Source organism: Oryza sativa, chromosome 1, assembly GCF_034140825.1.
Source record: "Oryza sativa Japonica Group chromosome 1, ASM3414082v1".
Lineage (NCBI taxonomy): Eukaryota > Viridiplantae > Streptophyta > Magnoliopsida > Poales > Poaceae > Oryza > Oryza sativa.
Window position 1 is genome coordinate 10,926,486 of NC_089035.1, and position 71,900 is coordinate 10,998,385.

Consider the following 71,900-nt stretch of genomic DNA (forward strand, 5'->3'; position numbering starts at 1 on the left):
TTAGGCCCATAATATTTTAAGATTGTGGGCTTCCATTTAGGCCCGTGTGATCCTTTTGACGTGGAATAAGTCTATTTTACATCCCTCTATTCTTGCTCTTGATTGAATCGTCTCCCTCAACTGCAATACCGGGTATAACACTTCCCCCATCTTCAAAAACCGGTGCAAATTGAGTCCCTCAGCGGTTTGACCGGTGGTTTTGTCCTACGTGACATCCACGTGACACGTTGACTAGGTCTCGTGCCATTTGGCGTCTACGTGGCACTCATGTATCGGTTAAAAAATAAAACAAAAACTTAATGAACCCATATGTCAATAAAAAATAGTAAAACATGTTGGTCCCATATGTCAGTCTTAATAATCCCTTAACCCATATCTCTGTGTCTCTCATCCCTTAACCCATAACTTCTTCACTCAGTTCTCCATCTCAGATCACTCTCTCTCTCTCTTGGTCCGCGGCAATGGGTCGATGACCCAGGCCCAACTCGCACGCATCCTCTCTTTGCAATTCTTCTTTCCTCCTCAACGGAATTACTGTAGAACGTTCGCCAGTTTTTGTCAAAAAAAACTTTCAGATTTTCGACGGTCATATTTGCTAGGAGATCCATGCATGTGAGGAAAGAGAACGTGCGCCAGTTTTTGTCCCAAAAACCTTTTAGATTTTCGATCGTCGGATGTGCTAGGAGTTTCGTGCATGTGAGGCACTACTAGAAAAAACATTTTCGCAGGCGGCTAAAACTCATTTTTTAGGCGAGAGAGAGGTCCGCCTGCCAAATTGATGATTTTCGCAGTCGGGGCAACGGCCCGCCTGCAAAAATGGAAGGAACGAACAAAAAAAATCGCGCCGGGAGCCGCCGCCGCTGGCGGCCTCCCCCCTCCCTCCTCCGACCAGATCTGGGAGGGAGGGGGGAAGGGAGCCGCCGCCGCCGTCCGGACCGCACCGTCGCCACTCCACGCCGTTGCCACCGCCGCCAGCCTCCCCCCTCCCTCCTCCGGCCAAATCTGGGAGGGAGGGAGGGGGAGGGGAGCCGCCGCCGCCGCTCGGCCTGTGTCGTTGCCGCCGCCGCCGGCCTCCCCCCTCCCTCCTCCGGCCAGATCTAGGAGGGAGGGGGGAGGGGAGCCGCCACCGCCGGCCGGCTCACGCTGCCACCACTCCACGCCGTTGCCATCGCCGCCGGCCTCCCCCCTCCCTCCTCTGGCCAGATCTGGGAGGGAGGGGGGAGGGGAGCCGACGCCGTCGCCCATACTTCGGCCGCGCTGCCCTCCTAGGCCGCGCCTCCTCGCCGCTGCTGTCCTCCGCCGCCCTCGCCCGCCGCTACCGCCCTCCGCCGTCGCCGGGAGCACACGTCACCGCGCCGCCCTCCTTCGTCGCCCTCCTCGGCCGCGCCGCCTCGCCTCCTCCGCCACCGCCCGCCGCCGCCGCCGAGAGCACACGCCGCCGCACCGCCGGGAGCCGCTGCCGCCTCCGGCCGACGGCCGGGGAGAGGGGAGGGGAGAGGAGAAGAGGTGAGGGACTTAGAAAAAATTTAGGCCCGCCTGTTTATTTATATTAAGTCTATTTTCGCAGGCGCACCACTTAAGCGGCGCCTGCGAAAATGATCTGCTTAAGTGGTCCGTCTGCGAAAACAGCGAACATCACCCCAATTTATATTTTTGTAGGCGGTCATTTGGCTCCAAAAAATCGTGTCCGACTGTGAAAATAAGACCCCAACGTTAGGGAAAATGCTTTTTCTAGTAGTGAGGGGAGAGAAAAAAAATATTGACACGCGTTTGCTGGGGTTTTAACCTGAGAGCTCCAATCACAAGCCAGCCAAGCTAGCCAGCCACACCAACACATGTTGACTGTAGATTTGTGTAATTACATGCTAGTTGCAGTATAGTTATATCTAGTTACATGCTTGTTACAAATGTAGTTATACCATAATTATGTTGTAGTTACAAATGTAGTGTTTTTTAAGTGAAAAACTTTCAAATGTATATTTTTTAAGTGAAAAACTTTCAAATGTATATTTTTTAGAAACCTTTTTTTCTTTTTCGAGTTTTACTAAATGAGTGACGTACTTGCATGCGAAATCCTGTGGCCGTTTCATGGAGCCCGGGTTTAATTACTGCAGTGTGTTATCTTTTGAAGCATGAATTTCCCGATTTCTACAAAGTTGGGCAAACTAAGTTAAGTATGAGTGTATGACCAGATGGCAAACGTGCCTTGGCTATCTAGAACGACAAAGGCAGCAAATGCAGTTATGCAAAAGCGAAACCCATAAAAGGAAGGCTCTTCGTCAGTTGGCCGTCGATCGTCACACTCACACCACATCCAACTGCTAGTAGCTGCCAGATCTCACGGCCTCTAGTTGCTGCGGTTTGCAGACGTACGCCCCAGAGTTTGTTGCATCAAAGGTTAACAGACAACACATACGTGCGCACTGCCCAAAGGGAGGCACTGACAAAACGAAACTCCTGTCATCTGATTGCCCAATCAATCAATATATATTCTATATATTCCTAAAAAAACAAACCCTGATTTTCATATCCAACGTTTGATTGTCCGTCTTATATAAATTTTTTTTATAATTAGTATTTTCATTGTTGTTAGATGATAAAACATGATTAATACTTTATGCGTAACTTGTCTTTTTAATTTTTTTTTATATTTTTTTTAAATAAAACGGACGGTCAAATGTTAGACAAAAAATATGGTTTATCTTTTTTTTTTTTTGAGACGGAGGGAGTATTTCTTTTGTTGACGCCGATGTCATCAGGCTTGGGCTGGTGGCCATGCGTCCATGACGCTTCTCTGGTCGATCCATCGCCTGATTTAATTTGTGCGCAAACACGTCGCCGCGTCAGCTACCGAAATCTTGATAAACTCGGCTAGCTAGAAATGTGCACGGCAATTCGGGCATTAACTCGGGGAACTCTTGTCGTATCAAAGATGCAAGCGCTGAACCCTCTTCACGATTTCACATCTCTTCTCTTCTCGCACACAACATTGCACTACACGAAATAAAAATGTATATATACTTGGCAAATTTTGCCACAGTCGCAATTAATCTAACCCCTTTTTCTCGGCTTTAGTAGTAGTACCAGATTTGAACAGATTTTTTTTTTTTGGTTACCAGAGCAGGGATGCGAGAGAGAACCGAAAACTGGACGAATTAAACCTGGCGAAAGTGACACGAGATCAGGGTGACACGTATGTGACGCGGCGCGGTTCCGCCGATTTTAATTGCCAGTGCCAATTATGCTGCAAAGCCAAGGCCAGGTGTGCGTTTCGTACTTATTGTTTCTGCCTGCCGTGGTTGACACTGACTTAACACATTAAACTCTTATTACTCTCACGTGTCGTAGAAGGATTTCACCAAGCCATTTTGGATGTGGTTACTATTATCCATGGTAAAATGGTTACCGTGAAAACTATACGGTTACCATCGAAATTGTTATGGTTTTAAAAATTGGGATAATTACCACACGTTATAACTATGATAACCACGTAATAATCGTATGACGTAATAATCGTATGGTTTTGTGAACTCATGCGTAAGCAAGGTGTACCGGTACACAAGCCTTTCCGTTGGCTGGCTGGTCTGGTGATCTGGTCGCGATCGAGCTGGAGCGCACACGTCGTGGTATCGTTCGACCGCGGCGGGCGTCGCGGTTGGGCCTTGCGTTTGCGGCGCTCGGCCGCTTGCATTTGTGTGTTGTGGTTTGTGGGTGTGGCATGCAGTTGGAACCATTCACACAGAGATATTTCTCATCCTTGGAAACGGAACACCGAGCTAGGCCTTGGCTTGTTCCGCGGGTTGAGCGGCCGTGTCCTCTGCTCTGCATGCTCTCTGGTCTTTCTTTTTTCTGTTTTTTTTTTGGGTGATTGGATTGGATCAGTGGAGGAAGTTGTAAGCAACTAGTAATCAAGCAATCAACAACATAATAGTAATACTACTACACGTGTATGGACATTCAACAAAATATAGTCAATTATGTAGGTTGTACTACTATTACTACTACTTACTACATGATGAGCTTGACTGATGTTTGGAGACTAGTACAAGTTCGCTCCCTTCTTTTCTTGAGGATTTATTAGGGACTCCAATTTGTGACATGCCCCTGATTCGGTTGGCATTACTTTATTAGGGGAAAGGATCCTGCAGTGAGCGGGTGACGTCTACTAGTAAGTTACTACAGTAGTAACCGGACAGGGTAGGACTGTGGTCAATGCTTAAAACAACGTTTAATCAGGGAAAAAAAACATGGTAGTGTCCATATGTAGTTTGAATGCGCTGTTAATTTATATGGTAACTTAGATAAATAAGAGGATGTCATACAAAATAACCAAAAACAACAATGTGGAACTCAACAGTAATAGTATATTTGATAGGAGGGGAAACTAAATTTAAATTGCTCTTGCCAACTTTTCTTTGCCTAACTTTCTAGCTGGCTGTCATAAACACAAAAAGAACTTTTGTAAGCAACAAATCCCATCTATAATGGGATGTTTGGTGATAATGTTAAGATACCAATGATAGCATTAGATAGGCAATAATAATGGGATAAAGCCGTACCAATATGATCAAATCAATTTGTTTAAAGTTAATCTTTTGCTTTGGACAGAGGGGTTTATTGCAAAGAAGTATGGGACGCAGGCTCCCGCAGAGGAAAGCCCAACGAATGTCAGATGCAAAGCCCCGCACCTCATTAAGATCATATTGGCATACTCTCCCAAAAAAAAGAAGCCATAAGTAATGATAAATAAAAAACAACCCATTCTATCTATCTTCCAAAATGATTTGCTACCACTATCGGAGAAGCTTATATTAGCAAGTTATCATAACAACTTATTAAAGGGGAATTGTCATAATAACTTGTATGTTCAAAGATTCTTTAGTTTAGTGAACAATTTTGGATTTGTCAAAGTTCAGTTCCACTAAAATGTCAAATTTATTAGATGAAAAGTTCAATTATTTTTCCCGATTTTGATGCAAATGTAGATGTTCGAGGACACACTTTACTTAAGAGAATGGTTTACAGTTTGTCAAAATTTAGTTACATTAAAAGGCCAAATTTACCGGATGAAGAAAATCTATTTCTGCTTCCTTTGATGTAAAATTTTCACGATTTTTCATCAATTTTTTTTCGTAAATTGGCTAACGTAGTTCATTTTAAACAAAACAGTTTCAATTGTATATCAAACCTTAATTTTAAATGGAATTTTGTTGGGTTCTTGACTGGTCATCACTTTGAATTATTTATTCAATATCAACTCGATTTCTTTGATATTTCTTCAATTTATCATTATTACCATCACAAGGAATAAATTACACTGGATATATACTAAAAAAGAAATGCAGAAAAACATAATATATTCAATAATGTCACTACGACACGACAGAGCCCACGTTTACCTTGGAATTACCACTCATTTCTTTATCCATGTTCTAGCTAAGCTAGATAAATGCAGTTTTGACTAATGAGCTACCAATTCACACATATGATGATCATTATTTTCTCTAGGCCATCAGTGATAATAATGGAAATACAATGTTGATCGATGAAAAAACTAATGCAACATACTCTATCCTTTTTAAACTAAATGACGTCATTGACTTTTAGTATAACGTTTGACCATTTATTTTATTTAAAATCTTTATATAATTTCATTCATTTTGTTGTGACAGGTTTTATCATTAAATAAACTTTAAAAATGATTTACACTAAATTTTTAAATAAGACGAATGATTAAATGTTACTTACAAATTAATAATGTTATTTATTAAAAAAACAGAGAGAATAGTTTGGACCAGGTTCGACCTATCGGTTTACTGATTTGTATCAGGAGTTACCGAAAATTCAGAAATATTGCGGAAATTTCGGACGAAACTTTTTTTAAAAAAATTGTATTCAAATTTGAAAATTGCGGGCGAAATTTTTGAAAAATGAAAAAAAAAAACAGATAACAACACTGACAGATGACAAAATGTAGGTTCAAGTCTCATTAGTCCATGAACAGACCATCAATTATAAATGTCCTAATAGTTCATGAAGTACAGAAGTTTCTAGTTCATACAAATTTCAGTTCATGTAGGGAAAATAACGAACCTCGAAAAATCAGTCCTAGAATCCAAAGCGCAGCCGCCGTCACACGGAGCGTGGCACACCGCAACCGCGGACACCGAGCAGCAGGCGACGGCTGGGAGAGGGGCGTGCAGCGCCGGCGATGGGCTGCGTCGAGGTGGCGAGATGGCGATTTTTTTCCATTCGGATGCGGTGTGTGGGTGCAGCGCAATGAGGGGAGGCGGAGGGGTGGAGAGAACGGCGATTTTAGGGTTAGTTGAGAAAATCCCATTAAATTTTTATCGGACTCTACTGAAACACCCGAAATTTTAAAAATTTCGTTCCGGAATTTTCATCCCACTTTGGACAAACGGGAACACTTTTTTCTCTAGTAATCTGACCGCACGCACGCACGCACGCACCTAAAAACAGGGGCTCTTTGCCTAGAAATGCAGGGAGTACACGTCAATGTCAAGCTGTTCTTTCCCCTCTTTTTATGGGCCAGTGTTCCAAAGAGGATTCATGAATGCTTCGATCAGTTTCTACTTCGAGTTGAGGTTGAAAGCTAGCTGGAATGGGGATCTGGTTGTCGTCCTCTACTCGTGTGTTTTGAGTTGGACATGGCAGTTTTCGCATGCCACTTTGGGACGCCACAGCTTACACACTTACTAATCAATAATTTAGGCTGGAACTTTAAGGTTATTAAGCTTGGCTAATAATTGCGACCTAGCTACCCTGGCGAGCGGTTTCAGCTCGAATCTTTGTTATGGTCGAATACGATGCTTTCCGGTACTCAATGCATATATATGTTTTTTTTACGCAAATGGTTGTCTTAGATAGTGACATATATATACATATATGTAACGTCAAAAAATATAAAAAATATAAGAATTTAGAACTGGAACGTTCCATCTCATACTAGATTAGATTTTTAAGTAGTACATGTACACATGCATGAGCATGACAAAAAAGCAAAGCTTGCAGATTTGGTTGTCGAAGCCTTTAGGAAACGGTTTCGGTTCGTCTCGCCATGAGGGCCACCGTTGGGCAGCTAGCAACGACACACGATCAAGCTAGCCACGCACGTACGCACGCAGCGTACGCCGCAGGAGTAGTGCGCGACACACCAATCTCACTGCAAGTGCACGTATGTAGTATGGGCGCAGACATGGTCGGAGAAACCAACAAGGAACCGCCCGCTCAATCTGGGAAAAAAAAAGGAGTAGTATTAATTAGCAAATTCATTTGCATCATTAGGCAAACGGAATATCTCTCTCTCTCCCCCCTCGATCCAAGGTATGTCCCGAATGATTGGATCCTCGCTGCCCTTTAATTTCCTTGCTAGTTCACCGTACCAGATAATTTCACGGGTAAATTAATCTGGAATCACCTCCAACTTTTGCGCAAAAGAAAAAAACTATTTTACCTCACTCAACTAGTGGTGAAAAAGATACTACATGAATTAATTCCGGACCGTACCGTGACAGTTGCCATAAAAATAATATGGTGTTCTACCATTTTCGTCTCTAGTCACATAAAAAATTATTTTTTCTAATTTCCATTGCGTTGTATTAAAGTTGTCACTTAATATTTAAATTTATAAATAAAGAAAGTACCCGATCATACCAAGAATATAGAAATGATATAGTTTTTAACCGTTTTCATCGTACTCTCAACTTCAATACTAGAATTTTTTTTCATTCCTAACTTCAATATCTCTGCCAAGCTCCTCAAGTATTGCCACCTCGCCGAGCTCTGCCTTCCCAAACGCCTCTGCTGCCTCAACAGTGTTCTCCAAGCATCTCCACCTCCACAAGGGCCGCCCTATATCTGGTGTTCTGTGAGATTGGGTAGATTAGATCTACTCCCTCTATTCCCATAATGTAAGACGCAGCTAAAGTTGGTATGGTCTCCAGAACAGAACTAATCTTTAGCTTGCAATTTCTCATATATTATAAGGTATGTAGCAACAAAATTATAACCATACGAAAGTAAATTTAAATATCACTCCAATGATATACTTTTTTAACAAATAAAATTTATTTCATATTATACTAAGTGTTTATTAAATGTTTTAAATGTTAAATATTGAAATGCGCGTGTGCCTTATAATATAATCCAGAAGAGGAGGTGAAAGACTAGTGAGAGGGGAAGGAGGCGTTGCTCATATCGTGTCTTAGTCTGTGTTCGGGCACCTCCCGCGCACGCAAAACAGAGTGGCGTATTTTCTTATAATTAATTAAGTATTTAGAAATTTTTTTAAAAAAAATAGATTAATATGATTTTTTTAAAGCAACTTTCGTATAATTTTTTTAACAAAAAAAACCACATTATTTAGTAGTTTGAAAGACGCGCACACGGAAAATGAGGGATGTGAGTTAGGAAAGTTTGGGAAATAACTCAGCATTACTGGGGACATTTGACCATAGACCCCATAGTGGGCTCACCCACCATTGTCACGTGCTTGAGGAAGGGATTTCACGTGAAACACCTTCAACCAGATCCGGCCTCCCTCCCTCCCACCCTATTCCCTTTCTTTGGTGAGGCTGGTGTTTAGGTTGCAGCTGGTGTGATGGTCTCCTCCTTCTCCTTCCCAATCTTCTTGCAGTGATAGCTAGAGCTCGAGCCAGTTTTGTTGATTAGGTTGGACGGGGTGGGCACTGAAGCAGATGGAAAAAGAAGAGAGAAAGGATGGTATATGAGGCTACCAAGCTTATTCAGATGTCATATGTCGACTATACAAGGACATGCATATGGCATGACCAACAAAGCACTTTGGATTTGGATAGGGGGTGCTCCGTACAGTTTGAAGAGTTGAAGGATGTAATTATTCGTTAGTTGAGTTATGGAGATAAATTGTACTTCTGCAAAAGTTAAAGGAGTAAATTGAATTTTATTACCCTTAAACCAAACACACGTGAAAATCATGTAAAATTCCTGTATTCAAAAGAGGCCTTGATTTATAGCTTCTTCGAGACGCTAGAATTTACAGTATTTGTTCAATCGTCGAAAAATCCTTCAAAAAATACCTCGATTCTAAGGGATGCATTAGGTGTCATTGCGCGATGACAATTTTTTTTTAACGGATAGAGCAGAAAAAAAATTATAAGATTACAATCCTGTGAGGCTATAACCGGGAAAAGGAAAAAAGAATACCACCACCCACACAAGGACAGCGCCAAATACAAACTCAGAAGAAGGCTAGCACCGACCGGGCGCCGCTAAGCATGACCAACCACCGCTAGACCAATAAAGGAGCTATAACTGGGATTGCCCACAACCCAATCCTTACAACCGACATAAAGTCCTACTCTATCTACATCTGAGGGATTTAGGGAGAGAGGGTGAGAGAGAAGAATAGAACCGCTCTCCCCCCGAAGCCCCTCCTATGTGGCTAACTTGTATAAACTAGGGCTATGATATAAGAGTATGTGACTCTAGAGCAAGCTTGCAGCAGGAGTTTGGGTGGTTCCGGAAAGGGTACTACCTAAACAGCGTCTCTAGGGAGATAAGCGACGAAAGCATAGCCGACGAGGTCTCAAGAACCTTGACTAGGCTTTCACCCAGCAGGCCCACTAGAGGGGGTGAGATGGCACGACAACACTCTCAAGAGGGAGAGTGACGCTCAAACGCCATCATTGCTGTCCCGGCCAAGGCCAGGCTCGGTTTTCACCTGCCATCCACCGCTTGTCTATCCACTGGTGACGCACCGATGCTCCACCGCCATCTGAATCTCCGCGGGTGCGTGGGCACCACTGCACTAGTGCCCCCTGCGGGACAGCCTCCGCATGGCATCATCGGGCGCGCCATGTTGCCTCTCGTGGCGCAGGCCGCTGCATCGCAATGGCACACTCCTCTCGACAACCGCAACCACTGCCGCCGCCGACCGAGCCTCCTCGCACCGCGGCCAACCCCGTCACCGCTGTTCGTGCCTCGCTGGCTTACACAGCCACCAGCCGTGCCGCGCCTCCGTGCCTCTCCGTGCCGCGGGCACCTCACCGGCCGGTCGCCGCCTGCCGGCCACGCCTCCAGCCGCTGCTGCCGCTGCCGGCCACCCGTTGTCGGCGCCCCGCGGTGACAAATTAAACGTAACCTTGGCCTATATTTGATATTTCTCTCCGGCGATATTCTCGTGGCACCATTGGGCACGGCACGATCTCGTGCAAGTTTCTCCCACAACATCACAGATTGTGCTGCATCTGCATGTGTGTCACACACCGGAGATCCAGCTGGGTGCGCCCGGCCGCCCGTGCGCGTGTGCGTGCGCATGTGTTCCTAAAGCCGTTTAATTTGAAGATTTGGGAGAGCAGAGAGCAGGAGGGTTCGCCCGTTCGTTTGGTAGCTAATAGGCGCGCTTTGCGTTGAATGCGCCCGCTTGCTGCCATTTTGCTTGTGGACTACCCTTTCTTCTTCTGTTATTACCAGGTTTCACTGCCGCAAGTCATCACACCGTCTACTCTGTATTATGACTCTCTCTCTCTCTCTCAAATCTACATCTATGATCTGTCACTGCTTCTCTCTCTCTCCAACACAGCACCTAGTACCGCATGATCACCTATATATACACCCGAGCATCCTCTCCTCTCAGCTGCAACCTATAGCTAGAGAGCTACTGCGGCACTAGTCACTCTCTCTCTCTCTCTCTATAGCTTTGCTTGATCATATCAATACCACCGCCCTACAAATCTCTCTCTCTCTCTCTCTCAAGAGGAATTGAACTGAAGTTCTTGCAGCACGGTCGAGAAGTAAGGGAGTTGAGAGTTGAGAGAGTAGAGAAGAGGGAGATGGGGAGGGAGAGCTTGCCGACGCTGGCCATGGTGATGGTGCAGCTGGGCTTCGCCGGCATGAATGTGGTGTCCAAGCTGGCGCTGGACACCGGCATGAGCCCCTACGTCCTCATCGCCTACCGCAACATCATCGCCGCCGTCTTCCTCGCCCCCTTCGCCTACTACTTCGAGAGGTACACGTACGTACGTATGTCTATATCGTTACGCATCGTGCTGCGCTCTAGCTAGCTACTTCCTTTCGTTCCCTCGACGATCGATTCCTTCCTTGTGTTTCTTGTTCTGATTAGTGAATATTATATTCATTCTTTCATGGTCTTTTTCTTTTCCCTTTGAATTCATTCATTCCTGCATGTGTGGGGAGTAGATTCAAAGAAATGTTTGTTTTTTTTTCAGATGGCAAAATAAATGATTCTTTTAGTGTCACTGGCATGTTTTGACTCTTGATTTGTTATACCTTCATCAGAAGAAAGAAAGGAACGGACTTTAATTCAGTACATCTCTGAGATGTCTTTTTCTCCTTATATCAGAAACAGGGCATGCACTCCTACTGTATTTAATGAAAATGACATAGTCTCATGCTGATTTCCCTTCAAAAAAAAAACAGGGGCAAAAATTAATCAATACAGGGTGTTCTCAATATTCATGTAACAATGCTACCAGTAGTTTCCTCTTGTAGAGGATGCTCTTCCTGACTTCTTGTCCTGTCGAGTTTGTTTTGCTCTGCGTGATTACGAAAGCAAGTCAAATTTTTGTTTTTTTGCGGCTAACCATTCAATTGGCATACTTATGGCTTCGCTGTAATTTCTAAATATATATTCTCCATGTGAATGTACTACACCTGGTGCCAACTGGGATTACAACCCCCAAGGAGAGCTTCATTAACTGGACTTACTAACCTCATTGAATGTCTTAAATGTTCATGCACTAAGCAACATATGAGGCTGATCTCACATAACCAGCTGTATCTAGCTCTTGCGTGGAATCAATCAATCAATTTAATAACCAAGATTTTGTTTGTTGGAAATGAATTAACCGTTTTGAATCAAGTTTGATATTAGTGGTTTTAATCAGTACTCAACCTACATGGATGCATGCAGGAAGAGTGGCATGGTGATCACCAAGAAAGTACTTGTCCAGATATTCTTCTCCTCCATTTTTGGGTAAGTACTCTCTCCATTAACCAGTTAAACATGTCACTGAATTAATCGAACTTGCAGCAATGATCTCCTGAATTAAAGGAAAAAAAGAAGAAAAATGAATCGCTAGCTAGGCTTGCCCATCAAAGGAGCCGATTTCTTGCAAAACTGTCTCTTTTCCCCTGAAGTTGAGATGGCCATGTTTGTGCACTCCACATGTGTTCCTTATTCTTCCAGGGATAGGGAACATGCTTATTCTGTGTCATGCCGTTGCCTCTCTAAAAAGAACGCTACCAATGGCGAACTGACAAACTGAATAAACTGTACTCTAGTTGATCACCACAACCCAACCAGGCCACTTAAAAGGTTGCAGCCAATGCAAAACTGATTAATTAATTAGCAGTTTAACTAATTGCTTTTTGGATGAAACCTTCATTTGTCCCGGAATTTTATTTCAATCCAACAAGTTATAATCTGAATTTGCAGTTTGGAAAGTGAATACAACTTACAGTAGCAGGGGTGTGACCCTGTTCTGTTCTGCCTCACCTGTTCTGACACTTTGCCGCGTTCAATCTTAGATCGACTAGCAAATTCAACTATATGTTGTGATCATGTTACTAGATTTTACCCATTTTTTACTATCCAGTCAAATAACGGCCAAACATATGTTGACAAGATCAAAACTTAGCACCAACGCGCACACATTTCGAAATGTTTATTTAGAAACTAATGTGATTTAAATAACCGCAACAGTTAATAATTTGGCATGTACGTGTGCAGCGCGACGCTGAACCAGGTGCTCTACTTCGTGGGGCTCAAGTCCACGACGCCGACGGTGGCGTGCGCGCTCAGCAACACGCTCCCGGCGCTGACGTTCGCCATGGCGGCGGCGTTCCGGATGGAGTCGGTGCGGCTGAGCGCGGCCGCCGGGCAGGCCAAGGTGTTCGGCACGGTGGTCTGCGTCGGCGGCTCCATGATCATGCCGTTCTACAAGGGCCCGCTCCTCAGGCTCTGGGCGTCGCCCATCCACTGGCGGTTCGCGGAGAGCGCCGCGTCGGGCGCGGCGGCGCCAGCCGCGGGCGGCGCCGCCGTCCTCGGCGACGTCCTCATCATCCTCAGCTGCGCCGCGTGGGCCGTGTGGTTCATCATACAGACCAAGATGTCGGAGCGGTTCTCGGCGCCGTACACGAGCACGACCATCATGTGCTTGATGGCCGGTGTGCAGTGCGCCGGCGTCAGCGCCGCCATGGACAGGAGCGTCGCCGTGTGGAAGCTCGGCTTCGACATCCGCCTCTACTCCGTGCTCTACATCGTAAGTTGCGCCGACACGAAACCGATCGATCGAACCGATTTTCGTTTTTCTTTTCTGACGCGAGAGCTGTTGATGATGATGATGGTTTCAGGGCGTGGTCGGGTCGGGGATCGCGTTCGCGCTCATGTCGTGGTGCATCCAGGTGCGCGGCCCGCTGTTCGTGTCCATGTTCAGCCCGCTGATGCTGGTGGTCGTGGCCATTGTCGGCTGGGCGATCCTCGACGAGAAGATACACGTCGGCAGCGCGATCGGGTCCGTGCTGATCGTCGCCGGGCTGTACATGGTGCTGTGGGGGAAGGCGAGGGAGATGGGCTCGCCATCGGACCTCGACGGCGGCGGCGGCGGCGGCGGCGTGGTGGAGCTGAACGGCAAGGGCGCCGACGCCGCGACGACCTTGCCGGTGTTCTGCACCACCACCAACAAGCACGAGACGACCCGGAACGGCTGCAGCAACTGAAGCTGATGGCGCACCGGGGCATATGGATGGCGGATCACCTGATTATATATGCGCTAGCTGCACATTTCACAGGCTGTTGCATGTGTGACAACTACATCTTGCTGGGGATATCAATTGGTGCGGTAGTATATAGATGTGGGAGTTTGCTAGTAGTAGCTAGGTAAAAGTTGGGGGAGGTGTGTGAGACTGTACCTGTGCCTTGGTTCTTGACATTAAAAATGGATTGTGCACTTGTGCAGCTGCTCTGTTCATCGGAGGAAGACTTTGTTAATTTGTCCCATTGTATTGGTACATGTTGTTGGCAAACTATTGTGGTCCCTCGAGCAGTGGCGGAGCCAGAAATCGCATAAGAGTAGGCCTAAGGTAGGGCTCAACTAATGGGGTATTCATTTTTTACAAAATTTACATGGTGAATTAAAGAAAATTAACTAAGTTCTTGGAGGTAGGCCTAGGGCTCAAGCCCTAGCTGCTCTAGGCCTGTCTCCGCCCACGCCCTCAAGGGATATCCTCTTGTTATTTGCATGTCACTTAAATGGTTATAAAAAAAATTAAGAAAATGTATTACTATGTGATATATCACATAGTTAAAATTCATATTCTACATCTCGCAACGAAAAAAACAAATTTGGCTGTGAATATACATTAACTAGCTGTAATTTAATTTGTTTTTTTCGTCGAACTAGCTGTAATTTAATTTGTTTTTTTCGTCGACAAAAAAACAAATTAAATTACAGCTAGTTAATGTATATTCACAGCCAAATTTGTTTTTTTCGTTGCGAGGTGTAGAATATGAATTTTAACTTGCATATTTGTGAAGTGATATAGTATTATTCCCCATGTTTCGCGATCTTCTCGACTGCGCCACAACCGAATCCTCACCGAAAGCGGAGAGAGGCTGTCGGACTGCGGATCTGCGGTGTGGACTTGGCACATATGATAGTAGGAGTTAAGTACAAAATCCTTTTCTTGATACTGTTGTAAGACTTGTTTAAGTTTTCGAGATAATGATCAAAAGTCTTTTCTTAGACGGAGAAGTTATATGTCATATTCTGATAAAATCATCCCAAGTTAAAAAATCACCTTTATAAGGAATAATAGAAATTACTTTTCTATTATTAATAAAAAACAACACTAAAATAATACTAGAAATTATTAAAAGCTTAAAAGAAATCTCAAATACTGAAATACATACAAGAAAATTTTTTGAAAGTGCCTTGGACTATTTTTATTAAATTCTCCATGCTCTAAATTGTCCCTCAATTTTTACTAGAATTTTTAGAGTAATGTAAATAATTTTAATTAAAATTTTAGAGTTAATTAAAATAAATAACCTAAAAATAATTCTCTCCCTCTCTTTGGCCCGAATACGGCCCAAAGTCCTCTTGTCCTCCTTTCTCTCTCTCCCTCTTGGGCCATCACCAACCACCGGCCCATCTCCCTCTCCCACCTTAGGGAAAGAGAGCAGCAGTTACAAGAACAATAAATATTTTAAAAAACTATGTGATACCCCACATCTTGCTACGAGACTTTTAGCAAGAACCACTTAGGGCAGTCTCAACCCATAACACTAGACATGGTTTCCATAAACTCCACATCATCAAGAAACTAGTACTAGACACTACTCTTCCAATACAAACATCACTATTCCATACTTCAATTTAATGCTACTTATCTCACATGATGCCTTGGATGTTGTGTAGAAACCATGTCTCATGCAAGACATGGTTTCCTTCTCTTTCCTTATTTATTCACTTGCCACATCATTTTTTGTCCTAGGTGGCAACTTATTTAATGCTATGGACACCATCCTAGTCATTGGGTTGGTAATGCCCTTATATGAATGTTGCTCGGAAAGAGTTGGACAAATGGAGATGTGCAAAAAGTGACAGAAGGAGTTAATTTCAGAGATTGATTGTACTCACATAAAACTGCTATGAGTAAGTTGTTTCTATCTACAAAGAGTTTGTTATTAGTACTTGATAGAACTACCTAGTTTTTAGTTCAGCCACTTTTCTAATTTCCTAGTGACAATCTCATATACTTTCTGCCTGCGCATGTAAATCTTAATTGAGACATATATGCATATAGTCAACATTAATATTCCAAGTCATATGATAAACAAAGGAATCAGAAAATGATGTCTGACTGTAATATCTTGTCTCCTAATTTCATAAGTTTAAATGAAGCAAGACAACGTACATAGCCTGCAAAAGGAGTTAAAAAATGAATATAGGTTGAAGTATGTGCATTGTTATCATGAAGAAACCACGGGAAAATAGTTCACCTATTGCGTTATCCTGGATGATCAAGCAAAGGACAAATCCTAGTAATTGTAGAAAGACTACATTTGAAGCTAATAATTTCACTATAAATAGAAGGTTTGTGAACATTCCTTGAGGAACGAATCAGAGTAATTAACCCATTACCAAAAGAGAAAATACATCAAATAAATAAATTGCAGAATCTGCTAATATCCTCATACCAATTAAAATCTCAAACTGAAGCCCCACAAAATTGTGGAAGCCTGCGAACATAGAAAGAGCTATAGCAAAACATTAATAGCGATAATATAACTAAAAGTATTCCCTGAAATAAGTTCAGAGCTTTTACTTTTTCCTTTCTGAATCAGATTGGATACAAAAGCGTATGATCATCTTCTTTACCACGTTATTCGTATGGTTATTTAAAAATGAGAAAACCTCAAATCAACGTGAGAGTTGAAGATACCTTGAAAAATCTCCTGTCAGGGACTGGTACTGGACTACTGGAATTGGAATGCCATGAAGCCACTGCTGCCTGTAGTCTTCAGCTTCTCGGTTTGTCATCTCCTTCTGGGAATGGAGTGTAGGATGGCTAGTGGGTGAAGGCAAAGATCTGGCAGTACATGCGGGCAGACAACCACCGTAGTAAAAATAAATATATCTATTATATACTAAAAGTCCATTAAATTTTCTAAAAACATTCTTAAGCTGCCACGTGTCACTTATACAAACGCTCATAGACCGCCACGTGGCAATGTCTAATCTCACCGTAGATTTTCACTTAAATCGGTGGACCCGATAATTTAGACCATTAGTTTAGTTTACATGTATTTTATTTAAAAGGAAACTAATACATTACTCTTCACCGGAAAAAGAAAAACAAAAACGCATAAGTACTCCATAGGTACGTACGTACGTGAGACTAAAAAACAATGAATCTTATTACCGTTTATCTTACTGTTCACCAGAAAAAGAAAAAAAAACACAAGTACTCCATAGTTAGGTTCATACTACGTTGGACTAAAAAACAATAAATCTTGCCTACCGTTTATCGAAAGAAAAAAAACTACGCACAGACTTATTATAAAAAAACAATAAAGCGAACATAACATATGTAGGACCATTGAAAAATCGATTATCTTTAAAATAGAGATTTCTACTATTTAAAAATAAAATCTATTGCTCTATAAATTTAAGCAAATATCACCGTCGATTTTTACTTAAATCGGTGAACCTAATATTTTAAACCATTAGATTAGATGTATTTTATTTTAAAAACTAATACCTTATTACTCTGTGTATGTATACGCTGTTAGGCTAAAAAACATAAGTAGTCCGTGCGTACATATGACTTGGAAAAAAAATAAAGCTTACGTACTGTCCATTGGAATAAAGAAAAATCTATGCACGATGGTTTTTTAAATAGTATTTTCAAAATCCCTTACTATAAAAACAATAAAAAAATGTATAGTTCGGAAAAGATAGATGGTCTTATAAAATAGTATTATCTACTTTTTAAAAATAAATATATTACTCTAGAAATGTACATAAATATACGTAGTTAAACTAAATTTATATTATAAATATGAAATATCCCATCAATGATATTTATTCGTGGTATCTTAACATACGAGGCTGATATATATAATTTTTAATGCTATGATAATTTTTTATTTCACATCATATAAGGTGTCTTGACGAATACGCAACACTAATTTAAATCTACATTTGTAAAAATGAAAACAACATAATTTAGTTGTTTCATTTTACACCATTAGGTTAGATTTATTATTTAAAAAATACATTTCTCCTATATACAAATACATGAGAAATATGTAACTGTTGACCGGAAAAAGTACTCCGTATGTACATATGATTGAAAAAAACAATATTGCTTACAAAGAATGGAAAACGAAAACATACTTATGATAAAGCCAAAAAAATCGGTAGTCCTTAAAAATGAATTTTCTATAATGTAAGGATAAAATATAATAATCTTCAAATTTACACAAATGTAAATATAAAATACTCAATCAATGCTTTTAAGCATTTTATCTTTTAAATTATTTTAAAATTATATATCCAATTTGTGATCCGGTTATATTCCTTTAAATAAATAAACTATTAAATATCTATAGCCCTAAATACATCACAAATATACAGCCGACATGTAATAATTAATGTTATGATAATAATTACACATCATATTTTAGGTGTAAAAAAACACTTGACGAATACACAACGCTGATTTAAATGTACATATGTATTCTTCAAATTACCGATGGCGTCTCATATGACTAGAAACAATAGGTGTTGAAAACAAACTGAACACTGAACTAACATGCACTACACTATAGATATATATATTATAGATATTTGTCAAAATATGATAGGTACTTTGGAGATTAACGTGGTAGTATTAAAAAAAATCACTTTTGTCCCAGTTACATATAAATTCTTCTATTGTTTTGGGATAAAATTCAACTCCTTCGATTTATGTGACAAAGGGAATATAAATAATTTAAGTCTATCTTCGATTAGATGAAGTAGTATCATTAGCTATATTTTTAATAGAAAATATCTTTCATTAATATATAATAAATTTAAAATGTTACTTAAAGTCATCCATGGCATACAAAATAAAAAATGTTACATAAAGTTTGGAAACTCCAATTTTTTTTTAAAAAAAAAGAATCATACATAATACAAATAGATATGAACTAACTTCATTATTGTGAAACATTATTTTCTAATAAATTTTAAGATATACAATTTCAAGTAATATGTCTAAACCAGTTATTAACGAACATACGTTTAAAATATATTCAAAAAATATTTTAAAAATATCATCCACACATAAACATTTGTTATAAAAGTTCAAACAAGATTAAATAATATGTCCGCGCATGCGGGCTACCTTCCTAGTTAATAGTAATGTATATTCATTATTAATTAGAATGTGAAGTGTCAAAGCCAACTTACCACATTCTTCTACTCTTTTTTACTGAATTCTCCCATCTAACATAGAAAATTCAGCTACAATCTCAAACAGAAAGAAGTAAGAATACCTTAAAAAATAATGAATCATGATGTTGGACGAAAATATTAGATTGGCATGTTTGTACGGAGAGCTCATAGAGTAAGCCCCTCGTCAGGTAATCGAGAACAGTGATGTGGCAGCAAATGATGTTCCATGGCAAAGCGATATGAAGCTGCAACCTGTTAGCTACAGGGCTTGGTGCTTTAACAGGGAGGAGTGGAAGTGAGAATATATGTGAGATGAGAGGAAAGGAGATTAAACGTGAATAAAAGTGGTAGTAAATAGAGCACAACTTAATTTCATGCCCGTACAGTGGAGAAGGCAGTCGACCAGCAGTAGTTTCAGGCAATGACTCCTGACCTCCCTAGTGCTGGTTGGATCTAAGGATTTTTGTTAATCCTCATGAGCTCGTCAGCTACTCGATCGGCTAATCTTGCGTCCCCTCGGATCTCGCCCGCTTTTGATCAAAAGTGGGCCATGCTTTCTCGGAAGAACAAACTCTCTGATTGAATCCAAGCTGATGTTAGAACGATCGGATGGCTGAGGACGTGTACATGGAAGAGATCGAACGGCTGATATAATGTTGATGATGTGGCGAATTGAGGAGGCAGCTTTAGGTCTTAACTTTATATAAAGAAGGGATATACTTGAATTTTAAGAGAATAATAAATAATTTTAATGCAACAATAACCTTTCTCAAATTTTCATATCTTTACCTATTATAAAAATTAAAGATGTTTTTGCCACAAATTTTCGTACGTCTTTCTAATCCAATTCTGTTTCTGTTTTGCGGTTTCGTTTATTCTGTTTAGCCGTTTCGTTTATTAGCGAGAAAAAAAAAAGATTAGACAGGTATTGCAGGCGAGACGGACAGCGAAGGGGCTGACGTCCTCAATGCCTGCCCGGGCCTCAGCCCAAGTAACGTATCAGCCCATAATCTTCTAATTGTGATTGGCCATAGAGTATGCTATTTGGTATTTTCTCCATCTCAAAATTTAATAATTTTAGTCTTTAGAATTTGTTCCTATTTAATTTCACAAGTTTTCTTAATACTTGTGTCCAACTATAAAAATTTTTATATTTTGATTAGTACGGATGTAGTAATAAATAAATTAAACTGAATTTAAATTTGGCTTCCGTAGATTTTTTTCGTCCGTCGTCGCACGCGCTCGCGCTGTCTGATTCCACCACCTCGCGTCGAGCATGCGTCTTCCGCATCCTGTGTAAACCACGCAAGGCCGACAACCACAAGCAATCAAACTCACAAGCCAAATATGAAACCCCCGTTTCAAAAGTTCCCAAATTAGAACTCTAAATTTTCAAATTTAGATGATGAAAAACACCAAATCAACACGAAAGGAAGTTGGATAAAATATATATTCAAACGAGTTCTCACAGTAGATTTCACCTAAACTAAAACGTATATAACAATAATAAGATTAAAATAGCCTTCACCCGTTGCAACGCACGGGCATTTTTCTAGTAAAAAGAAAAACTAAAATAAATCTCTGTCCATTTTAAGGTCATTTTCAGCCCAAAATCCTTCTCGTCTTCCTCAGCCCGTGGGAGAAGTCTACTCCTCTCTCTCGTCCCTCCCTTTCTCGACCCGGCCTGGCCTCTTCTCTCCCTCCTTCTTCCCCCGTGGGCCGCGCCCTCTCTCCCTGGCCCACTCGGAGACACCGCTGCCTGGCGCCGCGCATGTGTGTGATCCACCTCCGTCGCCTCCCTGCCCCCATTCCTCCCTCTCCCGTGAACTCAAGCGCCGCCACCCCTCTCTATCTCCCTTCTCAATTGATTTCCCTTCAAATTTTTATCTCTATTATTATAAAAATTAGAGATGATTATGTACTCACGATTTTTTTACGGTCACGCCGCTTCTGATTCAAAATTTTTATTCTCGATGTACTTATCGGTTCAACAAATACTTTTATTACTTATTCATCGTTCATCATGTGACACATCCAACGGCAGTCATCGCTCCGTCCTCATCCAACGATCCAAACACATCCACGCTCTCACGCTCTTTCTATCCCGTAATTTCCGTTCCCCCCCCCCCCCCGAGTAACTCATGTACCGCCCTCTCTCGCCCTCAATTTCGTGATTCTCAAAAAAAAAATCGCCATCCTAAACCGCTCGCACCGATCCCTCCCGTCGGCGTCTCTAACGATGCCTTCCTCGCCGGTTTCCTCCATGTCACCACCAATGTGCGGCGTCGGAGCACATACGCCCTCGCCGCCGCCGATCTCCGCCCGGGAGCCTGCCTCCGCGCCGCCAAGACGATCTCCTTCGCGAACCATGAACTCCAGATCGACGCCGCACAACTTCCGTTCAGTCTCTGCTCCTCTCCAGTTCACTCCTCTTGCTGATAATTGATTGTGACTTGGATGATCAACCAATGAAGTGAATTCTTTTCTCTATGCACGTATTGTATTGTGCCCGGTAGGTGTTCAATAAAATGCCGTTGAGGGATCGATCCAGTGCCCAGTAGATGTTCGGTTAAATGCCGTTGAGGGATGGATGGATGGATAGGTTTTAGCATTAATATTCAAGCAAATAAGTGCAATTGGTGAAGTGGATTTTTGCTCTACTAAGAATATTTTGTGGCACTAACTTTTGTTGTCGGTTTTTTGCTTAGTAACTCCTATTTATTATTGTATTAAGAAATCAAGAGCAATTTGGTAGAATGGTGAGTAGATCAGTACCATAAATTGCACAAATTTTAATGAACAGTACTTTTTCGATCGCTGCATCAAGATCCTCCGTTGCCCATGGTGCCTCAACAAGTCACCACCCGTCATCCACGACCACACCAGTGCCAATCCCCTGCTACATAGAAACATGCCAGCAACAAACCCCCGTTGCCCATGGCGCGTCCACGAGTCACCACTCGTCATCCATGACCACGTTGTTGCCGATCCTCCGCTGCACACGGCCCTGAGCGAGAGACACGAACGCCCAAGAAGATTAGCGTCGCAGCGCCCAAGGCAACGTGAGTGGTCCTCTTCAATTTCTCCCCTTTGCGTACTCAGGTCCATAATATAGGTTTGATCTCATTTTCTTAAAATATAGGTGTGATATTGTACTTTTGAAGTTGGGTTGTGGTTATTATGTTTACTTTGCCACACGTTTGATTGATGGATGGATTTCTGTTATATATTATTGATAAGCATGCTGATTTGGTTTGTTGATAAACCGAGCGTGTCTTGTTTTTCCACAATGTGGTTTAAATCTGAAGCTGAACACATTTTCCTTAGCTATTATCCTTAATATGCCCTGATTTTTGTAATATATATATTTTCATCATATTACTAGCTTGGGTTCTGAGGTCTCGTCGGGGTGCGCAGGGATGGAAGACTTCACGCCGCACTCCAAGGCCAGCTGGTGCAGGCTGGTGAAGCTCTTCCAAAGCTAGTCGCGGATGGAGAAGATATGATCTTGTAGGTCGTTCATCTTCTTCTCCACCCCCAGACGTTGCATCTCGTTGCCAGCCACGATCTCATTCATCTTCTGAAGGTCGTCGCGGGCGACTTCAAGTTCCATCTCCAGCTGCGCCACCCTCCCATCCGACGATATCGCACGGGCCGTCAGGCGGTCCATCTGAGCCCCGACCTCCCGAGAAGTGTTCTCAAAGAGGCGGCGGCACTCGGTCATCATGTCGGACTAGTCATGTGGCTCTGACGGCGGCACCGGTATAGACAACTAGCATCTCGGCGACACAACGTGGCTCCTTGGTGCCGCACCCTAGAAGCTATTCCGGCTACCTTTGGCGTGCTCCAACAACGCGACATGACAATGGCCTTCTCCGGCGAATAGCGGTTGTTGATGGGAACGAGCACTGTTTGGCAGCGCCTCGTCATCTACGGATGTAGGTAGCTCGACAGCATTCCCGACAGCTCCAACTAAATGGTTCATGACTCGGTCGGAGTTGATGACACCTTACGTGCATCAAGTAGTGGCGCTCCGGTTGGCGTTCTCCTCGAGCGGCAAGCCAATGAGTGTGAAGAAGATAATAGCACCGACAAGAGCGAATGGATGTCGGCGGTGTCGCGGAGAAGAGGCTGCGACCGGCAAGGCGACAACGTCCAAGCATCTCAGTGACCTCGCAGCGCCAGTTAGAAGTGCCGCGGTGGCTAGAACCGTCGAACATATGGCGTCAATCTCGACGGAGACTTGCGAACGACACCAATAGCGTTGCAGTAATCACCGGAGGTAACCCCGAGGATGGCATGAGGATGACAATGGCAAAAGCATCAAACTTGACGAATCTTGACGACGTCAGCCATAGCTTTGGCATAGGTCGCGGAGGTTTCCTCGCGAGCGGCGAGCTGAGGTGGGGATGGGGGAGTGATGAGTGGAGTACATGGGTGACTCGGGCTGATATACTCCCTCCGTTTCAAAATGTTTGACACCGTTGACTTTTTAGCACATGTTTGACCGTTCGTCTTATTCAAAAACTTTTGTGAAATATGTAAAATTATATGCCTACATAAAAATATATTTAACAATGAATCAAATGATAGGAAAAGAATTAATAACTACTTAAATTTTTTTAATAAGACGAATGGTCAAACATATACTAAAAAGTCAACAGCGTCAAACATTTCGAAACGGAGGTAGTACGTGTGAAAGGGGAGTGGACTGGTCAAGGTCAACGGTCTCTGGTGTGGGCCCCACGCACATGTGAGTGGCGGTCGATGCCATTGCCAGGGAGTCGATGCCATTGCCAGGGAGTTAGATTAATTTTGCTACTGTGGAGTGGATTCCCTGTACTTCTGTGACTGTTCACTGACAAGGAGTTTTAAGGTTAGCCGGTGAATTTTAATGACGTTGCTAAAGGGAAAGTTTTATAATAGTTAATAGAAGTAATAATCACCTTTAGTTTTGTTCACATCATCTACTCCTTCCATCATCATATAGTAACTTTAGAGTGGATGGGACATATCCTAGTACTATGAATCTGGACAGGATGCTTGTCCAGATTCGTAGTCCAAGGTTATGTCCTATCCAGCCAAAAGTTGTAATATTTTATGACGGAGGGAGTACTTAATAATTTAGAATTAACATATAGTACAATGTATTATCTTTATTTACACTATCCTAATACACTCATGGTCAATCCACTGCTCTCTTTTATCTCTTATTTTTTGAAATGTGTGTGAATAGTTGTTTTTTTCATGAGAAGTGGTTTCTCCTGTCTCATCAATACAATCATACTCCCACCGTCAGTTCTATATCGATATAGGCCGTGTTTAGATTCAAAATTTTTTCGTCAAACTTCCAACTTTTTCGTCACATCAAATATATCAAATATTTAGAAGGTCATGACAATCAATGATTCCAACATATTGCTTCGTCTTTTTTTTCTTATCTAAAAGGTTGAATGACATATTTTAACATATAGAAATAACAAAAATTACATGAAAATAATTACAACTCATAACATTTACAAAATTAGATAAAAAACCACTTAGAGAAAAAAAATATAGTAAAGACTCATCTAACAGCATAAGTACAGTTAAAAGGATGTAATGTCCATGCGAGCAGGCTGCGCTGAGTCATCAGGCTGGAGACATTTCCATCCTGTCGTCCTCAGTGACAGACCAATACAAAATATGTTATTACACTTCACCTAATATGCTTCTTGCATTGTAAAATGCTACCTAGTTTTGCATTAGCGCTGACCCCATAAATCTATTAGTAGCGTTCGTTAATACTTCCATTAAATGGTTTTCTTTTGAATGTTGCACGTAGATTTATTAAGATGTTTCACTGATGTTTTAGTTATGTTTTGCTAATTAATTTGTAAATGTTGCACGTGCTAGTTTCCTTAAATGTTTTACAAAGAATTTTATGATGTTCAATGATATCAACTTAACGTTTCATACATTATATAAGCATACTTCAATAATACTAATCAAGTTGGGGCCTTGGCCCCAGTGATTTTACACGGAGCGGGGGCAAAAGCCCCCCTGTCATATTTTATTTGCTACGATAACATGCCGACCAGGGGCAAAAGCCCCCTTGTCATATATTATTTGCTATGATAACATGCCAAGTTCAACCTATCGTGGTTGTGAATCAACATATCCTCAAATACATATATCCTACTATTATAAAAATTAAAGATGTTTTTACCGGAATTTTGGTACGTCATCTGTGTTTGAGTTGGTTTTTAATTTCTATATACATGTTTTTTTTAATCCCACTTGACATATCGACCCTGAAAAGAGAATAGGAAATAAAAAAATCACTTGTGTCCGATTTCAACACACACGAAATAGCCGCGTGATGTATGAATCCGATTCCCACGCGAGTCAATCTGATTTTCCCTTGTTCCATTTTCATCCGTATCCTGATGCTCAGCCCCTCATTGTGCAACTTATTTTTCTCTCGCGGGCATGTCCGTTGTTGCCGCGATTGCCGACACGAAACAGGACCTTCCAAGCCCAGCCACACATAATCAATCAAAGTTGAGATGGAGATGGATCGGATGGAATCAGGACTCTTGATTTGCAACATTGTTCCGTTAGAATTGAGGCTAAATTCACGGAGACTTCTCTCTTATCAGGTCAGGTCTCTTGTTCTTTTTTTGGAGAGAAAAATTAAATCTGGCCTGCCCAGCTGCACTTCTGCTTGCTGCTAGGCAAGCCGATTCAGGCATTTTTTTTTGAACGCGCAAAAGAATTGCACGTCAATATATTAGCAGGAAAAGAGTTTTTGTTACACAAAGCAATCAGCTAGACTGGCTTATGCCTAAAGGGGGGGACTGGAAGCTAGGAACTACTACGACGGTTAAAAACGCAACTCCAAACAGCGGGAGGGGGCAGAGCCACGCTACACTCCCAAGAAATCCCCAAAACAAGCAACACCGGCTAAAGACCACAGCTGGCCCTCCGAGCGGAAGGACTCTAGAACCACTGCGACCGAAGCGAGCGCAGAGTCAAAAACCCTGAAGTTTCGTTCCTTCCACAGCTGCCAGGAGACTAGGAGTACCAAGGAGTCGAAGCTGCTGCGAAGGTGCTCAGGTAAACATACCCTAGAGGATGACCACCAATCCTGGAGCCAGCTGCCACGAGGGGGAGAGAGGGCAGCCCAGCCAGGAGGGGACAACACACGGAGCCAGACCTGCCGAGCGAACACGCAATCGATGAGGATGTGGTTCGCTGTCTCAAGCTCCTGAGCGCAAAAGGGGCAAGCAGAGTGGCTATCGATACCACGCTTTTGGAGAAGATCGGCAGTCCAGCAGCGCTGCTCAAATGCAAACCAAAGGAAGAACTTGCATTTAGCAGGGCCCTTCGCGTGCCAGAGTAAGTCGGCACAGGCAAAAGAGTGCTGGCCAAGGAAGAACGCCTGATACGCCGATTGCGCTGAGTAGCACTGGTCACCCGTCCAACGCCAGACGAGGTGATCCTCAACACCCGGCGAGAGCTGGGTAGGAACCACCGCGTCCCAGACTAACAGGAACTGAGAGATGACCGGGACAGTGAGGGCGCCACATATGTCACCAACCCAGGAGTTGTTCGCTAACCCAGCAGCAACTGTGCGCGATCCCCGGAAGCGTGGAGGCACGACGTGGAGGAGGTCAGGAGCTATAGAAGCTATCGAGCGACCATCGATCCACCGATCAGTCCAGAAGAGCGTGGACTGACCATCTCCCAGGATAGAGAAGGTGGATGCTGCGAACATATCGGAGACGCTCCGCTCAACAGAGGCCTTCAGATCAGACCAGTAGGGGTGTCCCGAGCGCTGAAGCCAGAGCCAGCGAACTCTCAAGGCAAAACCAGCCACCCGGAGATCTGGAATGCCCAGTCCACCGAGATCCCTAGGACGACAAACCCTCGTCCAGGACACCCGGCACTGTCCCCCATTGGCCGAGTCCGTACCTGTCCACAAGAAGGCGCGACGCTTCTTGAGGGGGAAGGCATTCAACCACGAAAATGGAAAGAGGGGGAAGGCAAAGGTCTCTGCATCACAAAGAGGTACACGTTATTGAGAATTTCAGAACATTGCAAAATGAAACCCAAGTAATTTGTCGCTGAAATTGCATTTGTGCAAAGTGCAATTGTGTTTGCAGATTTAAAGAGTTGCTTTAAACAGGGTCTCTAGTAGCTTGGCAGGGTCCGACACGGCGTCGATGGCGACCACGACCCGGAGTTCATCGGTGCCCAGCCAAAGAGCCGCACAACAAGCAGCTGACGACCCTGGAGGTTCTGAGCGTTTGAAGGGCTGCTAGCTGATCTGGATGCCGCTCTCCACCCGGCACTTGTTGTTGCATCTGCACCCCTAAGAACTGAGGTGGGTAATCTCGATCTGCTTGTTTGTTAGTCCAATGTTTCCCATCTGATGTAGTTTCTGTTCTTGATTAACCGATGCAGGCAATGGGGGATCGACGTGCTTACTCTGGTTGAGCCACGCATCCCTTAATTGTGATGAAAGGACATGTTTATCTGAAGCATCTGCATCTTGCGATTTATGGTCTATGTTTTTTGTAATGATTTTTTTTTTGTTGAAACACCGTCCTCTCCTTATGTTATGTGATTTTCAGACTTGAGAGTATATCGTTATTTACAGATGTATCATGATTCATGATCTGAGAATTTATTTTTTTAGATGGATATATTTGTTTTTGCTTAAATGCTCACCCTCTAGTTTTAACCCTTCTAGAACTGTGACATCTGCCCATCTGTAATATAGTGCGGCTGAATGATTCATTCGGCTCAGTTGAACTAGAAAATCTAGAAAATGAACCTTGCAGCTGAATGATTTATTCTGATCATCTTGACCAAACAGATTTATTTCTAGATTTAGTATTTGCTTTCTCATTCCGCTGAGTTGCACAATGTTCAATTGTAGGCTGGGAGTAAGGCGAGCCCAAGAACATTGTAGTCCGGATTTAATTTTTGCTTTCTCATTTTCAGGCACAGCAGAGTACATTATGCTCATGGGAATACAGCCGAGTACATTCTCAAATTTGGTTGCTGGCCAGTGCCATGGAGGAGCAGCATCGGCCACCTCCATGACACGCCGCTGTCAATGTCCAGCTAGCGCCAGGCATTTCCGCTACCAACCACCGGCCTGCCTCTAGATCTATGTTATGATTGTATTCATGCCGTGTAGGCTTATTGTAAAAGAGTTACTATTCTCATATTTCTCATAGCAAAAATATTTACCATGTGCTAATAAGTGTCCGTGAAAAATACTTGTGTCTATTTAACTAGATAGTATAATCATTACTCAACAATAACGAACTAATCTAACAATATGTTTGCGAGTAATTGATTTACTGACAGAGGCTCCAATGTGAATAAAAACCAATAAATTATTTACGAAAATAATATTGGACGCGAATATAATATGCTAGTAATTCTTTTACTTATGGTTCCACATTGGAAGGAAAACAACATGAATCAATCGGGTGTGCGGGAGTGTCAGTAACTCACTAGTTTTAACCACCGGCCGGTCTCTAGATCTATGTTATATTTTCTCGACGACCTAATTAATGTTGCGCTGAAAAATTAATCATCACGAGCTAATAATTTTTTATTTATGAAGAGGAAAAAAAGATAGAGAAATTTACCATATGAAATTTACCTTAGACGAGGGACACGAGCCGATGAGCGTGGTGAGCCGCGACCGAGAGCAGCAGGCGCCTGGCGCCAATCGGCCGATGAGGGGGCGCCGCCGCCGGGCGGTTGGCCTCGACGACGACGCAGTCACGCAGAGGCTTGCGAAGTTGCGACGTCACGCCGTCACGCGAGACGCCGAGAGCGGAGAGCTCGACTGCTCGAGACAGCAACGCTGCAGCGAGCGGCCAGCGGTGTGATCGTCCGATCGAGGGGCGTCAGCGACGCGAGTCGGCGAGTGGCGTGATCGAGGCGACGCCGCGACGGGAGGAGTCAGATCGTTAAATCGCTTCGCTGGACTGCTTGTGCGTGGCATCCGCTGAAGTCTGGACAGGCCTCAGGCCTGGCGATCAGGCGATGGATGGTAGATGGATGCCCCATGGGCCATGGCCCATCAGCCATGGGGGCCCCTATAAGGCCTCCTTTAATGGTTGAGCTAGTGCACCTCATACAAAAGATAGCAAAAAAGTCTACCTCTCCAATAGATTGTCTCATAGCACATTGTTTAAAATGCTTTGGGTCCACAATTCCTCTCACATTTTCTTTAGGAGCTTAGCTCTTGAAGAAGAGATAGTGCATTCTCTCTCCTTATCTTCTCTCTCTTCCACATCATATAAAAGCTGATGTGGAGATTTATGAACTAGCTGACTTACCCTTGTTGGAGGAGGCCTAATTTGGGGACCTCAGGCGGCCGCACGCACTAACCCCCCAGGGCCAGCCCTGCTCCCGTATGCTCGGAGCAAGCGGGACGTGGCATGTGTATTTTTTTTTCAAAAATAGATATAATTCCATATAATATTGGGTCCACTATATAAGTTTAAATCTAATATAACTGAAAATCTAAAATAGTGGGTCCACCGGTTTATTAGATTACCACGTCGCGGTTTAGGAGCGTTTATAGGAATCCTATGTGGTGGCATGAGAGCGTTTGTAGGAAGTTTAAAATGGACTTTTAGTATATAATAGATAGATTCTAGGGGTGAAAACGGATCGGATAATATCCGATCCGATCCACTCCGAATCCGTCCGAAACAAGGATATGGTATGGGCTTTTAGAAAATACGGTGGATACGGATGCGGATGCGGATAGTATGAGGCGGATATGGTATATCTAAAATCCGACGGATGTAGATTATCTGACATTTTTGTCGGATTTTCCGATAAGCCGTTGGTCGAATAATCGGAAATTACCAACATATATAACCATTCTATCGATTGCTTATAACATAAGTTGATACATCCAATGCCCTAATTCATCAATTAACATATAGTCTAAGGCTTTTATTATCTCATGTCACACCCACATAGCTATATTTTTTATATTATGGACATCATGTATTCATGTTGTTTAGCACTTAATCATATAATTATTATGATGGGTCATTTATTGATTATTGTTCCTTGGATTGCTAACTCGATGTTGCATTGATTGCATATATACATAACATCTAATAAATTTAATCCATTTCCGTGCCGATTCCGCACCGACTCCGCACTATTTCCAATATCCGGAACAATCCGCTCCACATCCGCATCTGTACACTATCCGCACCCGCTCCGAATCCGCTTAAAAAATATGGTTTAGGATATGGTATGACCACTATCCGTCTAAATCCGCTCTGTTGTTACCCCTAGTAGATTCCAACAGTAGTACTAATCAATTATTTGGTAGAGCTAGAGCCGCATGAGGACAATAAGCCATTGTCTTCCTTGAGGCCGCAACAGGATCTCTTGCTTGGGAAAAGCTTCCATGTTTTCAGCGGCCGACAAGACGACGGGAATGTCATGTCAGTAGCTATCGACGTGGACGCAAGGCAGTGTTGTGATAGCCCACCATTGGCCAGTTAGGCCTCCCACAGTGCAAGCTATGGGGTCCATACCCCTAGCCCAAAAAGTTGGCCTAAGGCCACCCACCCCACAGTGCAAGTACCCATATATGTGTCCAAAAATCGGATGGAGGCACTGGTATAGGGTACCAAGCCCACAGTGGACGTGACTTTGCTTGCGCGAGGTCACGGGCCGGCCCCAAAAATTATTCCCCACCTACCCTTCTGGATGACGACAAATCGCTGATCCTATCCATTCGCCCATTCCTCTCATCTCTCCGCCTCGACCGCATGTCGCTGCGCCTCCTTCCCTCCTCTCGCCGCCGCCTCAACTCACTCCGCCGCACACGCCGTCGCCTATTCCATCCCCTCTTTGAAAGTTGTCCTTTGAGCCCGCCTCTCGCCGCGCTTCCCTCCCGTCGGTCGTCGTCGCGTCCTTCCACTCGACCGCTCCACCGATCCGCCCGAAACCATGGACGACTACCCCAAGTTCATGCAGATCGAGCTCCGTAGTGGCCTTGTGCTGCTCCTCCTGACCTATACCCCGTCCAGAGTGGCTAGGGATGGCGGGAAGAAGAAGAGGGGAAAGGCGGCAGGGGCAGGTACCTCGCGCCCGCGATCTGCGCCGGCGCCGGTGAAGGCGGAGAGCGTCGGCTCGTCGATCTATCCCGGGGTCAACGCTGTGGAGGGGGCGGCAGATGCGGCGCAGGGGGGATTAGGGTTCCCGGAGGTACCGCCAGGTTTTGAGAAGGTGAAAGCGACGCCGGCTCCAGCTACACCCGCACCAGTGGCTTCTCCATCTACTGCATCAGCCAAGAAGGTTTGGATCTCACTCGAATCACATTTAAAATTTGTTTGTCATTTGAGCTGTGGGAGGATTTTGTTGTAATTTGAGATGTGGCATGAATTTGCTGTCATTTGAGATGTGGCATCAATTTACTGTCATTTGAAATATTGGAATGGAGGGCATATTTCCTTTGATAACAATTTATGGACAGATTGGATGTGCCCTATTTGCTCAAATTAAATAAGTGAAATGCCCCTCTCTATCCATAGAACAATTGAAAAGCGAGCATGGAGATGAATTTTGTTATTAATGCGTGTGAACTTGTGGATGAACTGCTAGTTGGATATTAACATTATTATAGTTTCTCTATGTGCAGCAAGTTCTCAACAGTCTACAAATCACTGCCTGAAATCCACACTTAAGTACATCTAGCAAATATCCTTTCTATAGAGTAAACAATGGCTGCAATCCAGAAATCATCAAGTGTTGGGGCTATATCAAAACTGAAAAACAATACCCTTCATAGTGCACATCCCAAATTCACTATTGAGAAAGCTTAATTATTCCACATCCCTAGCAACATCCCACTTCTCTGTATGCAGCAATCATCAATAATTTTACTCATCACTACCATCGATTGAAACCTAAAATCCACAATACTTGTTGGCATCACCGCACTACCAAAGTTTTAGACAAAACTATAATCAATTATAGTTGGCATCGATTAATCATACACAATTGTATCGTCAACTAAAACCTGAAAGTACAATTTCTTACCAGCCTGATATCTTCTTCGTGACTGTATAACATCTTGCCGGTCTTGCCACCCGACTCATCTTCAGGTCCAGGGGCAGGGGAAGGAGCAAGGGTTGTTGTCACACGGTGCCGGCGTCCTGCTCTCGAGCTCGAGGATGGCTTGCACGTCGCTGCAGAGCCAGCCGCCAGTCCCAAACTTGGAGTTGCCTTCTTGCCCGTTGAACCCGGTGTGTCCGTCGTTGCACTGACTGCCGGCGGAGCCGAAGATGAAGACGGCAGTGGCTGGGTGCAGAACGGAGGGAATGGTAGAGGGGGGTACGGGAACGCCGGAAGAGGAGGCAATGACGCCGGCTGGCTCAGCGACTGAGAAAGCGCCGCGGTGGCGGCTGGATCTTGAAGAAAACGTGCGAAAGCGTCTGCCAGCCTCGGATCCATCTGCACATAGGTTTGCAATTTGATGTATAGATCGAATCAGATACCCAATCAAATTAGAATCGGTGAATCAGGGGAAAAAGCACGCGCTAGGGTTTGCTCACCTCGCTCCACCGACGGATACCTCGACCGGCCGCTTCTCCGGAGGGGATAGCGACAGGGGAAAAGCAGCCGGCGACGGGGAGGCCGCCCTGGATTGGGGCTTCAGGGCGGCGATGGCGAGGCGGGAGTGGAGCCGACGACGGAATGGAGGAAAAATACGAGCGCGCGAAAGAGAAGGCAGTGGCGCGGGAGACGGAAATACTAGGGTTGAAGCGCGATTTTGGAAGGGCGAAATCGGAAATCCTGCTCGCATCCGCCCTCGAGCGCACGCGGAAACGAGGGCACGCGCTCGCCTCGCGCCTCGGTTTCTCGCCTCGCGAGAGAAGGATGCGCGCGGCTCAGTATGGGGGCGAGGAGCTCACCACGGACGCGCGCCCTCCCTCCACGCGAGACCGACTCCTACGTGGCGCCCCATAGCACCGTGCCAGCTGTGTGCACTGTGAGAGGCCTTAGCTCGCCGCAACATGTGAGGCGTCGTGATGTACTCGCTCCGTCCCATAATATAAGAGATTTTAAATTTTTGCTTGCACTGTTTGGCCACTCGTCTTATTTAAAAAAATTTATGCAAATATAAAAAATAAAAAATTATGCTTAAAGTACTTTGGATAATAAAGTAAGTCAAAAAAAATAATAATTCCAAAAAATTTTGAATAAGATGAGTGGTTAAACCGTACAAACAAAAACTAAAAATCTCTTATATTATGTGACGGAGGGAGTAGCTTATTAGGTAGAAGACCCTACCTAGCTAGGTCGTAGTAGCTAAGTTGAGTGATGATCTGGCCGTCCTCGATCGCTTTGGGGATTATTCGATTTCTTGTATAAAACGAGATGTGGGTCAGCAGTTGTTTTCCTTTTCCTGTTTCATTTAGGGGCCTGTTTGGATTGCTACCAAAAATATGCCCTATAAATATTTTGGAAATTTGAATAATAGCACTTGCATTTGATTGATTTGAAACCAATTCATTGGTATTACCTAATCTAGATTTGGTATCAATCTAGAACATTCTTCACTACAATTTTACATTTTGCCTCTGTATTGGTAGTAAATCAAACGTGATCAAATACAATCTTACATTCCAAATATTTAGTAGTGCTAAAACTTTCCTAGATTTCAGCACTACAAAAAATTTTGGAAGGGTACCAATCCAAATAGGCCCCAGATCTTAGGGGTATTTTGGTCAGATCACCATACAAAATAGGGTAAAAACCATATAATTGATTAAAGAGAGAGAAAATGGCATTTTAACGTATATTCACGGTTTGAGAATGATATTTTAACAAAGTCGAATTCCAAAGTGAAACCCCGTCATGACAGTGGTAAAATGTCAATTTTCTCGCGTCCGTCCTATCTCTCGTGTTTTATCGGACATCCGATTGCCTCTTCAGTCCAGCGCCGTAGAAGTAGAAAGGTCGTCCCGCGGCACGTCAACGTTCAAACCAGCTCGTCACGCTGTTATTCTCTCTTCGATTTGTTTATCAATTTGGCCCAGCTGGAGACGGATCCAAACCCAACCCAACGCAACAACGCGCGCAGGCTTTTTCGGCTAAAAACTAGCGCTATTGCGGCCACATGTCTAAATATTCCCATTTGACCACCCCACCCACGCCGCTACGCGCCTTCCCCTCTTTCCTATATAAATCCCCGCCCCAAGAGCTACCCCGCCTCGTCTCATCTCATCTCATTCACACCACACCAACATTCGCTAGCTCACTCACTCTACCTCGCTAGCGATCTACTCGATCCAGTGGTTAATTTGAAATGGACGCGCCGTGTGGATGGACGACGTCGGCGGCGGCGGCGGTGGCGGAGGAGGAGGATGTTCGGAGAGGGCCGTGGACGGTGGAGGAGGACGCGGTGCTGGCCGGGTACGTGGCGGCGAACGGCGAGGGGCGGTGGAACGAGCTGGCGCGGGCGGCGGGGCTGAGGCGCACGGGGAAGAGCTGCCGCCTCCGGTGGCTCAACTACCTCCGCCCCGACGTGCGCCGCGGCGACTTCACCCCGCAGGAGCAGCTGCTCATCCTCGAGCTCCACTTCCGGTGGGGGAACCGCTGGTCCAGGATCGCGCAGCACATGCCGGGGAGGACGGACAACGAGATCAAGAACTACTGGCGGACCAGGGTGCAGAAGCACGCCAAGCAGCTCGGCTGCGACGTCAATAGCCGCCAGTTCAAGGACGTCATGAGGCACCTCTGGATGCCGCGCCTCGTCGAGAGGATCCACGCCGCCGCCGCCTCGTCGGAACGCGCCGCGCCGCCGCCGTGTGCCGCCGCGCCGGCTAGTCACAGCGGCATGTGCCACTCACCTGACCCGTCAACCACGACGTCGAGCATGGCAGGGTCGTCGGTGACGCACGGCGAGCAGTTCCCGTCGTCGACGAACCACCACCTGATGACCATGGCCAGCGTCACCACCGCAGCGGCAGATTGGTCCAGCGAGCAATGCGGCAGCGGCAGCGCCACCAGCACGAGCGTTGGGATCAGTTATGACATGTTCGAGGGGAGCTGGTCGGAGCTCCTCGCCCGCGCCTACGACGACGACGGCGCCGATTCTTCGCTGCTGCCGGACTTCCAAATGGCAGACACCGGAGACAACTGCTGGTGGAGTAATTTGGAGGACATCTGGTCACAGCAGCCGTACTGATAATTTCTGTATACTACGTACGCTAGCTAGATAGCTCTTAATTATGAATGACCAACTTAATTTATTTGTAATTATATTGTTACTGATTGATTAATTGCTAATGAGAAAATTATTTAATGAAGCAGAGGATTAATTTGTATTTGTGTATGCTCTGATTCTTACGTTATAACTTACGAGAAAAAAAACGACTATATCTCAATTGGTCATGCTCAGAGGGAAAAAAAATCTATTGGAAGATAACCGTTATTTACTCAAGCACAAAAGGTTGAAAAGGTAATTGTAAAGGAGCGAAAAAAAATCGGCCTCTTGGCGGCTAAAGATGTCGTTGTATACTAGTAGTACATTATAGCGTTCTCTTGTTTCTAGAATGGTATACTGGTAGAGTAGAGTGGTAGTCAAAATTCTACTACAAACGTTGATGGATTGGTGTGACTGGTTTAGTACTTTAGTCACTCGTGCATGCAGTCGCCAGTTATCATACGTTCTCTGTTCGATGGATATGGTCGTCTTCTAGAGAGGCAATAGTTTCCTAGGTTCAAAGCTCAAAACATGCACCATGACATTGATATGCACAACACAATGATTTCGATCAACCGATGGCCTTCATTATAAGTTAATTTAGAGAGTGAAACTTAATGCGCCAACAAAGCTAAAACAGGTATATTATCATCGGTTCACCGTACGCATGTGTCGTGTTTAAATTTTAATAGTGTATAAGTGCCCAAGCTGTTATAGCGCACTGTATGCCTTTAGCTTTGTTGAGTGAAAGATACTGTAGCAGTGTAGCTCGATCGGCCCTGATCATCAGCCTGTTTTACGGAGGGAGAATTTGCTCAATAGTTCAACCATGCATATTTAATTTACTTTCGATACTCCCTTCGTTTACTTTGACATGACACTACTGTCAACTATATACATCCAAACTTTGACCACAACTATATGGTTCAGTACTTATATAACGAGCGGACTATGTTTAACATGCAAATTTTTTACTCCCCTCTTTTCATATTATATGATGCTTTTATTTTTAAAATAAAATTTTTTTAAGTTTGATTAAGTTATAGAAAAACATACCAATAGTTTCAATACAAAACTTTCAAAATATATATATTTAAAGATTTAATAAAACTAATTTCATGTAAGGAGCTATATTTTCTATAAACTTGGATTAAATTTAAAGGACTTGGCTATATTTTTAATAATCTTTTATTTTTCTATAGACTGGTTAAACTTGAAAGAATTTAGATTTAGAAAAAAATTAAAACGAGCTCTAATATAAAATGGAGGGAGTATTAAATAATCTAGTCATGGTTTATACAGTACAGTCAACAGTTGTCAATCGAAAGTAAACGTAGGGATATTCTATTCTAACTTAGTGTAACACTCCATTAGGTGGACTAGCCCAATTTGACTATATGATCTCAACAGCGATCGGGTTGAATAATTCAATAATGCAGACGATAGCACGAGGAATAAGAGTAAGCTGTATAGAATGTTAGAGATAGAGAGGTGAGAGGAGCTAGAGTAGGTGGGCCTGTTTGGTACAGCTCTAACTCCTAAATTTAGCTCCAAGAGTTGGGTCTGGAGTGGAGTTGTGGAGCTGCCTAAACCCAGCTCCACAACTCTAGTTCATTTTGTGAGAGAGCTCCACCCAGCTCCACTCCCAGTTTTGGTGGAGCTGAAACTGTTTGGCTGAGCTCCAGCTCCAGGAGGGGTAGAGCTGGAGCTGGAGCTGTGCCAAACAGGCCCATAATAGCACATATACGTCAAGCTGTATGCAGACTTAGAACATGTAGAATGATCATTAATAAGTGCTCTTAGCCTTGATCAGCCATACATCAAGCACCTTGTGAGTGATAGAAAATACACAGTATAGTACATGTATATAGAAACCATGGTTCGATCGACCGGGTCAACGGTTCAGACACTTAGACCGGTGGACCGATGAACTCAGAGATTGGCCGGACTTTTTATACTATGTTCTTATGTCTATGTAGAATAGAAACTTCGCTACATGAAGCTGGCAAAAAGAACAGATCAAATAGCAACAAAAATTATTTTTTGGATTAATGCATGGTTAGAGTTTTTGTTGTCTTAACTGTTATAAGGACATCAGACATAATATCTAAATAAACATGTATTATTTAAGAGTCGGGCTCTATCTTTCAACATGCCCTAATACTCTTGGAGATATATATACAACTTCCTCCAGTTATAAATATTTAATATTTAGAACAAGATTCAGTCAAACCTTTTAAGCATTGACAATCGATTCTATGCTAAAATAAGTATATAGAATCTAATAAAATTTATGTTATTATAGCACCTTTTTAATGAAAATCTACACATTCCATATTTTTTTTCTTTTCAACTAAGCATTTGAAAAATTATTTATGTCAAAGTTTTAGAAGTTTTACCAGATTTTATCTTTAACGTTAAATATGTATAACCGCAGGAAGCGGTATATATCTTGAGGAGTATTATGCATGGTTTGTTCAGAGTTACAACCAGAGGAAGTATATATTTCATCATGAGATTCATGCCTAGAGATGAAACAAAAGCAGTTGTACTAAACATAAAATTCATGTGGCGAAAAGAAACTGTAGCGCGAAATATGACCAACCGAAAGTAATTGCATTGGAGCTGAACGAAATATCCGAAAAGTACAATAATTAATACTTTATCCGTTTCATGTTATAAGACGTTTTGACTTTGGTCAAAGTCAAACTGTTTCAAGTTAAACCAAGTTTATAGATAAATATAGTAATATTTATAATATTAAATTAGTTTCATCAAATCGATAGTTACTACTTTTTTTTATAAACTTGGTTAAACTTAAAATAATTTGACTTTGACCAAAGTTAAAACGTCTTATAACCTGAAACGGAGGGAGTAATAAACAATAATTATGTCAAACAAACAAAAAAGGATGCTTTTGTATTTGCATGCAAGCTATGTATAGGACCCGAGCAAAACCTTATCTTTCCGAACACAGCAAAACCACTGTCCACTGCAGAAGTTGCTTAAATTAAAGACTTAATTTTGATCACCCTTATAATAACCATTACATTCACGGTAGAATAATTCACGCAGACTTTGGTCCGATTACCCCCAAAAGAATAATACCAATATACCATTCTAAAAAAACAAATCATTTCTATTAGGAAAAAAACATGGTTTTTCTAGCTGGGGGCTTTCATCAAATTTAGGAGGCAACAATAGCAAATAATAATACTACTCGAAAGAAAATAATAATAACAATAATACTACTCCTCGGCAGCTAGATGAGATGCCAGTGTCCAGCTCTTGGAGAAGTAGTGGACGGACACTTGTCCATGGTGGGAGGTCAAATCGTCAAAGGTGCCCAGAGCATCCGGCCGGTCTTTGGTCGTCTAGCTCGATCGGGGTCAAACGCTGGTCTCCAATCCGTCAGCGCGTCGCGGTCGACGCCAAGACCAAGCTGACGTAGCGTAAGATGGCTGCCGCACCACGCTCGCCCCTCGTGCGCGATACCCATCGCCGTCGCTCCGCGGATGCCGTGGTTTTTAATTTCCTTGTTAATCTAATCACTTATCCACTACTCCTCCTATGTCTTTATAGACGCGCATGACGAGGGGAAGGCGAGATCGATCCTGACCGCGATCCCCCGATCGGACGGCACCCACCTGGCGCTTGCTATAGCCGCCGGGCCCGGGCGGGGGCGACGTCACCGGTGATTCTGAACTGCACTGAGAGACCTCCACTCTAGCGAACTGAACGACGACAAGTCCTACAACATGTGCTGCTAAGCTAATGCCCACAGTCTAATCCTAGCTATGTAGGGTCTCCTGCCTAATAAGCTATACGGATTGTTGAGGAGGTATTGGTCTCGATCGAATCGCACTGTTGATGCATGTGCGGCCTGATACATTTGATCACGTGCTTAATAATGCTCTTGTACATTCAACGGAAGCTTTCTATGTGATACATACGTATATCTAGTTTATACAATCAAATACTATATGTTGTACAGTGCGTGCCTCACGGTTGAAGCTAAAGGAAAGTAGGCTCCTATGGGCACAACCGCACAACTCTAAGTCTATTGTCTTGTTTAGCTGAAGGGATAGGAAAATAATTTTCCACCCACCAAAAAACATCAATAAATCATAACAATTCATTCTCCTTCCATTTAATCATAACCTTTCATTCATTTTCAATCCCAATCCCACCTCCTATTTTCAATTATCCAAACACCTAACAGTAAGTGTAATAGTTTTTTAGAGAGACAATAAAGAACAAATCAAATAGTAATATGCTTCTAGTGGCGATCCTAGTAGGGGAGCAAGGTGGGCCTGGCAACCCCTACTGCCCATCAATGCACTAATTATAGTACTCCTAGGTTTTTTTACAATCTAATTGCTAAAATGCTTGCTACATATAGAAGCAAAAGAGGAAAAAAAATGAAGGACAATTAGTGGTTTTTTTCTAGGTTATTTACAGATAGCTACGTACATGTTTGTCTTTTACTAGTTAGGTGTCCGTGCATTGCAACGGAAAAAAATAATACGTTAATTTCAAATCACACTGGCTTATTTAAATCATATTTCACTGTTTTACAAATACTAATAGTAAGCCACCCCCAATATAAAGAGACCGTATAAAATATATCCAGATCGTACGAGTTTAGGTAAAAAGGAAGCAGATAAGTGCAATATTCATTTCTCATGGGTGATTTACGTACCCAAAAAAAAAAGATAGCATGGAGGACCATGGCATATGCAGAATAGAGCAGAGAAAAGGTTGTATCTTTATTCAGTTGTACATGCATCATCTCACAATCTTGAGTTAAATTTGCTCTGTGCTTGAATAGATGACTGGCAATGGCACAGTAAGATTGTGCCCGATCAATCTGCTTGGATAGTTCTACATCTGCATTTGCTAAAATCTGATTCTACATCTGCATTTGCTAAATCTGATTCTACTTCCGCTTCAGACTAACAGGTCATGAATATTTCCCTAATATAGTTTCTTTGTCTGATCAAGTTCAAGAAAATCACTTGACATTTCATTTAATTAACAGCTCATCGAGAACAGCCTGAAGACACGTCAAAAATCCCCAACTGCATGTTGTGCACCAAAGTCAGGTGTGAACATAAGTTTGAAGCCAAAACAAAATGGATACAATTCAGGTTTCAGTTGAGCACCTGCGCTGCGATCAACACATCCTACCTCTGCACCATTGCCGATGCGACGTCCTTCCCTGAGCACTCTGCGCAGAGCATGCCGTCGTCGCTCGCGCCCTCTCCCCTGAGCACTCTGCGCAGAGCATGCCATCGTCGCCCGTGCCCTTCTCTGCAGAGTGGGGAGGGCAGAGCGGGTGGAGGGAATCGGCGCCCCTCCTATTCTTTTATTCCTGCATCAAGTGAAACACATTTATCGTCTTGATAAGTAGAAATGAGCAGGATTTTACAATAGGTCAATATCTGAAATAGCATTATATGTCTTTCTTGGTAATGGCATGTAGAAGATAGGCTCGTCAATAATTTTGAATTTGTATTTTCTGTACTATTATTATCTAAAAAAATTCTTTACTATTGGTCATCAACACATAAAGCAAAAACTTAAAGTCTGAAGGCTGAAGCTGCGTGATATAAATATACTTATAACGAATATTACCATGATCTGATAATTGTTGAGACATGACTCATGAGAATTCTCCTTTTCTTTCTCTGCAACTCAGAAATAGAGTAATTTATATATTTCGAATATATGCAGCCCATTGGATGTGTTAAGCTGTAGAACCTTAGATCTGCAATTTCCATTTGCATTTGGAAGGTGTAACATCCAGAGATGGTCTATTTTACAAGGAAAACACAATTGTAGTGCAAGAAAGAGTCAAAATCCACAGTGCCCAACTATACATGTTCAAGTTTACAGGAGAATCTAGTTTTCCCAAATCGATCTTAAACCTAATAACAAACTGCAGCCATGTCATATCGGACCAACATTAGCGAGCTTAATACCATAAATTAACTAATTTCTTTCAGTGGCGGCATAGAATTTGACATTTTTATTGGCCTCTAGTGAGTCTATGCGTAAGCCGCCATAGTTCTTGGCCAAAAATTAGTTATATGCAGCCAGTACATAGTGACCAAAAACACATAATCCATTGTGCATAATAGTACCACAACCTGCTACATATATATATATATATATATATATATATATATATATATATATATATATATATATATATATATATATATATATATATATATATATATATATATATATATATATATATATATATATATATAAAACAAATCCTATATATATATTATTAATACATGTTTGGTAGGATCGAAAGCAATCAAAAAAATGTAGAATTCAGATAATGGGCGTGGAGTTGCGTGGGTTCAGAGATGGGCGTGGAGGTGGACCAGCGATCGACGATGTATCTACAATATATGAAATACTCTATTTGTATCAACAATAAATATGTGCACTAATTCATGAAAAATATTTTAAATATGTTTTGACATATTATTGCATTGTTTAATCACCAAAGACTTCCAGAGATTAAAGGTACTTGAAATCAACAGATCAGGAGCCAGGTTGGTGGATTCCTCATTCACCTCAAGCTTTGATGTCAATATTTTTTTTCGAAGATCTGATCTTTCCCGCAATATACTCATGTGAGAATCTCGATTGAAGAATCGAACACACGCCCAACGATTTTGCAATTTCCTCCCTATATTTCTATTTGCATTTGGGATTTGTGGAGAAGAGGGACCAAAAACTGACCTGTATCTGTGGTCGGCGTAGTAGGGGAGGTTGGAGAGCAGCATCTCATTGACATCGAACATCCGCATGCTGCGCCGTCACTCGTAGCCCGTGCTAGGCGGTCGCCTCCCGTGCAACGACCTCAACGTTGGAACAGTAGGCCAGGTCGGTGAGGAACTCCCGCATGTAGCCGGCGCACTCCTCAGACACGGACTTCCACGTCGCTGGGTTGTTTTCCTCCCCCTGTGTAACGGATTAATTTTCATATCCTAGCGGTAAAAATATTCAAAAGTTTTCGATAAATGATATAAAATTTTTCTCACTTTAGATTTTGCCTGCGTTTGTTCAAGCTCCTTTGCATGGATCTTCTCTTCAGATTTTTGGTAGAACTGAAAACAAGACAGCACTAAACCTGGTCAGCATAAGGGGGAAAAATGTAAATGAACATATGGATTAGCGCAATGCATTTTTGGGTATAATATACCTTCTTCCTCTTCTCAGCACGCTCCTGCAACCTGAAACTAAAACCAGTGGCAGTAGCATTCTAGTGTTGAGCCACTTCTCAGGGAGTATTAGTACTCCTGCAAGTATAAATGAGCATGTTTAATTTCTTATTAACAATAACACAGGAGATAAAAAGGAGCAACTATGAAGAAAATAAGAATGCTTTACGATGTGGTGGAGTGCACATCATCCTCCATTCTCTGGCAGAATCTGTTGCAAAGCATTCGTGGTGTTCTCGTTTGACCTGATATGAAAGATCAACCATTTCAGGCCACGCAAACACCAAACAGCGCCATTATGAACTATCAGCGGAGCGGCAATACCATTTTCTTTTTGGCAAGCATCACAACTTGGATGCACATTAATTGTGTTGTGCTAACTAAACAACAACTGAAATTGCAATCCAGAAGAAAGAAAAGGACGGCCAAAATTGGTTGGTGACAGATTGACACTCGCTCTTGGGCTTCAGAAGAAGCATCATATTGAGGTGTGCCCAGTGATCCAGATTTAACATGCTATATCACATCACAGAAATCTGTAATTAATTTTTACTAAATTGCAACTAAAAATTGACAAAATTGTAACTTGTAGAATATCATTGAACTTGATGTCTAGATTATGTTCGGGATCAGGATGAAACAACAAAACAAAAAGGGAGCACACAAATCCGTATTATTTCCATGCCAAATTCCGAAATTGGCTTCAAAAAATCAAGGAAAAGGAATAAATTGGTAGGTCACCATCGATGTCGTAGGAGATTCAGGATCAGCGATGTTGATAGACGCTGGGATAGCCTCGTCGCCTCCTATTTACCCTCATCATGGTTGGGGAGGATGGCCGACGTTGGTTGGTATGGCCTAGATGCCGCCTAGGTCAGTTCGTCCTGGGAGCAGCGGTGCGAGCAGCGGTGGCGGCGACAGGGAAGCGGCATGGCGAGGAGGAGGACGGGATGAGCAACGGCTGGGAAGCGCAGGGCCGGCCCTGGCCCTATGAAGCCGAGGCGATCGCCGGGGGCCCATGATGGTGGAGGGGCCAACACCTAATACTAGTAGTCTAGTAGTCTAGTACCTCATCCGATGTTGAGATCAATGATCTTTATTCAGAATTAAAGGTGTGATTCTTCGATGTTCGCGCATGAGATTCTGAAGTTCGTTATGGATGCAGATTGCTATCCAAATGCTTTAGTTGCCTATTGAAATCTCTTAACTGTACCTATGACGGTAGCTTCAGCTGAAAGAAGTTTCTCAAACTTTAAGTTTTGAAGAACTATTTGAGATCAACTATGTTACAAGAAAGGTTAAATGGCTTGGCTATGTGCTCAATTGAGAAGGATATCTTGAACACTATTGATACCGTTATTGATGATTTTGCATCAAGAAATGCCCGAAGAAATATCTTTTCATGGGAGCAACGGATATGATGGGGTTTTGTTCTTCATTAAGTTAATGAATAATGATATTAGTTCCAAGTTACAAATATATTGTTATTTTTATTTCTTCATAATTACCAGACATGTTAAATTTAATATATGGATGTATTTGTTATCGTTTTGCAAGTAAAATTATTATCTATATATCATAAAATTTTATATATAGTTTAGGGGCCCATCGCGATGAGTTCGCTTAGGGCCCTCAAAATCATAGGACCGGCCCTGGGGAAGCGGGGGGTGCTGGGATGGAGGCGTAAATGGGGAGGCAGCGCGGTGGATGCGAGCGCAGCAGCGACTGAGGGATGGTGGGCGGCGATGGGATCTCGCTGGACTCCGGTGGAGATGTGGTGGGAGGATCGTGGGACGAGTCATGCACGTGGATGGTGAACCGTGTGATCTGCAGGTGGATCCTGGAAGAGATGTGAGCCGTCGCAGCCCTCCTCATAACCCGAACAGAAGCTAGACATCAAGACAATGACGGCGACGAGGACCTCGACCTCGCCCATCCAGATATGCGCCTTGGCAGGAGCTCGCCACCTCGACCGCCCACCACCGTGGACCTCGCCTCCTCGACCGCTGCCTCCCTCGATCTGCTCCATCCACAGCTTCCCGCGACAAGCAACCGCGGCGTCGCCTGAGAACGATTCACGGCGGTGACAACGCAGTGGCGCGGTGGCGGCGTGACAGTAGCCAAGGACGACTCACCTCCCCACACTGCCGTCGCTCCCGCCCCTCAGATCCGACATCGACGTGGTGGGGGAGGACGGCGATGGCGGCGTGGTGGGGGAGCGACGCGGTGGGGGAGCGACGGCGATGGCGGCGCTGGGGTCGGCGGCGTGGTGGGCGAGGACGGCGATGGGGGACGCGGTGGAGGAGGCCGGCGATGGCAGCGCTGGGGTCGACGGCGTGGTGGGGGAGCGACGCGGTGGGGGAGCGACAGCGATGGCGGCGCTGTGTCGGCGATGCGGTGGGGGAGCGACAGCGATGGCGGCGCTGTGTCGGCGACGCGGTGGGGGAGCGACAGCGATGGCGGCGCTGTGTCGGCGACACGGTGGGGGATGCGATGGATGCGGCCGCGGCGGTGGATGTGATGGATGCGGGCGCTATCCCCCGATGTGTGAGGATGAGCCGAGCAGTTGGGTGCGGATCGTTGCGCCGTTGGATTTAGCGAACTGGCTCATACTCCACGTGTCTGTCAGGGTTGGAGTCACCGCCACCACTACGGAATTTTAAAGTAGTAGAGATATATCCTATATTTAGTTCCCTTAAGTTACATATATCTGCTTTATATGTTGGCACCTTCTAAAATTCCGCGTTTGCCACTGTATGCTTCCAAATTTGGAGGTGAACCGTAATTCTAGATATAACGTGTCTATGAACTTGCAAAACCATAGTACAGGAAGTCCTTGGATGGTACGGTATTGAGGGTGTTTTTTGATGGCATGGCGTTGACGTGTCACTTATAGGTAGGAAAAAGAAATAAAATATAGTGTGAACAACATGTCAGACATAAAAAACTACCCCCCCTCTCTCTCTCCCGCTTGTCTCCAGCAGGCCGACGCCTTGACAGCGAGCTCCCTATCCCTCGTCCACCTCCTTCCGTTGTCCCACTAGCAGCCTACGGTGGCAATGAACGGACACAGAGCTCGCACATGCAGAGTAGTGTCCCCGCCTTCACCGCCAAATGACACCATCGAGTGCAGCGCAGCCAATGATTGATGAATAGGAGCCAGGGAGCCATCATGAACACCATTGTTCTCATCACCTACATCCATAATATCCGTCGGAGCAGGGGGCTAGCCCCGTTCCTCATCATGCTCATCGTCGGGCCATGCAGTATGCGTGGTCGCGATGGTGTTCCTTTGCGAGGGGGCGGCGGGCTGCACCGGGTACGGGTGGGAGGAGGAAGGCCATGAAGTCGCTAAGGGCATGGACATGTTATCCTCCCCGGCCCACCCCCTCCTCTCCCACCCCAAAGCCACCTCGAAATCCGCCACCGCCGCGGAACCGTTCCCTTCTTCCTAAACCTGTTGCGTGTCGGCAACCGCACGCTAGGACAAAGACGGCAAAGGTGTCATCTGCTTCATTGTGGCGGTGGAAGCGAAGGAAGAAAATTCGATTCGGGTTGAAGGAAAAAAAAAAGCGGAGTGAGCCGGCATGGGTTTGGGGACATCATGGCCGAGCTAGCTCCTCTCCCGCCAGCCGCTGTCCTTCTCCCCGCCAACCACTGCCCCGCCTTGGAGTTTGGATAAATGAGAAGAGAGGGGAGGAAGAGAGAGAGAGAGAGATAAGGCCATAAGGGGGTCCTGACTCCAGACTCCAGTCAACTAACCACATCGGATGAAACCAGCCACTAAACTGTTATTGGATATCATGTACACCGGTTTTATAAGATATAAGGGTATATGTTATATCTGGTATTGTAGTTTTAGGACGAAATTCAAGTAAGAGAGCTAAAGTGGACTTATTCCTTAGCAACCATCACTAACCACGAAAACTACGGCCCAAAATTGACAGCCCAAGCCCAGAGGTGGAGCGTCAAAGGCCGGCCGGCCGCGCGGTTGCGACGGTGTGTGATGCTACGTCACGCTGCCGGCGCCGCCGTAGCGGCGTAGCGAACTAGTAAGTACTAACCCGCCCGAGCGGTGAGCGACACGGGCCCGGTTCGTCGTGGCGTCGAGACGCGCACTCCCGTGCGACACGCGCGCGGGGGACGTCGTCGAGATCGACACGCACGCCGCTGTGCCGGCAGTGACGTGCGTACCACCGCGCTGCAGTGCAGGCAACTAAACGTAACCCCTAGCAAAGCACGTAGTCGATCGTACTCGTACCGATAGGCGATAGCTGCACCCACCGACGCAGCCACGACCGGGGGCCGCTGATCCGCGACCAGTCGCGCGATCAGCTGCCCCCCTTTAATCTGTTCTCTTATCCTATATATACTACTATACTATAAGTATATGTATATACATACGTGTGTGTGTATATATATATATATATATATATATATATATATATATATATATATATATATATATATATAAAATTTTATATGTATGCACTTTTAATTTATAAAAAGATATGCACATGTATATAAAGTTTGTGTGTATATGTATAAAAAACCTAAAAAATACGTGTATACAAACTTTGTATACGTGTATAAAAACCCAAAAACTACACATATATAAACTTTATATACACGTATATAAAAGTTTGTATACGTGTATACAAAGTTTACATATATATATATAAAGTTTGTATCTGTACGTATACAAAATTTGCATGCATACGTATTATATAACGGACAAACAGAAAAATATACGGAAGAAAAAAAGAAAAAAAGAAAACCGGGGAAAAGATACGAAAGAAAAAAACAGAAAAAAAAAAAGAAAACCGTACGTCCGCACGCGCCGTCCGCCGCCTCCTCTCCACGCGCGACATGTGTCCAGTCACACGTGGGAGGACGAGCGCGACTAGTCGCTTATTAGCCATCTTGGCAACGACCCGCAGCTGCAATATGGCCAAAGACAAACGTACCACGCTGCACGCACGAACGTGGTACACAACTACACATATCGTCGTTGGAGCCACACAAAACCTGAACGGATTTGCTATCAAACATTGGATATAATATTTGAGAAAAAAATATGTTAAATTTTAAGCTATCGGACAAGCTTTAAGATGTATTAGCGATGGATTGAAAATCAAAGCACGACAACCTCCGACATGTGTTCCCCATTAAGTTATTATAACTTTGACTTATATACCACTTACACTCTAGTTATCATATAATTATATCATAATTACATTTATTATTACATTCATAATTACATTATAATTATATTATAGTTATATTTGCTTTTTTTTTAGATTTTCTCTCTTTTTTTTAATGGCATTCTAAAAGTTGAAGCCTGAAGGACGTGCACTTGATTTGCCTGAGACGAGAATTCGAGAAATGGTGCATGTATTCAGTCACAGGCCCACAGCAGTCAGCACCGTCCCGATCGATTCGCGCTGCACTCATGGCAGGGCGATCGATTGGTCAGCATAATGCCAAGAGACGTGTATAGTACTCCTACACAATTATCACCAGTACGCCTTGGAGCAGTGAAAAAGTTGTCCAGAGCTGACGGCTGAACATGTACTGATACTATGTACACATGCATGCGCGCACGAGCCGATAGACAGTTGTAGAGGCCGTAGCTAGGCGCGCGCCAGCATATATATATATAATATACGTATGTATATATATATATACATACGTATGTATATATATATACATATACGTATACGTATATACGTATACGTGTATATATATATATATATATATATATATATATACGTATATATATATATATATATACGTATATATATATATATATATATACGTATATATATATATATATATATACGTATATATATATATATATATACGTATATATATATATATATATATATACGTATATATATATATACGTATATATATATATATACGTATATATATATATATATACGTATATATATATATATATATACGTATATATATATATATATACGTATATATATATATACACATATATATATATATATATATATATATATATATATATATATATATATATATATATATACGTATATACGTGTATATATATATATACGTATATACGTGTATATATATATTGTATATATACGTATATATATATTGTATATATGTATACGTATACATATATGTATATATGTATATACGTATACATATATGTATATATATATATACGTATACATATATGTATATACGTATACGTATATATGTGTACATACACCTATACATATATGTATACATACATATACATATATGTATACATACATATACATATATGTACATATATATACATATACCTATACATATATATACATATATATATATATATATATCTACATATATATATATATATACATATATATATACATACATATATACATACATATACACATATATATATATATATACATGTACATGTATACATACATATATATATATATATATATATATATATATATATATATATATATATATATATATATATATATATATATATATATATATATAGAGAGAGAGAGAGAGAGAGAGGCGTGCTTGTCTAGAGTGTAAAGCTTTAACGTATTACATCAGATATTATATAGGGTATCGTATGGGGTGTCTGGGCAATAATAAAAAAAACTAATTACAGAATCCGTCAGTAAACCGCGAAATGAATTTATTAAGCATAATTAATCCATCATTAGCAAATGTTTACTGTAACACCATATTATCAAATTATGGAGCAATTAGGCTCAAAAGATTCATCTCGCAAATTATACGTAATCTGTACAATTAGTTATTTTTAGCCTATATTTAATCCTTTATGTTTGTGTTTAAACGTTTGATGTGATGGGGTGTAAAATTTTTGAATGGGATCTAAATGGGTAAATGGGGCCATAGAATCTGGTGGATGCACGTCAAGACGGCCGGACAGGCACACGCACTATAGCAGAGCTGCACACCACAATACACGATGGAAAAAACATAGGCACCTCTCGCAGGACACAGGGTATTAAAGGCAACACCGCGATGAAGCTCGATCTGCTGCCGGGGCCTGGCTGAAATGAACAGGTGAGATGATGAGGACAAGCGCTCCATCCGCCGGCCGCGACATGGTGTCGCTGTGTCACCTTGGCCTCAACCTGGAACAGTTTATATGGACACGAAACGGGGGCACCGGATTCGTCACTCCTACTGTCCTACACGCCACTGATCCGGCTTCTCTGCTTTCTACGTACAGTGATGCTATGCCGAATTACCCTCCTACAAATACGAATTACCCCTAGTTATAGCGGTCGATCGAATTACCCCCATAAATTTAAAAACCAGATATTGTTCACCCTGAATTACTTATACCGGACGAATAACGTCCCGAGCACTGTTTTGGATGGTTTTGACTTGAATCTGCATACATGGCCGCCAACGTGGCATCCAGTCAGCAAAATAAAACGTAAAAAAATATCTAGGCCCACATGTCATCTCTTTCCTCACACCAATCCCTCCCCAATCCCATTCCCCCATGCTCCCCCCTCTCTCTCTCTTCTTTTGCGTCTATGGCTAGAGAAGGAGGAGACGCTAGCCGGCGGCAGAGGCGAATCGACACATGCATGGAGCTCCTCCTCGTAGTCCTCCTCAGCCTCGTCGGCATCCCCTCCAGCATCGTCGGAGCGGCTCAGAAAACAGAGAGCACAGCACAAAATAGATAGTGGCCGCCGGCGGAAGCAGAGTCTGCAGAGAGCATGACAGAAAATAGATTCCTTGACAAGACGTCGCCAAAAGACGAATCAGAGGGTGCCCAAATCGCCACGCCGATCAGTGGCGACGAGACGCCGAGTTCTTCCACAATGACTAGACTCGTCCAATACAACTCCTGCCGCTCGGCGACGTCAACGGTGGCGGCGAACCTCCCCAGAAGCATGAGGCGGAGATGGGGGACAAGCACGACGGCCGCCTCAGTGCCGGTCCAATGTCCTCGGTGCCGCCCACCGCCCGCCGCCCGCCTCACTCTCCCCACCGTGCGTGCCGCACGCGGCACCCACCGCGCCCTCCTAGAGGAGGACTCGTCGCCCATCACCATTGATGTGGAGCTCGAGAGGGGTACCTCACTGTCGTCTCCAACGAAGGGAGCAGCAGCAGCGCCGCAGCTTATGTCGCCTCATCGCTGTTGACGCGGAGCTCGTCCTCGGCGCTGCCCGCCGCCCGCCGCGCCATCCACGCGCTCTGCCACCGCCCCCCGCATGCCGACCACATGTCCGCTCCCCGCACGCCGCCACCGCCACCCACTGCCAGTCCACGTGCGCTTGAGAGATAGAGAGAGAGATGGGGGGAAGAGGGGAGGAGGAGTAATGATATGTGGGTCCTACTATTTTATTTAAATAAAATGTTGGCTGGATTGTCACGCGTACGCCACGTAGGACAAAACCGCTCTAGATTAGGTCAGGGGGTAATTCGTCCGGTATTAAAAGTTTAGGATGATCAATGTCTTGTTTTTAGATTCAAGGAGGTAATTCGGTCGACCGTATAGTTCGGAGAGTAATTCGTACTTTTTTTCCTTTTATATACTACCGATAACCAAGTCTAGAAAAATAAACCAAGCATACAAAAATAATAATTTGTTGGAATTAATAGATGGGCTAAGGCCCATTCGAAGATTAATTCTTTGGAAAATCACAAAAGCCCACCACATGGGATGGCATACATGTGGAGTTTAGTACCACCTTGCTTATTCTAGGAGAGGGGGACCTCCTTAAAAGGGAGGATGCCCTCCTAGCCACTTGAAGCATGTGTGGTGGAGAGAAGAGGGGGAACACGCGCGCTCGCTCGCCTGGCCTCGCCTGGCAAGGCAGGCGGCGCGCGTGCACGATGTACGCGTCGAATGGTCCACAAAATTGGCTCCTCACCCTTGCGCAGATGCAGCCTCTTTTACAGTTTTGTTTTGCTGCAGGAAAATTCGGATTTGTTTTGTTTTGGAAACATTCCGAAAAATCCGGTGCGTGAAAACAGCGTGGAGTCCGGATAAGTTACGCGCGACTTATCCGATTCGGTTACACGGAGTGGAGATCGTGCGGGCGCCCTGATCAAGCGACCTATCTCTATATAAACCGAGCCGCCGCCTTCACGCAACACGACATGAAATCAATCTAGGGTTTGCCTCCTCCTCTGTGCTGCACCGTCGCTCGTAGACTACTCCATCCCGCTCGCAGGCGTGCACCTGCGATCGGGAGAGCAGGTCTCCAGAACCTCTGCCTTCGACGCCCTGCACTGGGAGAAGGCGGCAATAAGATTTTTGGGAAGCGCTTCGCGCGACTGCTCCCTATTCGTCCGCGACGGCTCGCCTTCCTCTCCGCTCGCGTGCTGTGCGCCTTCGTCGACGCCCGCAACCGCGAGTAGTTCCTGCCGAGCAACCGGTCTTTCCGCTACCTCGGTACGTATTTGACATGTTGCGCATATTTGATCTGTTCATGTTTTACTGCTTAGTTTATATGTATAGATCTAATGATGCGTTCAATCTAGTTTACATCTGCAATGTCATGATTTATTTATAGAATAAATTAAATCATTATGTGCTTATAACTTCAACAATCCAAAAACCTTATAATAGGCACTGTGATATTACTATGGCTGGTTTTGCCGATGCACTGAGGCCGGATAAATTCACCGGTGTGCACTTCAAGAGATAGCTGATCAGGGTCACTCTGTGGCTGGGAGCTATGAAATGCTTCTGGGTGAGTACTGGCAAGCCTATGGGCGTTCTTAATGCTGATCAGCAGAAAGAATTCGATGAGGCCACTACTCTCTCTGTGGGATGCATTCTTAGCGTGCTTGGCGATCGTCTGGTCGAGGTGTATATGCATATGACCGACGCTAAGGAGTTGTGGGATGCACTGAATACTAAATTCGGTGCTACTGATGCTAGCAATGATCTGTATATCATGGAGCAGTTTCATGACTACAAGATGGCTGACAACCGTTCTGTAGTCGAACAGGCTCATGAGATACAAACCATGGCTAAGGAACTCGAACTCCTTAAGTGTGTCTTACCCGACAAATTTGTGGCCGGGTGCATTATTGTGAAATTACCTCCATCTTGGAGAGGTTTCAGTACTGCACTCAAACACAAGAGACAGGAATACTCCGTTGAGGGGTTGATAGCATCTCTTGATGTTGAGGAGAAAGCTCGGGAAAAAGATGTCGCGTCTAAGGGCGATGGTGGCCAGTCCACTGCCAATGTTGTGCACAAGGCCCAGAACAAGAGCAAGGGGAAATACAAAGCTCAGCAGACCACCAACTTCAAGAAGAAGAAGAAGAACAACAATCCTAATCAGGATGAGAGGACTTGCTTTGTGTGTGGTCAACCTGGCCATCTGGCCAGGAAGTGTCCACAACGCAAAGGGATGAAGGCACCTGCAGGACAGACCTCTATGTCTGCTAATGTGACCATTGGCAACACTGGAGATGGAAGCGGGTATGGTAATTTACCTACTATTTTTTCAGTTAATCAGTCTACTAATTGGTGGGTTGATACTGGGGCCAATGTACATGTTTGTGCTGACATCTCATTGTTTTCTCCTTATCAGGTCGCACGGGGTTCCACCGTCCTAATGGGGAATGGGTCACATGCTTCTGTTCATGGTGTTGGCACGGTAGATCTGAAGTTTACTTCAGGAAAGATCGTGCAGCTGAAGAACGTGCAGCATGTACCTTCTATCGACAGGAATCTTGTTAGTGGCTCCCGTCTGACTAGAGACGGATTTAAGTTGGTTTTTGAGTCTAATAAAGTAGTCGTGTCTAAACAAGGATATTTTATTGGTAAAGGTTATGAGTGCGGAGGCCTGTTCCGCTTTTCCCTTTCTGATTTCTGCAATAAGTCTGTGAACCATATTTGTGGCAGTGTGGATGATGAGGCTAATGTTTGGTACTCACGTTTATGTCATATTAATTTTGGCTTGATGTCTCGGCTTTCCAGCATGTGTTTAATTCCTAAGTTTTCCATTGTCAAAGGTTCTAAGTGCCATAGTTGTGTGCAATCGAAGCAACCTCGCAAGCCTCACAAGGCTGCCGAGGAGAGAAACTTGGCACCACTAGAACTCCTGCATTCAGATCTTTGTGAAATGAATGAGGTGTTGACGAAGGGTGGAAAACGATATTTTATGACATTGATTGATGATGCTACTAGATTTTGCTATGTGTACTTGTTGAAAACGAAAGACGAGGCTCTAGACTATTTTAAAATTTATAAGGCAGAAGTTGAAAATCAACTTGATAGAAAGATAAAAAGGCTTAGGTCTGATCGTGGTGGAGAGTTTTTCTCAAAAGAGTTTGACTTATTCTGTGAGGAACATGGCATCATACATGAGAGGACGCATCCCTATTCTCCCGAGTCTAATGGGATTGCTGAAAGGAAGAACCGCACACTGACTGACTTGGTGAATGCCATGTTGGACACCGCGGGACTACCTAAGGCATGGTGGGGGAGGCATTGTTGACCTCGAATCATATGCTAAACAGAGTTCCTAACAGAAATAAGGACAAAACACCATATGAGATATGGATTGGGAGAAAACCATCATTTTCTTACTTGCGCACATGGGGGTGCTTGGCGAAAGTCAATGTACCAATAACGAAGAAGCGCAAACTTGAACCTAAGACTGTGGACTGTGCCTTTCTGGGATATGCTCATCACAGCATTGCCTATAGATTTTTAATAGTTAAATCTGAGGTACCTGACATGCATGTTGGTACAATCATGGAATCTCGTGATGCTACCTTCTTTGAGAGCTTTTTCCCAATGAAGGATACACATAGTAGTTCTAACCAAACCTCTAAAATAATTCCCAATTCAATCACACCACCAGAACAAACTGAACATACACATGAACATGTCACTGAGGAGGATGACAGTGAAGCTCCTCGAAGGAGTAAAAGACAAAGGACAACTAAGTCTTTTGGTGATGATTTCACTGTGTACCTCGTGGACGACACTCCTAAGTCAATTTCAGAAGGATATGCATCTCCTGATGCAGACTACTGGAAGGAGGCTGTCTGTAGTGAAATGGATTCTATTATCGCTAACGGAACTTGGTAGGTGACAGAACGACCCTATGGGTGTAAACCTGTGGGGTGCAAGTGGGTGTTTGAAAAGAAGCTGAGGCCTGATGGTACCATTGAAAAGTACAAGGCTCGGCTTGTTGCTAAGGGCTATACTCAGAAAGAAGGCGAAGATTTCTTTGACACTTACTCACCTGTTGCCAGATTGACCACAATTCATGTGCTACTTTCCCTAGCAGCCTCACATGGTCTTCTCGTTCATCAAATGGACGTTAAGACAGCTTTTCTTAATGGAGAGCTGGATGAGGAGATCTATATGGATCAGCCTGATGGGTTTGTAGTTGAAGGTCAAGAAGGCAAGGTGTGCAAATTGTTGAAGTCTTTGTATGGTCTGAAACAAGCTCCTAAGCAATGGCACGAGAAATTTGATAGAACATTGACATCTGCAGGCTTCGCAGTCAATGATGCAATGATGCAGATAAATGTGTATACTATCGCCATGATGGGGGTGAGGGAGTTATTCTGTGCTTGTATGTTGATGACATACTGATATTTGGGACAAACCTTGAGGTGATAAATGAGGTTAAATCATTCTTGTCTCAAAAATTTGATATGAAGGATTTGGGAGTAGCTGATGTTATCTTAAACATTAAGCTAGTTAGAGGTGAGAATGGGATTACACTCTTGCAGTCCCATTATGTGGAGAAGATCTTGAATCGCTTTGGCTACATTGATAGTAAGCCTTCTCCAACACCTTATGATCCTAGCTTGTTGCTTCGCAAGAACAAGAGAATTGCTAGGAATCAACTGGAATACTCCCAAATCATTGGCTCGCTGATGTACCTGGCTAGTGCAACTAGGCCTGATATCTCCTTTGCTGTGAGCAAGTTGAGCCGGTTTACCTCTAATCCGGGAGATGATCACTGGCGTACGCTTGAGCGAGTAATGTGCTATCTGAAAGGTACTATGGAATTGGGGCTTCACTATTCTGGGTATTCTGCGGTACTGGAAGGATATAGTGATTCTAATTGGATCCTTGATGTGGATGAGATCAAAGCCACTAGTGGATATGTCTTCACACTAGGTGGTGGTGCCGTTTCGTGGAGGTCTTGCAAACAGACCATTTTGACGAGGTCAACCATGGAAGCAGAGTTGACGGCACTAGATACTGCTACTGTTGAGGCAGAATGGCTGCGTGATCTATTAATGGATCTCCCTATTGTTGAAAAACCGGTGCCGGCTATCCTTATGAATTGTGACAATCAAACGGTAATTGTCAAAGTAAATAGTTCTAAGGATAATATGAAATCGTCTAGACATGTGAAAAGACGATTGAAGTCTGTCAGGAAATTGAGAAACTCCGGAGTTATAACATTGGATTACATCCAAACAACTAGAAACCTGGCAGATCCCTTCACGAAGGGACTATCACGAAATGTGATAGACAATGCATCGAAGGAGATGGGTTTGAGACCCATGTGAGTTATACTATGGTGGTAACCCAGTCTATGTGATCGGAGATCCCGTGAATTAGAACCTGGGAAGAACAAACTATTAGTAAACTAGAGGAGAGTACCAATAAATACCCTCTCTAAGTGAAGATGCATGTACTCTCGTGAGCTGCAAGGCAGGTTGGCTATGCCTTAATGAGTTTTGTTGGCTTTAATTAGCGAAGATGCTATCCTGCAGAGCATTCTTGAAAGAACTCACCTTTGTGAGCTTGACTGTTGGTCGCAGTCTATGGATATTTTGGGTGAATCTTCTAGGAAGCTTACTAAAGACCACCCGAGTATGACTTATACGCTCCACCCGAGGGGTAGTCTACAGACGGTCTAGTACCAGATAAGACTCTGAGTGAAACTTGCTTGCACAAGACTTGCAATTCAAGGCGTAGCCAATTGTTCAAGTTGTGAGTAAGTGTAGCTTGGAGTTCTAGGTGGATGTTCAACCTTAATCGGTCTCCATCGAACCGCTGGTATATAAACAGTACATTGGGAAAGGCAAATCTCAGTGGGATTTTGAGATTTGGTGGGGGATTGTTGGAATTAATAGATGGGCTAAGGCCCATTCGAAGATTAATTCTTTGGAAAATCACAAAAACCCACCACATGGGATGGCATGCATATGGAGTTTACTACCACCTTGCTTATTCTAGGAGAGGGGGACCTCCTTAAAAGGGAGGATGCCCTCCTAGCCACTTGAAGCATGTGTGGTGGAGATAAGAGGGGGGAACACACGCGCGCGCTCGCTCGCCTTGCCTGGCAGGGCAGGGCAGGGCAGGCGGCGCGCGCGCACGACGTACGCGTCGAATGGTCCGCAAAATTGGCTCCTCACCCTTGCGCAGATGCAGCCTCCTTTTGCAGTTTTGTTTTGCTGCAGGAAAATTCGGATTTGTTTTGTTTTGGAAACATTCCGAAAAATCCGGTGCGTGAAAACGGCGTGGAGTCCGGATAAGTTACGTGCGACTTATCCGGTTCAATTACGCGGAGTGGAGATCGTGCGGGCGCCCTGATCAAGCGACCTATCTCTATATAAACCGAGCCGCCGCCTTCACACAACACGACACGAAATAAATCTAGGGTTTGCCTCCTCCTCTGTGCTGCGCCATCGCTCGTAGACTACTCCATCCCGCTCGCAGGCGTGCACCTGCGATCGGGAGAGCAGGTCTCCGGAACCTCTGCCTTCGACGCCCCGCACTGGGAGAAGGCAGCAATAAGGTTTTTGGGAAACACTTCACGCGACTGCTCCCTATTCGTCCGGGACGGCTCGCCTTCCTCTCCGCTCGCGTGCTGCGCGCCTTCGTCAACGCCCGCAACCGCGAGTAGTTCCTGTCGAGCAACCGGTCTTTCCGCCACCTCGGTACGTGTTCGACATGTTGCGCATATTTGATCTGTTCATGTTTTACTGCTTAGTTTACATGTATAGATCTAATGATACGTTCAATCTAGTTTACATCTGCAATGTCATGATTTATTTATGGAATAAATTAAATCATTATGTGCTTATAACTTCAACATAATTTATGGACAAAATTTCTATATGTTTGTTGTGGGACTACCTATTGCTTTTTCGACAGATTTGGAGCTTTAAATCTTACTGAAATTTCAGCCAATTGAGCTCGTTGATGTCTTGTTTTAAGAAGGTTTACTAAACGAATTAAGATCATCTACAATATTACACAACTGTTCACTAACATGTGGACTCGAGGATTGTGAAGCCCATCACGTCTCAGCGAGTAATACTACACATACATAACTACAGAGGACCTGCATCCTTACTAAACTCGGAATCAACAGCCCTAGTCAAGAGCCTGAGGTGATGATAACGGGCGGGTAGGTGGAGGGTAAAGTGGAAAATAAGGTTTAATGAGTACAGTATAGGCTGAGTTCGTTCGTTCACTTTCCCAACTCTCATCTATCTCGTTTTTCACGCGCACGCTTTTTAAACTACTAAATGGTGTGCTTTTTTAAAAGGTTTCGGTATGAAAGTTGCTTTTAAAAAAAATCATATTTATCTATTTTTTAGAAAAAACAAATAGCTAATACTTAAGTAACTATGCGCTAATAGGTTACTTAAATATAACATCAAATGAACACGTCTTTTTGTCAACTCTATCAAATATCGGCCATCCCTTTAGTTTATCAGCCGTTAAATAAATTTTCAGATGAAAATGAATTGCACACACTTTTCAGTTTCAGATGAGTTGGGTAGCTAGTCAGTGCATACGGCTGAGAATGAATTGCGCACTTTCATGACCCGACAGAAGTGATGGCCTATGAATGAGTGAGGAGTGGCAGAAAGCCTGCCCAGGTAGCAATGCAATGATTTCCCAAGAGAAGATAGCGTGAGCCTTTCATTATTGCTCGGCAACTCGGCCAATGCGGAGCTAGTGTACGGAGAAACAATCCAATAAAACCATGTCTCTATTTGTACCAAGTTTAAAGCGTTTAACTATAAAATTAACTGCTTTTGAAAAAAATAATTATGTCTATACAAATATACTATGTAAGACCGTTAAAAATAGATAAAGTAAAGTGGTGCATAGTTATGACTGGCTGATATGATAAAATATAGATATATTTTAGGATGATTTATCAATCTGGCCTAGGTGGGGTTGGCCGAGGCTCAACAAATTAAGGTTGCCCGGACCCCAACAGTTCATAGGCACACCCACTCGGGGAGAAGGCCCAATCACCCTAAAAGACTAGTCCAATAGGGGAAGGGTGGCTCTCCCTTTTAAGGTGGCTTTCTCCTCCCAAGCTAAGTAAGGTGGGATTATTCACAGGCTCACACGGTCGCCGCCCGACTTTTACGTCTTTGCCAGCGGGTAATAGTGGAGGATGTACTCATCAATGATTTTCAGTTCTAAAGGTAGCTAAATTTGGGATGGTAGGTATTAGGTGACTGAAATACCAAGAAATTTCGGTTAGCGAGAATCTAACGGCCGGAGCATCTTCTTCAACCTTTATATGATGAGGGGATGGAAGGAGAAGATAGGAAGGGAGGTGGCAGGTGACACACTAGCAATGACGACTATACAAGCACCATATTTCTTCGTTACCGACAAGTTCTCCGTCTTCTTTGGTGACAAAACGATCTTAGATTTATGGAATCAAGACCAAATAAGATTTTCGGGTTACGGATAGATGAGGATGGTAGGTAGGGAACGACGAGGGTGGCTATAGAGGGGCAGGGGTGACAGTCGATCTACGAGGGCTATGGAATGGGTGGGTGGCGAGACGGTGGTGTCGGTGCCACCGGAGCCACAGGGTTAGTGGAGGGCGGAGGGCAGGGTTGCAAACTGAGGCTTGAGATACAAAGTGATTATTAGGAGGGGGTGGCAGGGGAGCCTTTGAGAGGGAAGGGGGACGCTGGTTCTGGGGGGTCTCACTGGCACCGAAGACTATCGACGAGGAGATGAGTGGTGCATGAGGCAGTGGAGGAGCACCACGACGAGCAACAGAAGCACATCGGGCGCCGGCTAGGTGAAGAGAAACTCATGAGGGGTGATCTGGATCGTCTAAAAGTTACTGAAGTTTGTAGAAGTGCCTTGAATAAATAGACAATCCTTTTTAATAATATTCCCATTAGAGCTTCCTATTTTACCGTGGTTACATATGGGAGGTTTTGTTCCATCACTGGTTTTTCCTTTGTCTGTACAATATTTATTGGTTGTGTATATTTATGATGCAGAGAATGTATATATATGTTTTATTCCTTTATCTCTACTACTATAAAAGAAGTTTCCACCTATTCCACATCAGATAAAAGCTGGTCACAAAACTGAAAGAAAAAATAAACGGAAAGAGAAAAAGTTTCCTAGATCCCATTGCAAAATATGGGCATATGGCTAGTTAATTTTTTTAAAAAAACACGCTACCAAAGGACCATTGGCTTTGGTGTACGTCTTTGGCATAATTTTATATCAAACTTCTGAAAATATGTTTATATAAGATAAAAGTTAGCTAGTCTAGCTCGACCTAGCTTGTTTATACACATAGAAGTTTTGCATGTATTTTTAAATCGTGGAAGGAGCATATGGTACAAATAAGTTTTTTAAACTACAAAAAGTCATTTTGAATTAGTTTTGTCCCCTCACTTACATTTTGACCTACTTAAGCAAAAGGACCCCCAACATAATTATTATAAGAAGTCGCTCAAAGTGTCCAGAAGAGGTCAGCTATATATATAGGGTGAGTGAACCATATATAGCAATGGAATATTTAGCTCAATCAAGTGACTAGCAATCTTACAACTTATAAAATACATACATTAAATATTTCAGCTTCTTCTATTAGCAAAGTCTTCTGATATACAAGACCCTTGAGAATCACACATGTAGTACTGCTCTCCATGACTCTAACCTTGTCAACAACATTTTTTTTTGGCAGAACATGGGAGAAAAGCTAGCTCAGGAGGGATAGAAGGAAGAAATGGATGTGAGCGTGGAGGATGCAGCTGAACATTGGAAATGGGAAAGGAAGGTTTGGGATGGCGAGAATACAAGGGCCAAGAAGTGTGGCAAGGAGATGGTAGAAATTGACAACTCTTGCAAGGTCAGGGAGAAGCCTTGCAAGGTCAAGAACGTTCCAAAGTACTCGGAACAAAATGTTCTAGCACTCAAGAACGTCTAGCATTTGATTACCTGAAGATAGGGATAGTATGACAGATAAAAAAAAGCTCAATCGGGATAGCACCATTCATGAACTAGGAAGGCTTCCAAATGCTAGCATGATGTGACGCTTTGGTTGCACAGATGCCCATGGGAAAGTCGAATGCTACTTCATCATCAAACCAGATCGCCTCAAACATGACGGCAACTGCGTCTTTGCCTTTTCGCTGCAAAGTGCACGAGCGAACCAAAAGATTAATTAGGCAACACAAAAGAAAGCTGTAGAATACAAATTTCATCGCCTTTGAATAGTACAACTTACATATTTGTTGCCGTTGTAGCAAAATCTATCATCTTTGTCCTCCATTAGCTTCCACGAAGCTGAAACAAGACCAACTGAAGGACATCTAAGATGATCATCGTCTATTACCTTTAGAATCCGAAAGGAGAGGAGAGAATATGGGGGAAAGGGAAAGCAAAAGAAATGGCATGGAAAGCACCAGAGACTGAAGAGAAGATGCATACAGAAGATATCCAACATCAACTAGCTAGCTATACATAGAGGTTATTACCTGCAGTAGAAGAGGATGCAAAAGCAACCAGCAGCACTAGGACTGCATTGGGTAAATTCAAGATCGAGGAAGGGGAAGGGTGTTGTGAGGAGGGTTGGTGGAAAGCAGCTCGGTAGGTGAAGGTTTTTTGTGCACTTGGATTGTCACCGTTTCAGATCAGCTGGCGCGTATATATACTCCCTGGTTCCAAAAATAAATCATTCCCCAGATTTTAAGTGTGTTCTATGTAGCGGTTAACATTACTTCCTCCATTTCACTCCATTTCACAATATAAGTCATTCTGGCATTTCCCATATTTATATTGATGTTAACGAATCTAGATAGATTTAACATCAATATGAATATGGGAAATGTTAGAATGACTTACATTATGAAACGAAGGGAGTATCTAGTTATCTGTACGAAAAACGAGATAAGTCCAACTATTGTAAGCATCTCACCATAGTGTGCAAGAGGTTTGTTAAAATAATCCGCATCAGCCTTGTGATCCTTCATGAAACAAAAGTTAATGTATAAGCAAATGCAATAAAAAGTTATAAAAATAAAGCAAAGAACCCAGAAAATAAGACATATACCTCAATATAACCATTATAGTGCTCATCATCGAGAGTAATAATGAAGTTTTTCTCATCCCAACGAGCAGCACTCACTTTTCTAAGCCTATTTATCTTCGAGAACTTTCTTTGCCATGTCTTCAAATGGTTCTTAATTTGCTCACCCGTGAGAGTACTATTGAACCTTTCATCGACCGCCTTAGCACATGCATTGAGATGGACTGCCTTGAAACCAGATGAGGTCCTTATGCCACCAGCAACAACATTAGCTAGGTGAGAAAGCATGAAAGAGGACATAGCTGAGGTCCATGAAGCATGGGTGCTTCTTCCCTTGCCACTGTTGTTGTCCATTTCCTACCTATCATAAAATGAAACAAAAATGTCCATTCAGTAATATATATATATATATCAATAAAATATGCATGCAACAATATATGAACTTAGAAAATAACCATTCAGTAATATATCTAATAAAAAAATCAGAATTCAGCAACATATCAACCCAAAAAATTACCATTCAGCAACATATTAACCCAGAAAATGACCATTCAGCAACATATCAACCCAAAAAATTACCATTCACCAACATATCAATCGGGAATATGAGCATTCATCAATATATCAACCCAAAAAATGACCATTCAGTAACATATCAACCCAAAAAATTACCATTCACCAACATATCAATTGGGAATATGAGCATTCAGCAATATATCAACCCAAAAAATTACCATTCACCAACATATCAACCCAGAAAATGACCATTCAGCAATATATCAACCCAAAAAATTACCATTCACCAACATATCAACCCAGAATATTAGCATCTAGCAACATATTAACCCAGAAATTCAACATTCATCAATTCATCAAACCAGAAATTCAGCATACAACAATACATTTATCCATACAACTGAGATTTGGCAAATGGACTACAACAAGCTGTCCACACGAAATAAATAAATAAAGAAGTTCATAATACAAATGAAATGTAGCAAATAAGTCATTAGCATGTGAATAATTAAGTATTATCTATTATAAATTTTAAAATTGGATTCATTTGATTTTTTTTACAAAAATTTCTACGTATAAAGTTTTAGTATGAAATACACCATTTAGTAGTTTAGAAAACGTGTTCATGTTAAATGAGGGATTAACTAGCTCAAATTAGAATGCAGCCTAAACTTGTCCAAACTTTTTTCTTAGTTTTATCGACGAATCGATAGTTTTTAACCTTACAATACCATTTACCTATCCACACACCAATACTAGAATTTATCTACTAATAAGCACCACAGTCTATTTTTCTCACCACTAAATTCGTCTCGGGATGAAGGGTTGGGTTTATTCTGAGAAATATACTGTATCGGTCATAGAAAAAGATAGTCTCTAGCTATATGTCCAAAATCTATGGCTAGATTTTATTTTATTTTTTTTTACAGACGGAGTAGATTTCAGTTCTGATTGCTGAAGCTGTGTCAAGCTACTTGTGCCGCGCCGCTCTACATTGACAGGTGGACTGCATAAACAGATGAGGATGCTACGTGGAGCTAGAATGTTCATTTGGATTTGGGGTTCATGCCATCCATCCACGGTATTTGAAGTAGGTTAAAGGTTTGAAAAGTTTTCGGAAGTGTTTTTGAAAATGGAAAATGTTGGTCAGAATTTTTTCAGAAAAGTTTGGAAGCAGAAACAAATTAATTCGAAATTTTCTCTTCAAACAGAAATGAATATGGTAAAGCTACTATCCGTCAGAAACCAAATCGAGCGGAAACTTTCCGGAAACAAATTCAAAAACTTTGCGGAAATGAATACCCATTTTTTCCTTGGAATCGAAAACTCATTACTTTTCATATAAAGTTGATTAGCTTCAGCCTTCTTCTACTCTAGATATTCAGATTTGTAATGAGTATTTGAGGTTGATTGTTGAATGGGGACATTTTTTTTAATCCGATGCTTTAATTTAGATATGTTTTTCTTTTGCCTAATGACTATATTAGGCCATGTCATATTACTTACAAATATAGATGAATGCATTTATTGCATACTGTAGTTATCTTGAAAAGTAAAATGTACAACTAGTTATATTATTATTAATTGATAAAAAATAGAAATATTGATTTATTGTTTTAAAAAATACAATGAGTTACATCTCTTCGTTAATTTGAGAAGCCCTGTTAGAGTTGTTTTCATATCTTCATAAATATATATTGTCGTATTCGCTAGGCATTTGTAGTCAATAAAGTTAGATTCCGTTTTTGCATTAGGGATTCCGATTTCATCTTTGATTCCGTAAAAACTATGAAAACGGAAATGATAGAGCTAATTCATGTCTGTTTTCATCATGTACAAGTTATTTGCCCATTTTGGAGAGGGAGACCCATTTAGTCTGACTTGGTTGTATCTCCCTAATTTCAAAGGTGAAATAACCATGTGGGAAGCACAGTACATAAATTAGAATACGTGCATCAAAATATTTGGTTTTCCCATCTGCCAACATTTTGGAGATACTCCCTGTTTCACAAGAACAAAAAACATTTTGGAGATACCGTGCCGTCCATTAAATTACCAAAAGTTGGTCCTATCATCATCACGCAATGTCTCCTCGTAGCACAAGCCTGAGCGACCTGATAAAACACGAAAATCAAGGCTTGAATTCCTTAAAAAAAAACAAGGCCTGAAGAGTTTAGATTCATCCTGACGCTGTTTGTTTTTTTCTTCACATTTTATACTGAGATTATCATGGATAAATCGGCCTATATTCCACTAGACAATGATCCGTATCAAGCATTTTCAAACTGCCATCAATTTCTGGCTCACAATCAGCCGATTTGTCTTGGGCCTAATTTCCCAACATGAGCCCGGCCCGGCCCGGCCCGCACGGCCCGATAAATGCCCAATAGGGAGTACTACTTCAACAAGGTATTGGCCCTCTCAAGCCCAATAACCCGCAAATGTCTCAGAAGCACGCGACCACCCTCATCAGCTCCCTGTGCTCGCGCGGCGCGGTCTGCCACGCCCGCGCACTGTTCGACGAAATGCCCGAACGCGACGTCGTGGCGTGGACGGCCATGCTCTCCGGGTACGCCTCCAACGGGCTCCGCCGCGAGGCGCTGGACGTGTTCCGGCGCATGGTCGCCGCGGGCGCCGCCCCCAACGAGTACACGCTGTCCAGCGTCCTGACCGCGTGCCGCGGCCCCTGCGCCCCCGCGATGGCGATGCCCCTGCACGCCGTCGCGGTGCGGCGGGGCGTGGACCGCATGCCGTACGTCGTGAACGCGCTCATCGACTCCTACGCGTCGCTCGCGGAGGGCGTCGTGGACGCGAGGAGGCTGTTCGATGCGTTGGGGAGCGGGCGCACGGCCGCGTCGTGGACGTCGATGATCGCTGGGTATGCCAGGTGGGGACAGGAGCGCACGGGGCTGCGGTTGTTCAAGACGATGCTTAAGGTGTGGATATCTCCTACTCTTCGCAAATCATCTATGCTGCGCTGCTTTGTGCAATTTCCTGTTATTGTCATGTGTTTAGTAAAAACTGGATAGAAAAATTATTTTGTTACTGTGGCTATGTGACCAAGCGAACCCTATGACCTTCATTGTTGTAGTACAAATCAGAAATAATGGGTATTGGTCCTCAAGTTCAAATATAAGTTTTCATACAAATCAAATACAAATTTTACGGTTTATGCTGCCAACAGGAAATTGATATTGCCAGATTCATTATGATTATATGTCCTTTTTCATTTTATACTATTTGTGCAGTGCAGGATGGTGTCGAATTGAGCACATTTGCATGCTCTATTGCACTCCATGCATGTACATTAGTAATCGACTTATGTCTTGGGCAGCAACTTCATTTGCAGTGCATAAAGAAAGCTCTTGATGTGAACCTTGCTGTTGTAAATTCTCTGATCGACATGTACTGCACTTGTGCAAGAATTTTGGATGCAAGAAGCCTTTTTGATGGAACTCCTGAGAGGAACTTGATCACTTGGAATACCATGATTGCTGGGTATAGCCAATGTGATCCTCTAATGGCCTTGCAGCTCCTTCTTGAGATGAATGATGAGCCAAATTGCTTCACTCTAACTAGCATTACATCAGCCTGTGCTGATCTTGCGGCGCTGAGATGCGGGAAGCAGGTTCATGGGGCCGTTCTTCGGAGAAGTTACAGTGATGACCTACAAATGGGCAATGCCCTCGTGGACATGTACTCAAAGTGTGGGAGCATAACAAATGCAAAAAATGTGTTCGACAGGATGGGTTGCAAGGACAAGTTTTCATGGACATCGATGATTGCTGGGTATGGAATGAATGGTTATGGAAATGAGGCTGTCCAACTTTTCAGTTCCATGATCCATGCTGGGGTGCATCCTGACCATGTTGTGTTCCTGAGCCTAATAAGTTCTTGCAGCCATGCTGGTTTAGTAGATGAAGGATGGAATTTCTTCAGGTCAATGATAAATGAGTATAATTTGCAGCCTAACAAGGAGGTTTATGGTAGTGTCGTCAATCTCCTTGCTCGTGCTGGTAGGCTGAGAGAAGCCTTGGACCTAATTGATACGATGCCATTTGCTCCTGATGAATATGTTTGGGGAGCATTGCTTGGTGCCTCCAAGATGCATAATAATGTGGAGATGGGCAGACTAGCTGCAAGAAAGATCACTGAGATCAATCCTGATGATGTGAAGAATTATATCATGCTTGCAAGTATATATGCTGCAGGTAGTAAATGGGGCGAGTATGCTTTTACAAGGAGGTCTTTGAGAGGCATAGGGAGCAGGAAGGAGGCTGGAATCAGTTGGATAGAGGTAATGGATAAGATGTATAGCTTTACTGCAGCTGACAGTAGCAGCCCTCAAGTTTGTTTGGCAGATGAAGTATTGCATATCTTGTCTCAACACATGGATGATGTTGGAAGTGAATTTTGCCACATTATCTTTAAAGCTACATAACTCATTGGTGTTTGAACACTCGATCAGTTGAAATCAAACATTTGCTTAGATTGGTGCTGGAGTTTGGTGTTGTGAGTTGTGAAGTACCTGTTCAGAACCAAACAATTGTAGACGAAATCTAATGAAGATACAAGAGGTACCTCTGGATCTTCAGAAAAACTTTAACTAGTTATTAAAGCAAATATACCTAGAGAAATACCAATCTATTTATTCTCTCAATTTTATGGTTTATGGTTTCCCACTTGCATATGGAAAACAAGTAATCATGATTTTTTTTTCGCTGTTAGTTCTTGCTATATACTAATGATCCAAATTTGAGCTTTCATGCAACGTACGAAATTCATTTACGAGTTATGACAACAATTAATAATCCTAGGAATGAAAGAGCTGTGGACCTGAACATTGATTGGAAATATTTATTGGAATTATTCAGTTAGCTCTAAATTGGTGTTGGAATTAATTTGATAGCAGCTGGGACAGTGAAATCAATTGATTGGGAGGATCTTGCAATCCCTCAAGGCTTCTGTGGCCCTGTTTACCTCCTAGCAACACCCTCTACGTTATATTGAAAACATATCTTTTAGAGTGATTGGTAAATATGATAGCAAATATAGTAACAAAGAGGTGAGTGGTGTCTTATACCTGAAGAAAGAGTTAAAACATTTTCAGCAAAACAACTGAACGGATATTAGGTGAGGATGGTTTCTACAAGCTTCGCTAGTAGGAAATTTTTCTTTGTTGTTCCCCTGTATTATGTCTGATGCAACAGGAGAACCTCTGAGAATATTTACTGATATTGGGTGGTCATGGTTGGTACAAGCATCTCTAGTAGTACTTCTTGCTTTGTTTGTGCCCCTGTATATATGTCTGAGTGCAATAGGAGAACCATTAAACTAAGCATAATCAATTTTTATGACTTGTGTTTCTTAACATGAGCTCTGAATTTTGAGGATTGAGCTGCTCCTTCGCTTCTACTTCTGAGTACTAACCTGGTACACAGCTTTTGGATGGCTTTATGTATCATCTATGCAGCTTTCACAAGCTAAGAAGGCTGAGTATGGTGCATTTTATTAGTAAAAGTCAGCATAAACCTGTTGTTTACATGCCCACCTATATCGGTTAAAAAAAGCCTTGGGAATTTGGTTGATAAAATTTTGAAGATTAGAAGTGCAACTAAAGTTGAGTAGCTGAACTTGGGCAGTTGGGGTAATGTTTAGAAGACCAGCTTCTATTCGTGACTGTCGACTGGGATACATAGAAGATAGCATGTCTTGTGACAGTGGCAAAAAAGTTTAGTGTTCATAATCATACCACCCCAACTGGATGACTTTAGTAGGTTTCAGGTCAGTCTTTTTCTCATGTGACATGTCTTATTTTTGGTGGAACGTCATTGTTGTCACAAAATATGTTGTTTGCATCCTCTTAAAGTTTGAATGGCCGGCCTATCCTTCACATAATATTCATGTTGATCAACAAAACGAGGGTTTCGATTTTGGTATATGTTTATATTAGCTTCTCGTATATGGTCTCAGTTTGATGCTGATAAATTCATGTGACTGAAAATATGCACTTGCTAACCATTTCAGATGGTTATGTTCGCGAAAAAGAAAAAGAGAAGATATTTACGTTCGACATGTGCGTTTTAGCTAGGGACTTCTTTTTTACTCGGAAGAATGAGATATGCACTTTGGAGAATGCTTCCAGTGATTGCTTCGGTAATATGAAGAAACAGCTGCAATCTGAAAGGCAGAGGCACTAACACCGTTGCTGGAGACATCATGTATACTATAGCAGTGAGTTATTTAGTAAGTATATATAGCGATCAGGTAATGATATTGAGTTATTAATCCATTTTATGAATCATACAAATGCTGTCTATGTTGAGCACTTCTGGCTGCAATGTTTTATACACACATAAAAGGATCTGCATGAGTCAAACCTTACGCACGCACAACACAACATTGTACAGAGATTTAAGGACTAACATATGATCCTCATTAATTTTTGGACTTGGTACATATAGAGATGTAACTTCTGTAAAAATAATAGTTTAATAGAATGTAACTATACCACTCTAAGATCATACAATGGGTTAAATTGAACTTATGTACCTGAAGGAAACTTAAAAGCAACACCTGTAATTTGAATTGCCATACATATCAAACAGATAAATCTACCTTTGTAATGGGCACATATATGCTTAACTTTTCTCAGAATTCGATCAAGTTCTAGATATAGTTATACCATGACCAAGAGCTAGCTAGCAACCTAGCCATGTTGTTATTGTGACTATTTTGTGACAGGACCTCTACCAAGAATTTCTGAAGCACATCACTGGTTTGCATCAACAACCCCTCTATTTCCTGCCAGCGCCAGGTACTTATTCTCACGGGTGAACTTGGTGCATTCAAACCCAAGCACTCTACCAATCTCACCCTGCACCATGTTGGCCACATGTTTGCTCTCACAGGTCTTGCCATCCACGACCATCCTGGTTGGCACCTTCTCCATGAACTCGACATCGTAAGCCGGGCGCGGATTCATGAAGTAGTAGAAGCTGTCCAGGCACTTGCTTCTTCCGGTGGAGTTGCCGTAGAACATGTCGGACCAGTTCACCAGAGCCACCAGGTAGACCTCGTCGACGAGCTCCAGCGACAGCGGGCTGAACCGGAGGAGGTAGGGCTCGCGGCAGGTCGTCCCCTCGGGGCAGACCACCAGGTCGCCCCGCCGCAGCGCCTCCTCCATCCTCCTCCGGTCCTCGTCGCGATCCCGGGTCAGCCGGATGGTCGGGATCGGCGATATCCACTCGCTGAGGCGGCTGACGCTGTAGGTGACGGCCGAGACCTTCTTGTTGAGCATCGCTGCAATGTAGACCGGGTCGAGCAGCGTCCGGTGGTTGCACACGTAGAGGTGCCCCTTTGGGTTTCTTGGGTGATCAGCTTTGGCCTGACCAACAGGGGAGTTGATGACACGGGTTCTGACTCCGAATACGGATCCGATCGCCACAGAAACAGGGTAGGGGAGGGTGACAAAGATGAGTGTTCTGAAGATGGTGAGGGGGAGGGAAAATGGGAGCCATGTTAACATGGCTAGGGTGGCTTGAAAGGTTGGCCTGAAGGCCAGCCTTCCATCATGGAAGACCAAGGGCTTGGGGTACTGGTCTCTTGGCAAGGGTGACCATTTTCGTTTTTCTTCTGGAGTCACCAGGTAAACCTCCTGCAGGTGAAGAAAGGAAACTGGATTATGTTTCACACCCAATCCCCCACTGGCTTAAATTATATGCTGGGTTTATTCAGCATTGAAATAACTTGCAGATTAAAGTGAAAAGTGAAAATGAATAGCTCTCAAAAGTTGGAAATTCCTACTGCACACGCTGATGGAAAATTGGTAGAATTAATGAATTTCCAGAATTAGGAGAAACTACTGCTATCAAATATTGGCTTGTCTCTAGAATTCAGAACTGTTCAAACTTATCACAGATAATTCAGGATATGTACCTGATGGTTCAGTGAAATGAAAACAGCTCTCAAACTCATGTTATCTATCAATCCTTTTTCTAAAAGGGACTATTCATGCTCACAGATTAATCCTTGATCCTTGAATTCTCAAATTTGCAATTCATATCCCTACATTTGGATAAAATTCTCTCACCCAAACAGAACAAATATTTTTTTTGTCAATATCTGCTGGTTAGAATTAATGATACTGAAAATGAAGAGAACCTATAGCGTGTTGACAGCTAATGATTTGTTCACTCCCTCCAAGTAACAACTAACAATATTAATAAGATTCTCAAGCTAACTGTGATCGGTTACTTGCACCATGAGATCATATAAACTTATAATCAAGTTAGACTAAACCATTTCATCAAACTACTCCTTGTGTGTTTTTGCCCTTTTCCCTGGTTTCAAGCTTACGGGCAAAACTGCAATTAAAATGCAATATTACGAAGCTAAAGTTGGCGACACACACACACACACACACACACACACACACACACTATAGTACTATATATAGCTAGCTCATTGCCGTTCAGTGTTCAGATGTTCAAGCAAGTTCATGCCACCTTTCTACCATCAAGGTACCGTACTTTCTTCTTTTTGGATGATTATATATATTAATTCCTATATGGCGGCTGATGCATTATATTCGTGCATTTATAGTGAATAAGATTCTTATATTTGGAATTTATGGGAGCCTTTGACCATTTTCAACTACCACTAGCTGCTACAAAAATCCTACCTAACTTATGCAAATATATATAAGATGCCCCTTAACGATGTAGGAAGTGTAAGCTACAGTGAGTTAGATTCAGGAATTAACTAAATCACGTAGATGTGTTTCGTGGTCATTGGATTTAATGCATGTGAATGTGATGCTGCTTAATTGCATGCTACGTGGTTCGAGCCAGCTTATTTTTTTCAAGATCGAGTGTTCGACCCTGTATTATAGTATATCCCAATGAGGAAGCCTCTAGTTTCAATTATTATTATATAATTTTCCTAGTGCACAAGTGATTGTCATGGTGGTAAGTTAAGCTCTCCAGTTTCAGAATACCAATTCCATACCATATATGATATATATGGGTTCCTATATTCTAAGTTTATCATGCATATGTCTGACATCATGATGTCAAACCTATCTCTCTCCCTGATGTATGATATCTTTGTTGTAGGGAACATGACAACATGTGCACAAATTAATGATTCATGCATGGATAATGCAATTGGTATCTTGGTGGTAAGTACAGGGATGGAGAGAATTAATTATATTGACTCACCCTAGTTTTGCAAATCAACTAAAAGTACTGGTTCATATATATTTAACTAAATTTCATGACATGAACTAGTAAAGGTACATTTTACTTGATTTAGTTGACAACGGTGGGTCAATGATTTCCAACATGTTGACCCATTTCCAAATTCCCATCCCAAGTGGTATGCAAACAAGTACTTATTCCTCCATTCCACAATGTAAAACTTTCTAGGATTACCCAAATTCATATAGATGTTAATATAGATGTTAATATAGATGTTAATGAATCTAGACACATATAGAAAACATATATACATTAATCGATGAATCTAGATAAGTCCAAAAAGTCTTACAATATGAAACGGATGAAGTATATGAATATGTGAAGTCCCAACTTATGATGTGATGGATAATTATAAAGTT

The 71,900-nt window shown here is 42.9% G+C and overlaps 4 protein-coding genes and 4 long non-coding RNA genes across 12 annotated transcripts in view; 3 read left to right on the plus strand and 5 right to left on the minus strand.

Annotated features, from left to right (window-relative positions):
• Positions 1 to 10,638: 10,638 nt before the first annotated feature.
• LOC4326725 (WAT1-related protein At1g09380) lies at positions 10,639 to 13,991 on the plus strand. 2 transcript variants are annotated; one of them, XM_015776682.3, is made up of 4 exons: positions 10,639 to 11,014; positions 11,933 to 11,995; positions 12,752 to 13,283; positions 13,375 to 13,991. In XM_015776682.3, exons 1-4 carry the CDS (start codon positions 10,833 to 10,835, stop codon positions 13,738 to 13,740), a joined length of 1,143 nt encoding a protein of 380 aa, XP_015632168.1. In that variant the 5' UTR covers positions 10,639 to 10,832; the 3' UTR covers positions 13,741 to 13,991. The 2 variants fall into 2 exon arrangements, with proteins under 2 accessions (XP_015632168.1, XP_015632176.1); XM_015776690.3 differs by having other exon boundaries at positions 10,639 to 11,008.
• A 17,790-nt stretch (positions 13,992 to 31,781) lies between these two features.
• LOC9271424 (uncharacterized) lies at positions 31,782 to 32,734 on the minus strand. Of its 2 annotated transcripts, none has more exons than XR_010739214.1 (3): positions 32,570 to 32,734; positions 32,055 to 32,468; positions 31,782 to 31,954 (listed from the first exon to the last, which is right to left on the minus strand). It is a non-coding gene; the product is annotated as an uncharacterized lncRNA (long non-coding RNA). The 2 variants fall into 2 exon arrangements; XR_010739213.1 differs by having other exon boundaries at positions 31,782 to 31,975.
• Positions 32,735 to 34,233: 1,499 nt separating this feature from the next.
• On the plus strand, positions 34,234 to 35,329 carry LOC4326726 (MYB-like transcription factor EOBI). The gene has a single exon (XM_015775332.3). It carries the CDS (start codon positions 34,327 to 34,329, stop codon positions 35,206 to 35,208), a length of 882 nt encoding a protein of 293 aa, XP_015630818.1. The 5' UTR covers positions 34,234 to 34,326; the 3' UTR covers positions 35,209 to 35,329.
• Positions 35,330 to 39,971: 4,642 nt separating this feature from the next.
• Positions 39,972 to 41,383, minus strand: LOC136354993 (uncharacterized). Of its 2 annotated transcripts, XR_010738960.1 has the most exons (3): positions 40,864 to 41,383; positions 40,392 to 40,600; positions 39,972 to 40,307 (listed from the first exon to the last, which is right to left on the minus strand). It is a non-coding gene; the product is annotated as an uncharacterized lncRNA (long non-coding RNA). The 2 variants fall into 2 exon arrangements; XR_010738959.1 differs by having other exon boundaries at positions 40,392 to 41,383.
• Positions 41,384 to 41,535: 152 nt separating this feature from the next.
• Positions 41,536 to 43,400, minus strand: LOC112938710 (uncharacterized). Its single transcript, XR_010738958.1, has 5 exons — positions 42,643 to 43,400; positions 42,455 to 42,551; positions 42,294 to 42,359; positions 41,992 to 42,213; positions 41,536 to 41,645 (listed from the first exon to the last, which is right to left on the minus strand). It is a non-coding gene; the product is annotated as an uncharacterized lncRNA (long non-coding RNA).
• A 16,755-nt stretch (positions 43,401 to 60,155) lies between these two features.
• On the minus strand, positions 60,156 to 61,360 carry LOC4326727 (uncharacterized). The gene is made up of 3 exons (XR_001547319.3): positions 61,215 to 61,360; positions 60,965 to 61,038; positions 60,156 to 60,869 (listed from the first exon to the last, which is right to left on the minus strand). It is a non-coding gene; the product is annotated as an uncharacterized lncRNA (long non-coding RNA).
• A 3,353-nt stretch (positions 61,361 to 64,713) lies between these two features.
• LOC107277521 (putative pentatricopeptide repeat-containing protein At1g56570) lies at positions 64,714 to 70,301 on the plus strand. Of its 2 annotated transcripts, XM_015772269.3 has the most exons (4): positions 64,714 to 65,217; positions 65,535 to 66,578; positions 68,309 to 69,098; positions 69,193 to 70,301. In XM_015772269.3, the coding sequence occupies exons 1-3, from the start codon at positions 64,723 to 64,725 to the stop codon at positions 68,366 to 68,368; spliced, it is 1,599 nt and encodes a 532-aa protein (XP_015627755.2). In that variant the 5' UTR covers positions 64,714 to 64,722; the 3' UTR covers positions 68,369 to 69,098; positions 69,193 to 70,301. The 2 variants fall into 2 exon arrangements, with proteins under 2 accessions (XP_015627755.2, XP_066163018.1); XM_066306921.1 differs by lacking the exon at positions 69,193 to 70,301 and having other exon boundaries at positions 65,535 to 66,858; positions 68,309 to 68,723.
• The window catches only part of LOC4326728 (probable glycerol-3-phosphate acyltransferase 3), a 4,342-nt gene continuing 1,132 nt past the window's right edge, over positions 68,691 to 71,900 (minus strand). Inside the window, exon 2 of the mRNA XM_015772139.3 lies at positions 68,691 to 69,938. Within this exon, the coding sequence (XP_015627625.1) occupies positions 69,054 to 69,938 (885 nt within the window). The 3' untranslated portion in view covers positions 68,691 to 69,053. The remainder of the gene's footprint in view (positions 69,939 to 71,900) is intronic.

Excerpts from the sequence above, each read along its gene's own strand:
- LOC4326725 (XM_015776682.3), top strand. The coding sequence starts at position 10,833 with ATGGGGAGGGAGAGCTTGCCGACGCTGGCCATGGTGATGGTGCAGCTG. Across the intron at positions 11,996-12,751 it reads TTCTTCTCCTCCATTTTTGG|CGCGACGCTGAACCAGGTGC; the intron begins GTAAGTACTCTC and ends GTACGTGTGCAG. Across the intron at positions 13,284-13,374 it reads TCTACTCCGTGCTCTACATC|GGCGTGGTCGGGTCGGGGAT; the intron begins GTAAGTTGCGCC and ends TGATGGTTTCAG.
- LOC4326726 (XM_015775332.3), top strand. The coding sequence starts at position 34,327 with ATGGACGCGCCGTGTGGATGGACGACGTCGGCGGCGGCGGCGGTGGCG.
- LOC107277521 (XM_066306921.1), top strand. The coding sequence starts at position 64,723 with ATGTCTCAGAAGCACGCGACCACCCTCATCAGCTCCCTGTGCTCGCGC. Across the intron at positions 65,218-65,534 it reads TGTTCAAGACGATGCTTAAG|GATGGTGTCGAATTGAGCAC; the intron begins GTGTGGATATCT and ends TGTGCAGTGCAG.